The following is a 72089-nucleotide window of genomic DNA, read 5'->3' as shown; positions in this document are numbered from 1 at the left end:
TTGGGAGAGGAAGGTATGTAGGGAGAGCTCATGGCTGAATATATGGGGAAAAGAGGACCTAATGTGGTCAAAAGCTGAGCACTCAAGTAGTGTGTGGTACTCACTCTCTCGCACTTGACGAGGGCATAAGGTGCAAAGTCGATGACACTCCTCGCCAGTGCCCCAACGTCCTGTCTCGCAGCGTAGAGAATGGGAGCTAAGACGAATGGAGGCAATGGTGCGGATCGCACTCAACGGGATGGGCTCAAGGGTGTAGGAATGGGTTCGGTTACCTCGTTCCGAGAAGAAGAGAGATTTGTAGTTTGGGGCAACGTGTGTGGTGTAATGGCTGAAGCGAGAACCTCCGGATTTCTCCCAAGCCATGATACATTGGCGTTGTAAGAAGGCCTCATTAACTTGGGAGTCGATCGACGCATCCTTGACCAAGTGACATGCATCCCATCTTCCAAACCATTTCTTGATATCAAGTATCCACACCGAACTTAGTATTTTGCTCTTGCATGTCTTTTGAACCTTTTGACTTGCTTCATATGCGATTCTAGGAAGTCGATGCAAAGGGCTACGTTGTGTCTTACGCATGTACTCCACAACCCTTTCCATGCCCAAGACCTCAATGGGAAGCGATCCGGACTCAAGAAGTAAGAGCATGTAGGGTGTTTGTGTCTTGACTTGGAGAAAGTTGGTGAGAAAATGCTTTTGAACATTCTCAAACTCTTTCCAAGTAGACTTCCCGATGCTTCCACCCCACACCTCCACTCCATAAAGAAGCACCGGTGTCACCAATGTGTCAAAGAGGTACTTTTTGAGAGCCCAACACTTGATCTCTCCTGCATTGCACATGTTCTCAAATGCATAATAAGCCCTCTTTCCGGCTTCCAAGCAACGCATTGCACAATCCTTCCATTTATGATTGGATGGAACCTCAAGGCCAAGGTACTTGAAGTGATCTACCACTTCAAGTTTCTCATTGTTGTATACAATGCATGGGTTTTCATCATTGAGGGTCTTTACAAGCATAACCTTGGTTTTGGATCCATTCACGATCAGCCCGCTATGTAGGCAAAAGCGTTCCAAGACACTCATAAGCTTTTGTGCATCTTCTAAGGTATGTGCCAAGAGCACTACATCATCGGCATAAAGCAAAAGCATGATCACCGCATTTCCAATCTTAACCTCTTCTATGCCTTCTTGCTGCATAAAATCAAGAACCCATGTATTCCAATTCATCAATGAGTAGCCCAAAGAGGGTTGGGGAAAGTGGGCATCCTTGTTTGACACCAATAGTGCTTGCAAAAAATTCTGAAATTCCATCTCCCATACGTAATCGACATATCACTTTTTGGTAGATGCGAAAGACTGCATGCATAAATTCTCTCGGCACTTGAAGGCTTTGCATACGTCTCCAAAGATTTCCTCGCGGTACCATGTCAAAAGCTTTCTTGAAATCCACAAAGCAACAATACAACTTTTTTCCTTTCAATCGAGACGCTTCCATAAGAACTCGAAGAGTGACAAGGTGATCAATAGTGCTATGATGCTTTCGAAAACCTGCTTGGCCAAGCGCACGTTTGCCATTCTTTTCAGCCCATTCACTTATCTTCATCTCCATGATACATCCAAATAACTTTGCCATCAAAGAACCAACCATTATAGTGCGATAGTTGTTCACATTGTTCACATCTCCTCCTTTGTGCAAAGGTTTGATCCAATTTGCACTCCAATCATGAGGCATGCCATACTGAAGTGCAAGGTTAAACATATCGCATATCCAATATCGTGTTTTCTTGCTTGTCCATTTAATCATTTCAGCCTTGACACCTCGAAGGTCACCTGCCTTGCGAGTAGCAAGTTTCTCAAGCGCGCGGCATACATCTTCAATGGTAAAGAAGGGAGACATAAATGGAAGGGAGCTACAACCCTCCATCTTATCAACATTGGGTTGCTCATAGAGGTTCTTACAATGCATATACATATCCTCAAGAGTCAAGTCACCAAAGCTCTCAACGCGCTTGCCTTTTAGATTTTGCCAAAACTTGCCACATGCATGTGCTTTCTCTTGTGCTAAAAGAAATTGTTTTTCGACTTCCCACCTTCTCCTCTTCTTTTGAACAAGTGCTTTGTATGTGTGTGAACATTCCAAGTAAACTTCCTTGTCTTTGATTGCATCCAATCTTAGCAAGTGTTTTCGGGCTTGACTACATTCCATGTCAAACCATTTCTTCTTGGTGCTACCCTTCTTAGACCTTTTGCAAGACATGTGTTTCACCGAAAAGCATTCCTTCGCACAAGAGAAAATTACTTCTTTGAAAACTTTCCACTTGCATTCTAATGTTGGGCTCCCTTGATGCTCTATCATGCTTAACATTTGGTCCACCATATCAGCATATATAAGTGCTCGTTTGAAGTCTAGACGTAGGTACAAATGATTCACATCATGATTGGAGGCTACATGCTCGGGCCGTTTACCACACTTGAGGTCAGTACATAACATCCTATGATCCGATTCCGGATTCCATTCACCAAGTGTAAAGCTTTGTATGCATTCTAGAGTGTCTTCTGAGAACAACATATAGTCAATCACGCTAGCACCATTGTGCTTTCTACATGTAAAGTCATTGGTGCCTTGCCATAGAGATACACCATTTGCAATGAGCATTCCGGTACTATTGCACATATGTAGAAGTGACTTTCCATAGTGATCCACTTCGTTTGCATCATTAGAACTTCGATTATACATGTATGAGTCATCCACTCTTCTTGATACATGCGGCATGTCGACTTGTTGTGTGTCGTGTTGTAACATATTTGTGCGAGCGTTCATGTCTCCAGAAACAATGACTTCACCTTGATCCTTGTAATGAGCAATGTCTTCCTCTAGTTCAACAAAGGGCTGATCTCTATCCATATTCAAGCGAGCATAAAAGTTGGAGTCATAGTGAGGAATGTAGCAGCCGGCCACAAACATGACTTGACCATTTGGTGGGCTGATTTTCAGCCATAAGTAGCGTTTATACTTATCTTCTTTGACAATGGAAACATCTTTCAAACCCTTTTTGGTTATACATGCTACGCCTCCTTGGCCTCTTCGTTGCTTTGCATTTTTGGCCCACATCAAAGAATGTACATCGTATTTGTCAAATCCAAGAATTCGTTGCGCATCATGCTCCCATGTTTCTACAAGAAGTATCACATCGGAGTCATTGGTAAGCTCATCAATGCCAATTCCCGCATTCCATGGATACCCGTTACAATTCCAAAAGCTTATTCGCAAGCGTGAGTTGGTCTCATAGATCATGTGTCCCTATTTGTTGGGTGGACTTGCATCCTCCTCAAGTGCCTTTTCTTCTTGAGATGATACCTTAACCTTTTTGCTTCTTTCCTCGTATGCTTTGCGACGTACATTTTGTTGCATAAGAGTGCGATCCTCATATACATTACAACCCGTTGCTTTGAGGTAGATCCAACCATTGTCAAGGATGATCTTTCTCTTTACCTCATCAGCCATGGTACATACAATAGGTCTTTCTCCCGAGCGAGGGACTCCTTGTTTTCCAACTCGATGTGCACCATAAGCCATGATTCCTGACATGCCAAAGTGTGTAGTAAAAAACTCTTCAATAGCAACCGCAAGAGATTGGGGTGTTTCCATGCTTTCCTCCTTGATTCCACAAATGACGATGTTCTTTGAGCGTTTTTGTCGTTCTTGCAATTCTTGAGTGTCCACATTCTCTACATTCTTTGCTTGGACAACGGCTTGCGTGATAGGAGACGTAGAAACCACATTATCCTTACATATATCAGCCCATGATTTGGATGCATTTCTCATCTCACATACATCATGTCGTATTGTATCTATCGTTTCCTCTTTCAATACATGATCACTCTCAACTTTGCTCAAGCGCTCTTTCACTACATTCATGTCCACAAGAGAGCGTTTACATTCTTGAACTTCATTCTCAAGATGCATCAAGCGTGTTGTTTGCATTTCAAGAACCTTCTTGAGGTGCTCATTCTCCACAACGAGAACTCTTAAAGTACCATTCTCCATTGCAAGTGCGCGCAACTCTTCACCTTGCTTGTTGACGGTTTCTTGTAACGAGATCAAGTAAGCCATGATCATTGCTTCCGTTGTTGTAGACGATGTGGTTGGATTAGCATCCAAATTCTTTGGAGATTTTGCATCATTCTCCATGGCGAGTGTGGCTTTTCCACCCTTGCGAGTTTTGTCTGACATTGCCTTCAAGTCGGCAACAAAAACGCAAAGTTTTGACAGTTTTTTCAGTTCTGAGATGCTGTTACAGCAAAGCCTTCCATTACACAGAAAAATTATGTCTTTACATCAATGCGTAGAGGGCTTCGTGCTCTTCGATTGAGGCTATAGATCACCTAAATCCGAGTTCGGATGAGCAAGTTATGGTCAAAAGAGTGAACTGCTGTCTACTAGGTCAAAAAACGCCATTGAAGCAGCTCAACAAGGAGCTGCACCTGCTCAAGTTGGCTGCTCTTGAATGCCGCTTCTGATATGCTCGCATGTTGCAAAATCTTGACTGACTGTTCTCTCTCTCTCTCTCTCTCTCTCTCCACTTGCGCACATGCAGCCTCTCGACGGCTTCTCACGGCGAAAAAGTGTAGATGTCCCACCAGAGGCCCGCCACGCCCCTTCTCCTAGCCATCGGTACTTTCACCGGTAGTTGATCGACAGCATCGCAACGTCACTAGGCACGCCTTAACGGTCACCCCTGATGAGAGCCGTTCGCGCGCGTGGAGGGAAAATGGCTCACTGGCTGACGCGAGGACACCTCGACAGAATATGTTGACTTTCCACTCAATGGCTCAACTGTTCCGGTAATGGTGCAACATGTGCGCAAGTAGCCGATAGTGCTACAGCCGGAGGCGCAGAGTTTCTTGCAAAATACCCAAAACAACATACTACAAAGCATAGAACAGACTAATTGGCATACCTGGGAACAACATAGACGTATAAGCGACGATATACATGAACAAAGAGAGATAGAGAGCGGGAGAGAGTGAAGAGAATGAGTGTAGGCGCACCTCCTAGAGCGGAGTGCTACGTTGGCACGGCGAGAGAGAAGAGAGGAGAGGAGAGAAGAAGACACAAGCACTGGGTACAATCTCCCCCCGTGCAAGAGTGACCATTTCCCTTTTGCACGTATTTGTTATATAGATTTCTTGAATGGTCAAATTGGTTACAAACTGGCCGGCCGGTCATAAATGGCCAAAGCTCCTAAAACAGCACTTGAATAATAAAATGTACATGATATACATATCCATTCGCATAGGCCAAGCTGGGTCTAGTCTTTTCCATCTGTCAGCTGCAATAAATAATAAAATATCAATTCTATAACAGATAGGTGGTGAAGCTCCGGTCTCAGCCGGCCAGCCATTAGTGACCAGTGCATGTGCACACTCTATCTCTCTCTCTAATGCACTAACGGAGACAGTGGGATCGTGTGCAGCCGATAGGCGAGGCTGCAAGAGAAAAGAGCGAGTGAGCTCTCTCCCTCTTACCTCAGCTTCCTGCACACCCAGTCTGCTGCGCTGGCAACAGCATTGGCGCGTAGCTTCTATCACTCTGCCTCGTACATCTGGCAACAATTCTTAATGAGAAAGAGCATGGAATCCCTACCATTCATGCACTCAATATTCTCTCTCCTCTCTTGCCCATCTCTCTCCCTGAGCTGTCTCTTCCTCTTGTCTCTCTCTAGCAGCACCGTAGCTAGCTTGACTCTCATGAAAAGTAGTGGAATTGTGATCTAGGTCTGCATGTGAGGGGCTATAGCTTCGTCAAGATTTGGATAGAAGAGGTGAGCTCTCTCTCTCTCTCTCTCTCTCTCTCTCTCTCACACACACACACACACACACACACACACACACACACAAAATATATTGCACACGCATACACATAATATATTGAAGTCACGGTTGGTGGAAGATTCAAACCTAAAAGCGCGGGGAAGCTCGAGTGAGACACACATCTCCTTGAACCAGGCTTAGGACAAAACACTTGAAGGACGAGAGATAGTTGTGTGTGTGTGTGTGTGTGTGAGAGAGAGAGAGAGAGAGAGAGAGAGAGAGAGAGAGAGAAGATTAAGGGTTGGTGAATGGGGTGAGTGGGGAGAAGGAGGCACAGGGGTCGTGCCCAGTGGGAGTGGGATGAGAAGAGAAGTTTGTCGAGATAAATCCGTTAGCAGCATGGCTTTCGATTGGTGGAGTTTTTGCTACGAATGAGGAGAGATGGGCTCCCACAGAAATTTAGCTTAATACCTCAAAAAGGTGAGGTATTAACACAAAGCTAGGGGGTTTCTACTTTCACGTAGAAGTTTTCTCCTTTTGTGTTTTTGGAGAACTTCCTCTTTCCATTACCGCTGCTCGCACAGAGTGCGACTCAGCTCTAATAATGATTCACTACACACGTGCATTCTTTCTCACTTTATGTCCTCGAACCAAGCCAACAATGAAAACTGATTTCCCACTCTCCTTTTCATGATTGAACGGCCACGTGATTCTGAGTGAAGATCTCGGTCAAGATATTTGCTAGCCTTTGTAATGAATACTCCTTCGACCAATAAAAAATTATTTATTTTTGGCTTGCCTAAAGGGCAAAGGCTATATAGATGTCTTCTCTTTTTGCAAACTAAAATAGAAAAAAGATTGAGTTGCATTTTTAACCTATGCCAAAAATGTTGATTGGTTGAAATAAGATAGTGGGCACTCATTTAAATGAAAAGTGTGTAAATCTTGATGGACATGTCTTTGATTTTGAAATATGAAAGAATACTCATTCATCAAGGAAAGGATTTTGGGCTTCCTTTGAAAGCATGAGAAGTTGATAGCCTTGAGGTTCCACAAATCCCAAGAGTCACCTTTTCATTTTAAGAAGTTCTTTCACTCACCGTTTCATTTTGAAGAAGTTCTTTCCCCGGTTGAAACTTGAGTTAAAGTTTTTATTTTTGTTAGTTCATATTTTGAGGAAGGAATTTATCATTTAGAGCTTTAATCTTTAGAGATTTTTATTTTTATTTTTAGAGATTTTAAAGCTTATAAATCTATAACTTAAGATGTAGAACTTTTAAAGTAAGGTCTCCAATGATCCAATGAGGAGTATTTTTTTAATAAAGAAGGCAAAACTTTGAATTAAAGAAAGTGAAAAGGTTAGGGATCTAGAGTTTAAAATTTGTAAAAGGGGCTTTAGAGTTTAAAGATGAAGAATTTTTAAAGTGGGGCCTAGAGCATAGGGCTCTAACGCTTAAGGTGTAGAGCTTAAAGTTGCTTTTTTAATTCAATTCTCTGTGCTTATGTTTTTTTTATAAGAAAACCTTAGAGATTTAGAGATTTTAAAGTGGGATCAATTCAATTCTCTACGCTTATGTTTTTTTTTAATAAAAAAAAGCTTAGAGATTTAGAGATTTTAAAGTGAGTTCTAGACTAAGATCAAGGCCTAAATTGACACATTTTTTTTTTGTCAAGGACTATTTCTCCTATCAAAACAAGTGCTCTAAAAAAGCTCATGTCATTATACATGCTAGAATCTCAAAATTGCATGTCATTTTTTGTGTTTATACCCTTAAGTTAATGTTATGTATGGCAAATTATATAAGTTGATCGCATTACGCAAAGCATATGAAAGGGGGCTTGAAAAATTGCATGTCAAAAAGAAATTTCTATTATGCCTGGCAGGCCTTGTGATTTTATCACTTGTCAAAAAAGTAACCTTCCCTTTTTCATTAGCAACAAGTGATAAAATCAAGAGGCCTACCAACTTGGAATTTTACAAAAAATGATGGTTTAGTGGGAACCATTTGTCCATGGGAAGATGGCCAAAGCTCAAACCTCAGAGGCTCGCCCCACCTTGTATTCTTGTACTGGTGAGGAAATTCTATCATCCTCGCACCATCACAATGGAAGCATGTACCTTCTCTTGTGTTTTTCACTACCTTATTTGAGCTAGCCCGCCATCGATGACAAAATTTTGCGAAGATTATGTAGAAAAAATCCATTGAATAGAATGGTAAACTCAATTAGTCACTTGTAAACATATCGCACACCCATAACAAAGCTGTGTTGAACTAAGAAAAACTCCAGAAAAGATTTTTCAGTAAGCATTATGGTTCAGGCTGGGATGGATTTTCATGAAGCATGCTTGCCAAATATATATGGTACAGGCATACGTTGCATGGCTGCACTATGTAGGTACTGCATGCAATATTAATTAGGCACTACTTTCTTTAATTAGCAGCTTTAAAAGAACAAGAGAAGATTACAAATTTTAATGTTGCCAGAGCTTGCCGATCTGGCCATGGCGATGAGCATTGTGCGTTGCCTCATAACAGCGAGAGGGAGAAGCAAGAAGGGAGCTAGGCAGATCTTTAACGTAGGCGTTCATCCTGCATGTACTGCCTTGCTATGGCGAACTACATACCCGTGTTGCTGCTTTGACTATGCAACAACTGTGTCTGTTTTTCAAGTCCATCTAAATGCCTTGTGGCTGGCATTTGTGGGCTATGATGTGGCTCTGTGCATGCGTTTTGGGAGGACAAGGAGCTGGGGGAAGGTGAGACGGAGGATGAGAAGCGAGGTGACGTGGTTGACAATGATCTGCGTGGGGCGTGAGAGGGCTTGCATCAGCACGTATGCCGACTCTACTTTATAGGATATGCACGTATGCATTGTGACGTTCCAATCACAAACTGACCATTGTGCTATTGTGGATGCATGTCCAGAATGCGCTGCAACAGGTGCATCTATACTAATCTATTAAGCAGAAAGGAATTCCGGCAAATTCCTCGGCCATGTGTCAACATATCCTACGTCCGGTGAGTGTGTCCTGCAACAAAGCAAAACAGTGTGCCAAAGCGCACTGCTACAGAGACACACGTACGAGGGGAGAGAGAGAGAGAGAGAGAGAGAGAGAGAGAGAGAGAGAGAGAGAGAGAGAGATCTCGGTCAAGATATTTGCTAGCCTTTGTAATGAATACTCCTCCAACCAATAAAAATTACTTATTTTTGACATGCCCAAAGGGCAAAGGTTATAGAGATGCCTGCTCTTTTTGCTGACTAAAATAGAAAAAAGATTGAGTTGTATTTTTAAGCATTTTTTGATACACCAAAAATGCTGATTGGTTGAAATAAGATAGTGGGCACTTATTTAAATGAAGAGTGGATAAATACAATGATAGACATGTCTTGAATTTTGAAATATGAAATGAATACTCATTTAGCAAGGAATGGATTTTGGGCTACATTTGAAAGCATGAGAAGTGAATAGCCTTAGAGTTTAAATGATAAAGCTTTACAAATCCCAAGAGTCGCCTTTTCATTTTAAGAAGTTCTTTCACCCACCGTTTCATTTTGAGATGTTCTTTTACCTGTTGAAACTTGAGGTGGTAGACTAAAGTTTTCATTTTTGTGAATTCAAACTTTAAGGAAGGAATTTATGCTTTAGTGCTTTAATCTTTAGAGTTTTCAATTTTAACTTTTAGAGATTTTAAAGCTAATTCTAGAACTTAAGATGTGGAACTTTTAAAGTAAGGTTTCCAATGATCCAATGAAGGCGTATCGTTTTTTTATTATAAAGAAGGTAAAACTTTGAATTAAAGAAAGTGAAAAGGTTACCCCAAGACACTAGAGTTTTAGGACTTAGAACTTTATAGCTTTTAAAGTGGGATTTACAGCTTAGGGATCTAGAGTTTTAAATTTGTAAAAGGGGCTCTAAAGCTTAAACATGTAGAATTTTTAAAGTGGGTTTAGAGCATAGGGCTCTAAAGCTTAAGGTGTAGAGCTTAAGGCTGCTTGGTACTTTCGTTTACTGTGGGGACTTACATAAAAAAAAGGACTTTTGTTACGGTCCGATCTTTGAGCTGCGTATGGTTGGGGTTTTTTGCCTCTCTATGTTTGTTCTTCTGATGGTAAGTATATGGCAATTTTTTGTTTTGTTTTTGGGGGCCTTTCTCAAGCCATTGTAGGTTATCTCGATTACTGGTCTAACTGGTCTTTCGACGTTAAAACTGGTTTTTTTTGGTTAAAAAATTAAAAGCTAGTCTTAGCTTTGTATCATTCAAATCATGGGGTACCTTGTACGCATTCACAATGTGAAGAAGGATGACCTCTTGCTTGGCATAACCCTCGGTTTTTTAGGGGAATTGCCAATGGTTAACTATTCTGCTCTTTTTGAAGGTAAGTATATGGTTTTTTTTTGGGCTAGGCATGTGGAAAGGAACCGAAAAATGACTCTACACTATTTTGACCAGTGGTAATATTATATGGCGTGTTAGATACCGCTTCTTGAAAATACCTATCATATGGAGGTAATGCCAAAATGTTGCATCTTTTGGACTTATATACTGGGCTATGATGCTTTCATGAGCTGGAACATGGTCGCTGACTTACTTTAAACAACCGGATCACTGTAGCATTCAGATTAGTATGTATTTTTTTGAACATGCCATGCCTCTACCTGTTGGCTAGCCTTTTGTGTATAAGATTGAATGTATATTGAACTCCACTCAAGAACAATATTACAACATCAATTCTATAATTAAAAGAATTTCTTTTTTATTTAAAAAAAAGGAACCTCACTAGTATGGAATTTTTAAAGGGGTTCTTGTGGGATTGTACCACTCTGAGTAAAAGAGAAATTTTGTCACTTAGATTGGAAGTAATAATTAAGGTTAGAAACATAAAACTAATAACATAGCTTGTTGAAATTAAAAAAAGTTCTTTAAAGATGGACATGGATAACAACTGCTATGGTCCATTGATACCTGTAAAACACATCCAAGGCTAACTGAATTGTTGTCTTGTTTGGATGGATGCACATAAGGACCCTATCTTATCATGGAAAAGGTTTTTTTACTTTGGCAAGCTACTTTACTATGGATGGAACTGTTGGAATTAGGGTTGCAGAGAAACGCACACAGCTTGGAGAAGACGAAGGAAGCTCAAGGCACACAATAGAGAGTGTGTTACTTAGTGTGCAATGGAAAGATAGATAGCCCTAGAGTGATTGGCGTATATACAATGCTGGGGGGAAAAAACCTCCTAAAGAGGGAAAAAATGCCCCGGCAGTCTTAGTGTGTTCACACACATCACTACCACATGTATATGGTAACAAATCCTCCCTGGAGTGATGCGGTGAACGAGAGCTGGCACATGAGTAAAGGGAAGTGCCATGCCCTAAGGACATGATCAATCCACAAAGGGGAGTAAGCCCAAAGCTTTGCGGAAAGCTTCAAGCTTCTCACGAGACAATGCCTTTGTGAAAAGATCTGCAAGGTTGTCCTGTGTTGGTATGCCTCTCCCTGACATAGTGGTGATGCACATGAATGTGCTTTGTGCGAGCATGAAAAACTGGGTTCCTCGCAACTGCCAATGCGCTCTGACTGTCAGTGTAGATAGTGTTGGTAGTGTCCTATCCAACACCCAAATCAGCCATAAGGCGTCTGAGACATAAACACTCAACCGTAGCTGTGAAGACTGCCATGTACTCAACCTCACAACTTGAAGTGGCCACAGTAGGTTGCTTCTTGCTCAACCATGATATACATGAACTTCCAAGCATGAAACAAAAACCACTTGTGGACACTCGCGTGTCAAAACAACCAGCCCAATCTGAGTCCGAAAAAGCATGTAAGTCTGGCCGCAATGATCCCCCCTTGGGATAAAACAAGCCAAGATGTAAAGTGCCACTAAGGTAGCGGAACATCCTCTTGATAGCCTGCCAATGCTTAGACCCTGGGCTATGCATAAATATGCTGACCTGTGAGACTGCAAAATGAATATCTGGCCTCGTGTTGCATACATAAATGAGGCAGCCAACAGCAGCTTGGTAAAGAGTGACATCAGCAGGATCGCCAGCATCATGTAGACTCAACTTCAAACCCGTTTCCATGGGAGTGGCAATAGGTTTGCAATCCTCAAGTCCAAACTTACTTAGCAATGTCTCTATGTAACTTTTCTGACACAAGGCAATACCGCCATCACACTGCTTAAACTGTATACCCAACTAATGATGCAATAGCTCCAAATATTTCATCTTGAAAGTAGCATTCAAATCAGCCTTAAATTCAGCAATATGTCTCTCATTTGGTCCAATGATCAACAAATCATCGACATAAAGAACCACAATGAGAAGTACATCACCCTCATGCTTTACATACAATGTGCTTTCTGTTGGACTGTTACGAAAGCCTCGTTTAACCAAATGAGTGTCAGCTTTCTCATACCAAGCACGAGGAGATTGCTTCAACCCATACAAAGCCTTCTTACATTTGCAAACTGCACACTTTGTCCTCTTGTCCTTTTATGACAAAACCGCGAGGCTGTGTTACATAAACTTCCTCAAATATGTCACCATTCAAGAAAGCACTAACAATGTCTGATTGATGTACAGCCCAACTAAAATGAGCTGCCAATGCACATAGAAAACGCACAGTAGTCATATGACAAGTGGGAGAAAAATTCTCTTCATAATCTATGCCTTTTTGTTGTGCATAACCCTTTGCAACAAGTCGAGCCTTATGGCGATCGATCTCACCATTCGGCTTGCGTTTCAACTTGTAAACCCACTTCGTACCAATGGCCTTTTTGCCAGGAGGCAAATCACATAAAATCCATGTGTCATTTTCTGTAAGTGCATCATATTCTGATCGCATGGCAGCCATCCAATTTTCTGAATTTTGTGCTTCATCTTCAAAAGACAAAGGCTCCTCAACATCATGTAAGCTAAACACAGCCAAAGCATAACAATATGATGCATAAGATGCATGGAGAGAACCTGAACGAGTACGACTAGACAAAGGTGCATCCAATTTACTGTCACGCAAAGTGTGCACCAGCCATTTTGGCATACCTCTAGCCTGCTCATTTTCAGCCCTTTCCTCATCAAGTACATCATGTACATCTGCATCAATAATAGGCCGATCTGTAACATTTTAAGAAACCCCCATAGGCTGTACATTTGCCTCATTGGAACTTACATTCGTATTTCCACCACTGAAAAGAGGCAACAAAGTGTCATAAATGTCGTGTGAGCTTACATTACTGTCTCTAGTACATGACAGCAAGGGATGAACAGAATCTTCCACAAACACTACATCCCGTGAAACCAGAATACGCTTTGTTTGCGGATGATATAACCTGTAACCTTTGCTTTCAGCACTATAACGAACAAAAATACATTTGATAGTTTTATCATCCAATTTTTTGCGCTGTGTTTGTGGCACCAAAGCATATGCCAAACAGCCAAAAACACGCATGTGCTCAATAGAAGGCTTTCTATCATGCCATGCTTCATATGGAGTAATAGACTGCAAAGCTTTCGTAGGACACCTGTTAAGTACATAAGTGGCACACATGATGGCCTCAAGCCAAAAAAGAATGTGGCAAAGCTTGACTTTTGACCATACATCGTGCGATTTCCGTTAGTGACCTGTTTTTCCTCTCAGCAACACCATTTTGCTGAGGTGTATAAGGCACTGTACATTGGTGTTTTATCCCACGACAGAAATGCATTAAATTCATGAGACATATAGTCTCCCCCTCGATCGGAACGGAGGGTGCCCATAGTACATTTCGAGACATTTTCAGCCATAGCCAGAAATTGTTTGAAGCACATAAAAACTTCGGAATTCGCTTTAAGCGGAAATACCCATGCCTGCCTGGAGTAATCATCAATGAAAGTCACGAAGTACAGGTAATTGCCCAAGGACAGACTTTGCATGGGCCCACAAACATCACTATGCACAAGCTACAACCTGCATGTGGCCCGAACTGATTGGAAACTTAGAACGCTGCATCTTACCCAAAATACAGGCTTCACAAACATGTTTGACAGGTGCTTAAGGAGGCGGCAAAGAAGCAACCAAATCAGATTTTTGCAAACGCAGCAAACTGGCAAAATTCAGATGACCAAAACATACATGCCAAAGTTTTGCATCTGAAATAGCCCTTGAATCTGCAACAGCATTTGAAAAGTTTTGTCCACACTTGTCATACAAAGTGAGCTTATACAACCCACGGCACAAAAGGCTAGATGCAACAATTTCATCACCAAAACTCAGATCATGAACTGTACATCTGTCATCCACAAATTTGACTACAAGTCCAAGTCCAGCAAGTGCGGATACAGACAAGAGATTCTTCTTGATCACAGGTACATAAAGTGCATCAACAAGTGTGAAGGAACTGCCATTAGCAGCAGTGAGCACAATATTTCCAACTCCCTGAACTAGATAAGAGGCGTTGTTGGCACAAGTGACTAAATTCCCATGAGGGACAGACTCGAGAGAGGTAAACAATTCACGATGTGAGGTAATGTGCTTTGTAGCACCACTATCGAAATACCACACATGTGAATCTGCAGCAACTGACAAGCATGAATCATGGACAGCAGGATTGTAAGTGCACTCTGCGCTAAAAGCCCATTCTGCATCAACATCAGCATTACAGTCTCCTTTCATAGAAGACTCAACAATGGCTGCATTTGTAGTGGAACCAGCAATTACAATGGAACCACCGTCTTTCTTCTTAGCCTCTTTGGCCTTCAACTTAGGACATGACTTGATCAAGTGATCATTAGCTTTACAATAATGGCAATGTATCTTATTTTTGCCCTTATCACCAGAATTGCCAGATGAAGTGCTGCTAGCAGAAGCATTGGGAACAGAAGTTTTGCCACTCGTAGTAGAACCCTAAGAAGTGGTTGCATTGCTGTTACCACCCTTTCTTTGAGAAGCAATAAAATCCTGTTCAACTGCACGCTGTCTAGTCCTGTTTTTTTTGGAAAGTGACTCTTGCATAAACAATGTGCATAATGCATCAAACTTGACAACTTCTGGATTTCCTTGGGTCATAAGTCTCCAAGTACTAGCAAAAGTCTGGTAAGATAGTCTGCACAAGGGAAGTGTCTGCCGCAGAAATAAGTTTCTCATTGTTATCCTTGACACTAGCAAGAAAAGTGTCCATATCATCTTCCTCATGCATAATCTTCGACTCCAACTCTTTATGCAGCAAAGCAATTTTAGCCTCATTGCGACTTGCATAAAGACCAGCCAATATATCCCAAGCCTGTTTTGCAGATTTTGCTGAAGGGATGTGAGGAACAATGGTGTGCTTCACAGACAACGCAATCAATGCATGAGCCTGTGCATCCTTCACATCCCAACGAGCTTGTTCTGCCATAGGCAAAACAACTCTAATAGCAGAAATCCTAGCAGCAAGACCTGAAACATCCTCAACATCACGTGCATCCTCAGAACCAGGACGTACATCAATGCCCTGCACAATATTCTAGACGCCCTTTGACACAAGAACATGTTGCATCATGTAAGCCCACATAGGGTAATTGTCCCCATCCAACCTGTCCTCAGTAGCAAACATCGTGAACACATCTGTGTTGTTGTTGTCAGCCATGGTAAATGCTGCACATAATGTGAAAACTGCCCAAAAATAGGAGAAACAGAGCGGGAACAACACGTGCTATATAGCACAAACCGTAGAAGACTATGAGGCACATGTTATGGGAAGACGGCACTGAGAAAAATTTTGCACAATATGATGAAATAGCCTGTGCAACACTGCCTGTAATGGAAACGGAGGCCGAAATGAGCCCGAATCAGAAATCTGAGCAGACTTAGCTCTTAGAGCTCTACCAAAATTTTTGTCGACCTGCAAACGCTTGCCAAAGCTCATTGAAATTGGAAAAAGTGAGCAGGCGTGTGCTAGAGCAGCTGGTGACTAAGCTCGGGAGGAAGTAACCTGCTCTGATACCAATTGTTGGAATTAGGGTTGCAAAGAAACACACACAGCTTGGAGAAGACAAAGGAAGCTCAAGGCACACAATAGAGAGTGTGTTACTTAGTGTGCAATGGAAAGATAGATAGCCCTAGAGTGATGGGCGTATAAACAATGCTCAGGGGAAAAAACCTCCTAAAGAGGAAAAAAATGCCCTCGCGGTCCTAGTGTGTTCACACACATCACTACCACATGTATATGGTAACAAAAACACTCGAGGATGACTTGGGAAGTTCTTTTACTTTCTGCATACTGAAAGGGGATCTCTTTCCTACAAACAATGTACTTAAATGATTCTAATGTTGAGTTGTTTTTGTGCATATCTATTCCTTGATTCCATTGCCAACTGTCTTTTGAATGTAAAAATTCAATTATGTCTTATTATTTAAGATTTAACAGCTACACACACACACACACACACACACACACACACACACCCTTGGTCACTCAATTTGGCTATGAATGTTTCATTCAGCTACACACTTAAACCTGAGTTAATAAGATCGCTAGTGTTTGTCTTATGAGGGGTTGTCTTCTACCTGTATCCTGGAGGAATTTGCTGGAAGCATAATAAAGGTGATGAATATACAGTTTCACCTCCCTTGGGTCTTACCCCTTGGCATAATTGGATGGCTTCGATAAAAATGCCTATTAGGGGCTGAATGTTACATTGTTTGGAGTATACATATACACATATCTTCTGGCAATATACCTTATTGATCTCATAATCCTTAGGTAGGATAATGTGGTTTAATTGTGGCTTATCCTTTACTTGGTGTCCGCTTGCTATCACCTTCCACCTAATATCATTGACAAATATGGAGGCCACAATCTATGTCCAATAAACCAAGCTTCATTCCATCCAAATCATGTTTGTAAGTAAGGGAAGTAGAACTCAAGTTCAATGCAAAATATGATATCACAAAAGCAAGGGCTCTGTTAGGCTCTCCTCCACCTCGTGATCCCTTGCTCAAACTCCTAAGATAGTCATAACTTTGCCTTGTCCACTAGTGGACCTTACACCTAAAGCTTAAAACTTGGGGCTCTCCTGTGGGCTGGACACTTTTTGGCTTATAGCTATTTTGTTTGTATGCATCAGGTGGAGTATATCCCTAAGCACGCTTGTATTGAGTTGCTACTTTGCAGTTGTTGTGAATACTCCCCTAAAAAAGTTACTTTCAATGGGTATAATTACCTTGGCATAAATTTGTACAGACCCTTTAAGGAGACCCCCTCTCAAGCGTGATGGGTCATGCTTTAATGGCTTTCTCTCTCACCTCTTTACAGAGCTGTCCCTGTGTAGTTGTTGCACCTCTACTCAGCTATTGCATCTAGGCCAACCTTGATTCTCCTCTCAAGTGAGAAGAAAATGGGTCTCTAGAGTTCTTTATCCATGTATATTGCTCTGCAACACCACCTAGTCTCACTCTTTCTCTCTCCCCTGCACCTTGACCACAGATACATGCTGGCGTGGTGAATATGATACACCACCTGATCATCCCGATTTTGCACGGATTCTTGGAGTAGAGCCTGCAAGGATTTCCATCCTTATTCAACTGATGGAATTTTTGTATAAAGGTGAGGGATTCTCTCATTCCTGACATAGCCTTGAATTTTGTTTTGTCTTGCATAATGTGAAGTAAGGATTGTGGTTTGCTTACTGGCTCACTGTATGCAATGTGGAAATCATTGAGAACTGTGAAACCTCTCAGGTTGGTGCCTATACTAAATTTTAATGGTAATCTTTAAACTATGGCAACGCGGATTTGGTGCCCCAAATCACCTAAGTTCTGTTGAAATGTAACTATACATGCTGGTTGACACCGAACTGTTTTACCTTTATTTTGGGTTAAAAAATATATATTTGAAAACCATTTTTGCCTTGAGTGGTTGATGGTGGCTTAAAGCCAAAATTGTTTTCTCTTTTTGGGTAGAAAAAATATAAATCCATTCCATTTGGAGCTTCATGCCTTGATTGGTTTTGATATTGTTGTTAAGCTAGTGGCGGGGTCAAAATTTTTAGCTTACTTTGGGCCGATTTTTGTCCAAATGCTATAGGGTTCATTGAAATTGTTTTGCCTTTCTCTTGGATATCTGTGATAATTTGCAGAAATTAGTGTGTTAATCTTTAACTATGTAGTCATAATCCCTAGAGGAGCTTTACTTACTATGTGTTGCATTTATGGTATTGATGATAATCTCTGGCATTTTTGTGTGTATCTGATATCAACATGGGTGAATTACTTTGGGAATCTCAAAGTTGGTAAATGTTTGGGCCATGAGTGGGCTACATCTCAGTTTTCCACCTATCTACCTAGTGTTACTCACTCTGAACTTAAACATTGGGGATGGCTTGATGCTTTAGCTTATGCTAGGGGTTCTAATGGGAGTATTTTACCCATTTTTTGAACGAACCACTTAAAGAAACTTTTTGCTTAATACCATCCAATGTTTCTATGAACCTGGTTATTTATAAGTGGTGTTGGCTAGCTAGGTGATGGTTCTAAGTAATGATGGCCATTTGGGTGATGGATGCCATCTGCTGGCTCGGAATGCTTAGCCGTTATTCTTTTTTCTACTTATGTTCTGTTAATAGACTTAAAAAAATAGGCCACTTTTTATGGCTTTGGGATGACTACATGGTATGAGGTTAAGAAACTTTTCGATTTAGATTTTTTTGGGTGATATGGTTAACTTCCATTCACATATTGGTTATAATTGGTTTACCTGCTAACATACCTGGCTAACATACCTGGCTAACCTATGTTGCTTAATTTGGTGAGCAAAGAAAAAATGTAAATCCATTCCATTTGAAGCTTCATGCCTTGACTGGTTGATATTGTTGTTAAGCTAGTGGCGGGGTCAAAATTTTTAGCTTATTTTGGGTTGATTTTTGTCCAAATGCAATAGGGTTCATCGAAAGTGTTTTGCCTTTCTCTTGGATATCTGTGATAATTTACAAGAATTAGCGTGTTAATCTTTAACTATGTAGTCTTAATCCCTTGAGGAGCTTTACTTACTGTGTGTTGCATTTATGGTTTTGATGATAATCTCTGGCACTTTTGTGTGTATCTGATATCAACATGGTTGAAATACTTTGGGAATCTCAAAATTTGTAAATGTTTGGGCCATGAGTGGGCTACATCTCATTTTTTCACCTATCTACCTAGTGTTGCTCACTCTGAACTTAAACATTGGGGATGGCTTGATGCTTTAGCTTATACTGGGGTTCTAGTGGGAGTATTTGACCCATTTTTTGAGCAAACGACTTTAGGAAACTTTTTGTTTAATACCATTCAATGTTTCTATGAACCTTGTTATTTATAAGTGGTGTTGGCTAGCTAGGTGATGGTTCTAAGTAATGATGGCCATTTGGGTGATGGCGGCCATCTACTGGCTTGGAATGCTTAGCCGTTATTCTTCTTTCTACTTAAGTTCTATTAATAGACTTAAAAAAATAGGCCACTGTTCTTGGCTTGGGATGACTACCTGGTATGAGGTTAAGAAACTTTGCTATTTAGAAAATTTTTGGTGATATGGTTAACTTCTATTCACATACTAGTTGTAATTGGTTTTAGAATTTTTTTGGTGATATGGTTAACTTCTATTCACATACTGGTTGTAATTGGTTTTACCTAATAACATACCTTGCTAACCTATGTTGCTTACTTTAGTGAGCAAAGAGAGCTGATCTCTCTTGCTGAGAGCCTCTCCCTGACATAGTGGTAATGCACCTCAATGTGCTTTATGGGAGCATGAAAAACTGGGTTCCTCGCAATGCCAATGCACTCTGACTGTTAGTGTAGATAGTGTTGGCAGTGTCCTATCTAACACCCAAATTATCCATAAGGTGTCTGAGCCATACACACTCAATCATAGCCATGAAGATTTCCCTGTACTTAGCCTCACAATTGGAAGTGGCCACAATAAGTTTCTTGCTCAACCATGATAGGCATGAACTCCCGAGCATGAAACAAAAACCACTCGTGGACACTCGCGTGTCAAAACAACTAGCCCAATCTGAGTCTTAAAAAGCATGTAAATCTTGTGGCAATGATCCCCCCTTGGGATAAAACAAGAAAGATGTAAAGTGCCACTCAAGTAGTGAAAAATCCTCTTGACAACCCGCCAATGCTTAGACCCTAGGCTATGCATACATCTGGTCATCTGTGAGACTGCAAACTAAATATCTAGCCTCGTGTTGCATACATAAATAAGGTAGCCAACAAAAGTTTGGTAAAGAGTGACATCGGCAGGATCACCAGCATCATGAAGACTCAATTTCAAACTTGTTTCCATGGGAGTGGCAATAGGTCCCGGGGGATTCACTCTATACACAAAATGGGATGCCACTTGCAAGTGAACAACTTTGATAAAACCCCTATATACGAATCATGTTAGGGAAAATGACCCCCCTTTCTACGCTTATACGACGTGAGATTAAGATATCATTCTGTGTTTTCGTACCAAGGACAGTTATGAATAATTGATTCTAGAGTGGAAAAGGTCAAGTGTACCAATGATGGACTGTAGATTTAAGTCAAACAGATCCTAAGTAAAGATAGATTCCTCACTTGCATCCATATAAGAAAGTCAATAGATTCGTTAGCCTTGAATACGTATTAGAGGTGTAATGAACCTATCAATTGTTATCCATGTTCTACTTAAAACCTTTTTACCTTAACCCTACTATCCAAATATTGTTTGAAACGATGAAGTTTGTCATTGTATCTCTTGAAAGAGTGTTTCTCTTTTTCTTCCTTTTAATTCATAATTTTTCAATTTTTGATCCAAAGGTCATCACTCCTTCAGATCAAAAAATGAGATCATAGGTTATAAATAAAATTAATAATTACCCCATTTTTTATAGATTTGTTCATATTTATTTAAATAGGTTAAGTTTTGATGAGAAAGACACTACCCCTTTCTGATCCAAGTGTTTTACCCAAATTACTGTCTAGAGAAGTTTTGAGGTATGAGGTTGTTTTTTGTCATACCACCACCATTAATGAAATCTTTTAAAGGATATATCACACTCGTAGTCTTTTAATACATAAGTGCTAGCAAGGTGAGAAGTGCGCAATATATGCCAAAGTTCGTCTTTATTGTTGTGAGAGACAATATGAACATAAAACCAGATTCAGAATGGGGATTTAATTATAGTTAGCAAAATTTCAAAAGATCATCAACCAGCCTGCTCGAAAGGAGGGCATCATACCCGATCGTGGCAGGGTCAAGAACCCCTTAAAAAATGCTTAGGGGTTGTTCCCACCATATTGCTAGGAGACATAGCTTTAGAGGTGGTTTATAGTAGCTTGTGTTGCCAAAGCAAGGGTTTTATTAAAAGCTACCAGTAGAGTTTTACAGACACAAAATTTTTTTAGTGCTTTTAAAAATAATTGATTTTAACTCAAAAGAATAATCAAAGTTTCCGACCTCAGCTACCTTTAAGTTTAATGGTGCAAAGAGGGAGTTATCCTTTGATGGGGGTACGGTATTTCAGCTACCAATCCCTACATTTAAGTCATGCTTAGCATGGTGTAAAAGTTAGTAGTCCCAATAGGGGTGTAGTATTCCATGCTTTAATGGGAGCTATTTCAATGCATAGTTTTAGTTTAGCTAGATATTTTCAAAGTGTGAAAGAAGCCAATAATTTGTAATCAATAGATGTGTGTGTGTGGCTGTGTGTGTTCCACTAACAATAGAACATAAACACCAAAGAATCCTTTCAAATTACAAAAGACACTAGAAACTATGTCAATACAAAGGTGGTATAATTCCCATTCATAGTACATAATGGACTTTATACACAAGTAAAAGAGAGGTAAGAGCCTGAAGATATATAAATCCACCATCTTCAACCCAAGGAACTTCGAAAAGCATAGTTGAGAAGGTAACCCTCACCTACACCCATGGAAACAACACAACTTTTAGTTAGCATTGGCACGTATACAGGTGATGCATGGGTATCCCACATGTTATTGGATTCAAAACTTGGTATTCCTTTCTCCTTGTTTTCTCTGGTATGTTTCTTTTTCCAAACTCACAAATTGTGAGTGATAAATGTATTAAAACCAAAGAAATTACCTGGGAAGCCATGCTCCATTTGAGCCATGGCATCTGCCAACAACCACATCACACACCATTGGATACAATAGATACATCAGTTGATAAAGAGAGCCACCCTGAAATTATAATATCAAAAGGAACATAGGCTATATTAAAACTTTTGGTATGTTTTAACATACCAAAAATAAGATTTTATGGCATGGTCAAGAGACATCAAGTGAGACGAATTTAAAATGGCATGCTATAAGAAAAATCATGTTTAATAAATACTGAATTGTATATTTCTAAAAGTGTGTGAATCTCTCTCTCTCTCTCTCTCTTTGTGTGTGTGTGTGTGTGTGTGTGAGAGAGAGAGAGAGAGAGAGAGAGAGAGAGAGAGAGAGAGAGAGAATGTGTGTGTGTGTGTGTGTGTGAGGGAGAGAGAGATAGAGAGAGAGATGAGTGCAAAAGGTCTTGGTTTTTGGCCTAGAGAAGCCCATAGGGGGTAGTAAGGCAAAGGGTGCAATTTTGAGTCATTGATGTCAAGCTTGCCATGGTGGACAATCCTCTTTGGTTAAAAAGGAAAATTTTGTGAAGATTATATATTCCTTCTTATTGTGAAGAGTGGTTTGATCCACTCACCAAAATATGGAAGAAAATTAGGTCAAAAAACCGATGCCAGTAGAGTGTTATTTCCATTTGGGAGACCAAATAGCCTAACTAGATGAAGATGTTTACTTGGAAGGTGCTTTGGGGAGAGATCCCTACTAGGAATAAGATTTGTGTTAGAGGGATTGTCATCGATACCTGATCTGGATGCAGAACAACTTCAGAGGATCCCTTACATCTATCAGTAGTTGCCGTGCATCATGGGGTCTGGCGGCTAAAATTTGCAGATTTCTTTACCAATGACCTATTCTGGGAGCGCATAGATAGAAAAGCCAAGCCATCTTGATTTGTAAATAAATCACAAGGTTTTTTTAATCTAAATCGGATTTGGAAAATTAGAAAGCTTTGTGTCTTTGAGAAAAAGCTTGTTGTGGCTCAATTTGATGATATTGTGCATGAGAGCACTGAGCTCATTTATGTTGTGGGATCCAAGAGAGGGATGGCCACTAATGCCCTCAATTCTCTCTTTCACATACACACACAATATGCAAAGACAAGGTTAAGTGAGGGGCACAGAGCCAACCTCACCTCATTTATATAGTATTCCACCAGCGGATGAAGTGATGAGGAGGGCCAGCATGTAGGATTCCTTCACAATCTGCTTGTCCTTATGCTTGACTCCTAAGGCCCCTGGCTAGAAATGGCATCCACCATGGCAACCCACATAGGCGAAAGAGTGGGAGAGATGGGGGATCATCATACCATGTGCAAGTGCAGAGAGAGCACGATAACATAGTTGTGAAGTAGAGAGGGTAAGAAGACCAAGCGTGATGCACTTACTACACACATAACCCCACCATCAAGTCACCTAATATGGTGTCACATTTTTTTTTTTGAGAACCAATTACCCCATTTGGGGTGGTGTCCCATAGTTCATGCACCCTATGAAGGGTAAAGGCTTATAATAGCCTGAAAAAAACTTGAGATGCAAAGAGAGGTTAAGAAAACAATCCCTCAAGGTGATATAGGAAAGCCCGTGTCTCATGGGGGGATAATACCAGACATGGTACAATGTCTAAGTTTGTAATAGGATGATGGTACACAGTGAGAGGTATATCTATTCATATAGAGCTGTTGTTGCATCAATACTTAGAGGTGTGTGTGTGTGTGTGCCCGCCTTGTCCTAGGCACCATACACAATGGGTCAACAATAGGCCCATTGTGCATGGGCCGTTTGCCTAATTAAGGAGACGAGATTAGAGTGGCTAAACTTTTAGCCAAGAAAGTCATTTCGAGAAATAATCTTGATTATTGTATTAATTATGTCACTTCTCTTCAATCCATTATGGAAAAATTTGTGTATAAGAAGCCTGATGTCTTCCCAAGTCAAGAAGTAGTTAGAGGAAGAATAAAGGATCAAATAAAGGAGAATTATACATGTATCAATAGCTGCTTCATGAGTCCAATTACTTTTTTTCTTGATGAATTCAATGGAAGAGATATTCAATAGATCTTTTCCAGGTGAAACCGTAGCCATAGCCGCCATTACAGGGGTTATGTAATATAATTGTAAAGTTAAGGAATTGTACAGAGGTGGGAAAGAACCCTGAATTTGTAGGAAAACCCTTACCGTATGTTACCACTCAAAGCATCGGATATCCATCTAAACTTATGTTTGTGATGTTTATATGTGGGAAGTAGAACCGGAAGCTTGATTGTCTCAAGAGAGTATCCAAGACTATTAAGATGTTTAGCAATACCATTGGTAACCATACTAGGAGAAAAGTTAAGCGAAGTAAATTCCCTACCAGATAGACGAGAGTGTGCTGCTTTCCAAGCCAGGTTTCTGCCGGTCGGGAGTCTCCCGCTACTTGGCCTATCCCCCCAACCAAGAACAAATGATGGATAAATGGAAGTCCACAGGTTTTTTTGGGAAGAGTTGATCCAAGTGGTTAAGGATATACCAAATACCATGGTTGAACCACATGATGTTGGTCTCACAAGAGGCTTTGGGGTCAATGAAATTGCAAGCAGATAGGACCAAAAAACATTCCAAATAGATTCAATGTAGAAATCAGGATTACTCTTAGCAAATTCCATGCTACCTTTTGTACGAATGTATAACCATGCATTAGAAGAACACTTAGAATGGTCAACAAAGTTAAGGTTGAAAGGAGACTTGATGAGTTCTCCTTTGTCTAAGAAATGTCCTCCTTTCAAAATTCTAACTCTAAAATCTTCAACTATGGATGCTAGGAGATTAGATAAATAAACCCAAGTTTCTCTAAGGATTTGTGCCAAAAAAGCTTTGTTGGGGACGACCCAAAGCTGATGGTCCACATCAAAGGACTCAACTTCAATTTGTCTGACTGGTAAAAAAGGAAAAGCTTTAAATACTTTGGGAACCATTTCTAAAAGGTTAGAGTCCGATGAGAGAGCAGAGGTTGTTTTGAAATTCCTTGACGGCTTCCAGAGCACCACTATCCTTGCAAAAGATGCCCCCCTTTGTGGGATAGCACGAGTAGTGGGGGCACTAATGAAAGGTGGGTTGTTGCGGGAGCGAATCACAACACCCATAAAGTGCATGCAACACAACCTAGATCAACATAATGTCAATTGAGGATACAGATGACATGATAGACCCATGGAGGCAATCTCTTTAGCTTGTCAGGTTGAGACCATCCCACACATACAACACTCTAGAAGGCTAATTAAACCACAATCTAGAATCTCACTGCTCTCAACTACACCACTCAACCCACATACACACAAACAGAAGGAAACTCACTAAAGCATACCAGAATCATATGAAACTTAAGGAACACCATCCCCTCACTAGGATACACATGTCCCAAAGTCTCTACACTCAAAACCCTTACTCTATACCCATCTGCAAAAAACGCGTATGAAGACAGATCCGGATATTGGAAGTGGCCAAAACTGAAATTTATAAGTACCTATGCGTAGCTTAGGTCTCCGATTCTAATGACTACTTGCAAGCAGAAAAAAGACATCGTTTGATATACTTACGGCCGCAAATAACTCGTAGATACGCGAGCGCGTCGCTCCATTTAACAAGGAATTCTTGGGGTTTTCGCGTAGCTCTTACCGAGCCTAGCACGATGGTGTTGTCAGATCTCCAATATGATGAACGAGTGGGGAGTTGCGCTCGGGGGGTTTACCAATCAGTACCCCCCTATATAACGTGCGTTCGCGGCATATTAAAAAAACCCCTCTTTTAACATGTCTAAATGAATAAAATGACCCCTTAGTTTAGGATTTTTTTTTCAAAATTGAATATAAAGACCCCTTATTTTAATGTATCTCTATGAAATTGCCTAATTTTTTGTATTTTAAAACCTCTCCTTTTGAACTTATACAGTAACAAGATTACATAGTGCACCCCTGAGGAGTTGCGTTAGGAAGAATCTCACACTCTCTCTCTTTCTCTCTCACCCACAGTCGACAGCAGCTTAAAACTTGATTATGATAAAAGTTATTTTACAAAATGACGTAGGTACCTTATATACTAAGGCTATGATAGGTTAAACCTAAAATAGAGTTCAAGGGGTAAAATGGCTTTGTATGTACAATCAAGAAGTGCCATTGCACCCGGGCTTCTGCAACTAAACTAGCTACTTACTACAAATGATATTTATAACCATTAATCCATAGCATTTCATAGCTCTCAAAAAATAAGACTTTGCTGAGTTATGTTGTGTTGTTGACCCACGGGTCAACACTCCCCCCCTCCGATTTCATGTAGTCCCCGACGTGACTTGGTTGTCACTGTCGGTGTGGCCTTTGTTTTCGTTCTTGCTTCCTTGTGCTCCACTGCTTTTAGTTTTGTCAACCCACATATTCACGAACTATGATCCACAAAAATCATAAATATTGATGATAAACTTTATGTCCTTCTCATCCATGCCCCAAGGTGAAATATGCGTTTTTGTCATGATAGGGCTATTTCCAGATCGAAGTTTTGAAAGAACTGGATCTCGTTCAATTTGACTCTTATCACCATGGATAGATAAAGTTCCATCCATCACATGCTCCAACAAATTTGTCAATTTGAGTATTTTTCATTCTCAAAAACAACTTCTACAATTTGTATAACACTATGAGAGATTGTGGTGTTTACCACGGGCCATTGACGCAACAAGAGAGAGGAATTCAAAATGAGGAGAGAAAATCCTTTTGATGCTCAAGCGGCACTTTACCGCAAATATTACTGCGTGCATTTCCGCGAATATTGCCGCGCACATTACCGCTAAAGTTGGACACCCTCCCCCTTGATCCCTCTCCCGCGGGTTTCCATTTAAATCCAATACAACTCAAAATGTTTTTACACACTACAACTCCTACACTCTCTAGAATGCTTGCTCACTTCACTTAATCTCTCTTTCACTCTATAAATTCTATACATAAATCATTGAACTCACAACAAAACCATTACAAATACTATTCATAAGCACATAACGAAACATTTGCAAATTAATCATATACTACACCAAGTGAAAGAATGGAGAGTTTTATTAATTCTCATCTTGTATAAGATCTCTACAAGCACTAGGATCCATATTTAGACCCATAGTATTCAAATCAATAAACAAATTTAGAGATTCTTCCTCCTCTCCATCACCTCCTGTAGAATCATCATCGCTTTCTCCCTCTTGCTCCTCCTCAAGATGACTATTTGCAAGGCTTGGCTGACCTTCTTCAACTTCTACTACATCTTCCTTTGCATCTTGTGGTGATGGTATGATGGGATCAATTACTGGCTCAATGTCAGTCTCTGCAAAGATAGATCTACCCCGCGGCATGACTGGAATGACATACCAAAGTCTTCTTTGATATATACATGGCACATAAAAGACCTATACGTCACACACAAAGAATAAGCTGATATACATAACTTAAATTTTTAATTTAAGTTAATTGCACATAGCCTAAATTACCTTCTTGCAACTACTAGGATATACCAAGTTGTCAGTTTTTCCCCGATGGAATTGGGTGGAATCCACCATAATGAGCCCATTTTCATGTCTTTTGACCTCACCCGCAAACCATCGGCACTCAAAGAGGAATTTATGAAAAGATCTAAAATCCACTTTGATTATTATCTCTATAGTACCACAATATCTGACCTCATCTGTTGTTGTGTCAAATTTTCCCATCACGCCACAATCATTAGTGGACCGAAGCTCATCTATCTTGCGGGTGCAAAAATGTCGGCCTTCGAACCAAATGGAGTTGAAAATGAGACCCTACAATCACAATGCATAAGAGGTTACATCGCATTTCATTAATTGATTTGCATACAATGCATACATAACATATACACACTCACCTTGCGCAAGCATCCTCGCGCATACTCCCATTCTTTAGGGCTTATTTGTTCTCCTTGTGCTTTGGCATTGGTCATGGCATTATGGATCCACTCTACTTGAATCAAATCAGGATATTTTGCAAGATCTTTAGGAAAAGGAGGTGCACGTCTACCTCCATGGGACCTCTTCCATGCATCTCTATCCCTTTCTCTAGCTGCGGGGGCTTCCAAGTACATATTGACCCATTTGGTCATGATAGTGGCATTGAGTAAAGAGTAGTTGTTGACTATGGATGACCAAGAGTGAGCCTTTTCCACTGGGAATGGTTGAGTGCTTCCTAGGATCCTCTTCTTGACTCAGCAGATGAGGCAATGATGGATCCACTGTGATGAGATACTGTGAGACATACACGAATGCCTCTTGCACCACCCAACCTTCTGCCATGCTCGCCTGAAAACATTAAAACCACATATTTTTATTAGTAACTCCATAGCGTATAAATGCTATCTATATTTTATTGATTTTGCATACCTCCGGTTGTGACCTCAATCTAACAAAATACTTTAAAGTCTTCAAGAATCTCTCCAAGAAGAACATCCATCTAGAGTGAACCACCCCACAAATGGCAATCTCCTCAACAAGGTGAAGCAATAGATGTATTTGGCTAACAAGGATTGTACGTGGGAATGCATCCTCAATAGCACACACTGCCTCTACTGCTAGCTGATGGGCTACTGGTATGGCTTCTACTTCTATCTCCTTGGAGCTCACAAATCTACAGGGCAAACGTTATATAGCAGATGAAAAAAAATTCCAAAGTTCATGCATGCACAACATGATATAGTACTTGAAAAAAACCCATTACCTCACAATCTCACCCACTTTGAATATTGCAGCCTTCACCTTAGTGTCCCCATAACCACTAATAGTTATGGGAAGTACAAACTACAAACAATAAAACATCTCAGTGAATGTCAACCTATATATAAGGACACATAGACACCACAAACTGTTCTACTCTTACCCGAAGGATTTTATGCCAATCATGGGATTTCAATCCATACAATTGAGTGGAGCCACCCTTGACTCTTTTATAGGTTGTAGACACACATTGGATTCTTTCCACATTGGATTCTTTCAACATTGGATACTATAGAGAATCCAATGTTTGAAAAAAATCAATGTGTAAATTTCTAATCATATATTCAAATTTTATACCCTAGTTTAATCTTTGTCGTAATAAATGCAGACCATGTCTTCTTCTTCCACACCACGCTTTCGCAGCATTGAGGATTTCATGGTAGACGGGATGTCATATCCCGACGCTCTCTCTGCCTATCATTCACAGCCGTCGCCCCAGCAGTCATCATCAGGGTTCGGTTGGTTTCGGGACGCTCTTGGTGGGTCCGCTGCCGTACCTGTGACCGATCCAGATGTGGAGAGGGAATTACGTCTTCGGGCTGAGTGGTTAGGTTCACAGCAGACCCTTACGCAGCGCTATTCACCGGCGCAGCTAGCAGCTTTTGAATTATCAGAGGTCTCTACTCCGACTGGTGGTACTCCATACCTGCAGAGTTTTCCAGCTACAGCTCGAGGTTCAACTTTTCCTTCACAGGGTTCAACGCCCCAGGGTCCGACGCCATTGGGTGCGACGCCACAGGGTCCAACGCCACGGGCGTACACCTATCCATCACCTATCCCACCTTCTGTCCCAGATTCACGTCGGCGCTCTTCTGGCAGTCAGCGTCAGGGTAGCTCGCGCTAGCGCCGGTCGATCTTGACGAGGGAGCGGAGCTAGTTGTTGTTTTGGGGGGGGGGGAAGTACTACAGATTCTCCTCCACAGTCACCGCTCCCTACTCCAGCAGAAGATGAGGACCATGACATGCCTTCACCAGATGCTCGCGGGTTATACTACCAGGTTCATAGAGGAGGTATGGTCGATCTCGGGACAGCGCAGGGCAGGAGATTCCGCACACACGTAAACCAATTAATCCACTCCACATATATCAATTGTTTTCTCAAATTTGATCAGCAAGATCCCTACAACCTCACATATATAGAGACAATCATGCACATGCGTTTCCCCAACCCTGAGGGGCAACAATTCTCAAGGCAATGGTTGCAAGAGCATGTCAAAACATTTCTGAAGAACAAAAAATCTAGTGTGAGGAGAGCTGCAAAGAAGACAATGGAGTCTCCAGAGCATAGCTATCCTCCAGGAAATGTCCATGATGTGGAGTGGGAGACCGCTATGGGCGAGAAAGAGGACGAAAGGGCAACGGGTGCGAGGATGTATACGCATCAAGTTGAGGCAAGATCCCATCAGACTCCTACGCATTATGGTTCGGGAGGAAAAACGGCTTGGAAAGACAAATATGTAAGTAAAAATATTAGTTTTATTGTAAAAAATCTAATGTTTTTCATTTAATTAATTGGTTGCTATTTTTTGTCAGTATAACATTACCATGAGTCGCCCGACCAGAGATGTGCAGAGATATAGAGAGAACCATACCGAGTATCAAACTTGGTGTTGGTTGTTTGAAAATCAAATGATCTCTCGAGAGGAGTTCAAAAATGCATGCAGAAGTCTGTAACATGTAAGTTTAATCTTATTTAAATAATCAAATTGTTGATTTTATATCAAATATTAAATAAAAAAGTGTTAATTGTTTCTTTTTTATGGTTTTGCAGAGTCAAGGAGTTCCACGTGAAATGCCGCCAACTCCCCCATGAACATCCTCTATTTTGTATACGCGGGCCCCGTTTGCCCTGTCCCACATGACCATACTCTATTTTGTACACGCGGGCTTTTTTTGCCCTTTATGTAAATACAATACCTATCATTTTTTGGCTCAATACCTCCCCCAATTGTAATTCCACTTATGCAAATGAAATTATCAATCTTTTTTTGGTTCAATGTATTGTCCAATTGTGATATTTTGTTGTAATAAATAAAATAACTAAAATAAATAAAAAAATAGATGACCTTTTGGATGGTCCTGCAAAGGACAATCCAAACGGTCATCTGTTTTTTATAATAAATCTTGTCGCGGTAATGCCCGCGATAACGCACACACGATAATGTTTGCGGGTATGTTTGCAGCAAAAAATGCGGTAATAGGCGCGGAAATATAGCTGCAACCATTACCGCGGATGTTACCACTAGACCATTACCGCAAACGATTCCGCAGTATTTTCCGCGTACATGAATTTTTATATTTCTACTTTGTTTGTTTTTTTGCGGTAATGTGAGCGATAATACCGCTCATATGTTATAGTGTAATTGAATGATTGACTTTCAGATCTTGTGAGCCAATGATAACTTTGTAAGGATTTTGTAGAATTTGTCTGGCAAACCTTCAACTTCTTTAGGCCAAGTTGCACTCCAATACAAAGTCTGTCTATCAAGCCGAATCTGAGAGAGCATTTTTGATTTGAGGCTCACAACCCATGTCCAACATTAGATCCGCATCATCAAGGACAAGGTATGTAACCCTCTGAAGGTTGGTTTGTTTGTGGCTGCTCTTCTTTGTTGGTAACTCCTTTGTTCCTGCATCAAGGTGATCAAAGTCGCATGTGCCACTTTTAGCTTTTGTGTGCTTTGTAAATCATTAAAGTGCTTCTACTTGACACATGACTTAATTAAAGCCAGCAAATGTCCCCAGTTAATTCCCATTTTCCCCCCAAAACTCATACATATGATGTACAGGGTGTGTAGATAGCTATCGTGGCTTCAGATTTGGAAAAAAATCATCTTTGGCTAGCTAGGGGTAATTAGACCTTTTGATAAAATCACGAGGCCTGCCCTTGAGAGTAGCAATGGAAGGTAAAAAAGTGATGAAATCACAAGGCTTGCTTAAAAAGGCATCACTAAAGCCTCACCCCGTTGGGGCAAGCCAAAAATTAGAATGTAGATTCATAAATGTGCAGTTGGTGCAGGATAGAGAACTAAATAAAAGCATCTCCGAGCCTTTGAAAAGGGAGATATTAGAGATTTAATGGGACCCCTAAATCTAAATTTGACAAGAACATGCCTTTAATTCTAGATAATAGTTTACATAGAGTCTATTTTCGTGTATGCACTTTTAATAGAGCACCTGTGGGTGAGGGTTTTTCAACTAGCATCTTCTAAGATACCAACCCCAATTTTAAACCTAGGTATTTGAAGACATAGAAAATTTGACTCTCTCTATCTCTCTCGATGCCTCTAGCGGTTGCTGGAACTTTGTTGCTTATATAATGCAATTGTTGGCTATAGGCTGAGTCAAGAATCACCATTCTCTCTCTCTCTCTCTCTCTCTCTCTCTCTCTCTCTCTCTACCATCAAGGAAATTGGTTGGACATTGGGAAGCGACCAAAGGCAAGTGTCATAACATGCTAACCCTCACTGCTGACAGCGTGCTTATAACCTTAACCATCATCGACATCTCTCTCAAAATTTCTTTTGCCATCATTAACTTGCCATGTGGCTCTAATCCACAAATTTCATCTAATGGTCCACAATTTCTCCAAAAACTTCAATGTTGTACCAAAGCCATATGTGGGGCAAAAGAAGTAGGCACAATATGGAGATAAAAGACTAAATGTGCTCTTTAAAACTAGATTATTCTTGGACAATAGTAAGTGCTCTTGTCGAATTCCTACGAAGCTCCGTGGCAAATTCAAAAAATATCTAAAGCAGTTTTACAAGGGCATAAGTGTAAAGCCTAAATATTCCAATCATAGCCCTCCGTGTTTGATCCATCAATGGTTTCAGAGATATATCCTCGCTTATTCAAGCTCAAGCTGGCCATGCTACCTGTACACTACGGTTGAACACTGGAGTAATGAATTAACACCCGAGTCTTTAGTTTTTTGAGCTTACGCCCCAAGCAACTGGTGGCTTACAACCATATTTCCTTGCTCTCCAGATTCTTACCACCAATGACACGGGCTCTCTCATCTACATAAAACCCTTTCACATATGGATGTCGCCCACGACTCAGCAGTGTCACACACACCCATCTTAGAGAGAGAGAGAGAGAGAGAGAGAGAGAGAGAGAGAGAGAGAGAGAGAGAGAGAGAGAGAGAGAGAGAGAGAGAGAGAGAGAGAGAGAGAGAGAGAGAGAGAGAGAGAACACGAGATGGAGAATTGGAGTGTGGAGAAACAAGTGTGAGAGAGAGAGAACACGAGAGGGAGAATTGGAGTGTGGAGAAACAGTGTTCTCTCTCTCTCTCTCTCTCTTTGCGATTTTCTAGTAACTCTTTTGCTACAGAATCCAGATCATGGCAAGATTCTTCCATGCAGCTATAGCGAACGAGGTCATGTTAGTGCAAGGAAGGCTTTAGCTGCATGCTTGCCTGAGCACAAACACACACACACACACACACACACACACACACACACACACACACACACACACACACACACCACACACACACACACACACACACACACACACACACACACACACACACACACACACACACACACACACACACACACAGAGAGAGAGAGAGAGAGAGAGAGAGAGAGAGAGAGAGAGAGAGAGAGAGAGAGAGAGAGAGAGAGAGAGAGAGAGAGAGAGAGAGAGAGAGAGAGAGAGAGAGAGAGAAGAGAGAGAGAGAGAGAGAGAGAAGAGAGAGAGAGAGAGAGAGAGAGAGAGAGAGAGAGAGAGAGAGAGAGAGAGAGAGAGAGAGAGAGAGAGAGAGAGGAGAGAGAGAGAGAGAGAGAGAGAGAGAGAGAGAGAGAGAGAGAGAGAGAGAGAGAGAGAGAGAGAGAGAACAGTCAGTCGAGATTTTGCAACATGCGAGCAAATCAAAAGCGGCATTCAAGAGCAGCCAACTTGAGCAGGTGCAGCTCCCTGTTGAGCTGCTTCAATGGTGGGCAAGAAAGCTACAAGCCCAAATGCACGGCAAATTTGTTTGGACAAAAGAACGTCTCGCCCACATTGCAGCTTTGAGGATCACCACCGCGACCGTATGCGGGCAAGGTGAAGGAGGCCTTGGAGGCCTCCAAGAAGGGAAACTCTCACATCAATGAGCTCTTTGTAGGCGTCGAGCTCTTCCTGCACGTGGCCCCTCCCAATCCCCACAAACAGTCGTTCTCACCATCCATCGGCTTTCTTCACATGGCCACCACCACCTCCTCCATGGACTCCTCACTCTCTGACAGATGGTATATTGGATATTATTGTACCTCTACCATTCACCGTCTCCATGGGCTCTGCAACCACAAGTGCATCGCTGCCGTGATTGCTCGCCATTGTACCCACAATCAGAAACGCCCGTTTTTCCCTTTTCTTGCATGGCTAATATTTACAAACAATAGGTTGCGCCCGAGGACAGATCATTGGCAGGTGCCTGATAGAGAGAAAGAAGGCAACGTCCATAGGCAAAGGGAGAGATCAGCTAAAGGACTTCCCTTAGCAAGTGGATGAGAGAGAGAGAGAGAGAGAGAGAGAGAGAGAGAGAGAGAGAGAGAGAGAGAGAGAGAGAGAGAGAGAGAGAGAGAGAGCACGTGGAGTGTCCTACAATGACACAACTAGAGAGATCACAGAATCTCTATATTAGAGTCTCTCCATTTACTTCTGGTTGTGGATTCTTTTCTTTAAACACAAGTTTCCATAAACTTTTTGATGCTTTGCTACTGCCTGAGAAGTTGCAATAGGCAACCAAAAGCTTCTTGAGCAGCCACACACGAAGCACACACTCGGCAGGCCATTCCAACTTGGCATAGGAGTCTCTCTCTCTCTCTCTCTCTCTCTCTCTCTCTCTCTCTCTCTCTCTCTCTCTCTCTCTCTCTCTCTCTCTCTCTCTCTCTCTCTCTCTCTCTCTCTCTCTCTCTCTCTCTCTCTCTCTCTCTCCACCTGCGCACATGCAGCCTCTCGATGGCTTCTCACGGCGAAAAAGTGTAGATGTCCCACCAGAGGCCCGCCACGCCCCTGCTCCTAGCCGTTGGTACTTTCACCGGTAGTTGATCGACAGCATGGCAACGTCACTAGGCACGCCTTAACGGTCACCCCTGATGAGAGCCGTTCGCGCGTGTGGAGGGAAAATGGCTCACTGGCTGACGCGAGGACACCTCGACAGAATATGTTGACTTTCCACTCAATGGCTCAACTGTTCCTGTAATGGTGCAGCATGTGCGCAAGTAGCCGATAGTGCTACAGCCGGAGGCGCAGAGTTTCTTGCAAAATACCCAAAACAACATACTACAAAGCATAGAACAGACTAATCGACATACCTGGGAACAACATAGACGTATAAGCGACGATATACACGAACAAAGAGAGATAGAGAGCGGGAGAGAGTGAAGAGAATGAGTGTAGGCGCACCTCCTAGAGCGGAGTGCTACGTTGGCACGGCGAGAGAGAAGAGAGGAGAGGAGAGAAGAAGACACAAGCACTGGGTACAATCTCCCCCCGTGCAAGAGTGACCATTTCCCTCTTGCACGTATTTGTTATATAGATTTCTTGAATGGTCAAATTGGTTACAAATTGGCCGGCCGGTCATAAATGGCCAAAGCTCCTAAAACAGCACTTGAATAATAAAATGTACATGATATACATATCCATTCGCATAGGCCAAGCTGGGTCTAGTCTTTTCCATCTGTCAGCTGCAATAAATAATAAAATATCAATTCTATAACAGATAGGTGGTGAAGCTCCGGTCTCAGCCGGCCAGCCATTAGTGACCAGTGCATGTGCACACTCTATCTCTCTCTCTAATGCACTAACGGAGGCAGTGGGATCGTGTGCAGCCGATAGGCGAGGCTGCAAGAGAAAAGAGCGAGTGAGCTCTCTCCCTCTTACCTCAGCTTCCTGCACACCCAGTCTGCTGCGCTGGCAACATCATTGGCGCGTAGCTTCTATCACTCTACCTCGTACATCTGGCAACAATTCTTAATGAGAAAGAGCATGGAATCCCTACCATTCATGCACTCAATCTTCTCTCTCCTCTCTTGCCCGTCTCTCTCCCTGAGCTGTCTCTTCCTCTTGTCTCTCTCTAGCAGCACCGTAGCTAGCTTGACTCTCATGAAAAGTAGTGGAATTGTGATCTAGGTCTGCATGTGAGGGGCTATAGCTTCGTCAAGATTTGGATAGAAGAGGTGAGCTCTCTCTCTCTCTCTCTCTCTCACACACACACACACACACACACACACACACACACACACACACACACACACACACACACACACACACACACACACACACACACACACATACACAAAATATATTGCACACACATACACATAATATATTGAAGTCACGGTTGGTGGAAGAATCAAACCTAAAAGCGCGGGGAAGCTCGAGTGAGACACACATCTCCTTGAACCAGGTTTAGGACAAAACACTTGAAGGGCGAGAGATAGTTTTGTGTGTGTGTGTGTGTGTGTGAGAGAGAGAGAGAGAGAGAGAGAGAGAGAGAGAGAGAGAGAGAGAGAGAGAGAGAGAGAGAGAGAGAGAGAGAGATAAGATTAAGGGTTGGTGAATGGGGTGAGTGGGGAGAAGGAGGCACAGGGGTCGTGCCCAGTGGGAGTGGGATGAGAAGAGAAGTTTGTCGAGATAAATTCGTTAGCTGCATGGCTTTCGATTGGTGGATTTTTTGCTAGGAATGAGGAGAGATGGGCTCCCACAGAAATTTAGCTTAATACCTCAAAAAAGTGAGGTATTAACACAAAGCTAGGGGGTTTCTACTTTCACGCAAAAGTTTTCTCCTTTTGTGTTTTTGGAGAACTTCCTCTTTCCACTATCACTGCTCGCACAAAGTGCGACTCAGCTCTAATAATGATTCACTATACACGTGCATTCTTTCTCACTTTATGTCCTCGAACCAAGCCAACAATGAAAATTGATTCCCCACTCTTCTTTTCATGATTGAACGGCCACGTGATTCTGAGTGAAGATCTTGGTCAAGATATTTGCTAGCTTTTGTAATGAATACTCCTTCGACCAATAAAAAATTATTTATTTTTGGCTTGCCCAAAGGGCAAAGGCTATATAGATGTCTTCTCTTTTTGCAAACTAAAATAGAAAAAAGGTTGAGTTGCATTTTTAAGCTACGCCAAAAATGCTGATTGGTTGAAATAAGATAGTGGGCACTCATTTAAATGAAAAGTGTGTAAATCTTGATGGACATGTCTTTGATTTTGAAATATGAAAGAATACTCATTCATCAAGGAAAGGATTTTGGGCTTCCTTTGAAAGCATGAGAAGTTGATAGCCAGTTCCACAAATCCCAAGAGTCAACTTTTCATTTTAAGAAGTTCTTTCACTCACCATTTCATTTTGAGAAGTTCTTTAGCGGGTTGAAACTTGAGGTGATAGACTAAAGTTTTTATTTTTGTTAGTTCAGATTTTAAGGAAGAAATTTATCCTTTAGAGCTTTAATCTTTAGAGATTTTTATTTTTATTTTTAGAGATTTTAAAGATTATAAGTCTATAACTTAAGATGTAGAACTTTTAAAGTAAGGTCTCCAATGATCCAATGAGGATGTGTTTTTTTTTATAAAGAAGGTAAAACTTTGAATTAAAGAAAGTGAAAAGGTTACATGGACACACATGTAGGGAGAGGGTTCGCGGAGACACTAGAGTTTTAGGATTTAGAACTTTACAGCTTCTAAAGTGGGATTTACAGCTTAAGGATCTAGAGTTTAAAATTTGTAAAAGGGGCTCTAGAGCTTAAAGATGGAGAATTTTTAAAGTGGGGCCTAGAGCATAGGGCTCTAAAGCCTAAGGTGTAGAGCTTAAAGTTGCATTTTTAATTCAATTCTCTGTGCTTATGTTTTTTTTAATAAAAAAACCTTAGAGATTTAGAGATTTTAAAGTGGGATCAATTCAATTCTCTGCGCTTATGTTTTTTTAATAAAAAAAAGCTTAGAGATTTAGAGATTTTAAAGTGAGATCTAGACTTAGATCAAGGCCTAAATTGACACCTTTTTTTTTGTCAAGGACTATTTCTCCTATCAAAACAAGTGCTCTAAAAAAGCTCATGTCATTATACATGCTAGAATCTCAAAATTGCATGTCATTTTTTGTGTTTATACCCTTAAGTTAATGTTATGTATGGCAAATTATATAAGTTGATCGCATTACGCAAAGCATATGAAAGGGGGCTTGAAAAATTGCATGTCAAAAAGAAATTTCTATTATGCCTGGCAGGCCTTGTGATTTTATCACTTGTCAAAAAAGTAACCTTCCCTTTTTCATTAGCAACAAATGATAAAATCAAGAGGCCTACCAACTTGGAATTTTACAAAAAATGATGGTTTAGTGGGAACCATTTGTCCATGGGAAGATGGCCAAAGCTCAAACCTCAGAGGCTCGCCCCACCTTGTATTCTTGTACTGGTGAGGAAATTCTATCATCCTCGCACCATCACAATGGAAGCATGTACCTTCTCTTGTGTTTTTCACTACCTTATTTGAGCTAGCCCGCCATCGATGAAAAAATTTTGCGAAGATTATGTAGAAAAAATCCATTGAATAGAATGGTAAACTCAATTAGTCACTTGTAAACATATCGCACACCCATAACAAAGCTGTGTTGAACTAAGAAAAACTCCAGAAAAGATTTTTCAGTAAGCATTATGGTTCAGGCTGGGATGGATTTTCATGAAGCATGCTTGCCAAATATATATGGTACAGGCATACGTTGCATGGCTGCACTATGTAGGTACTGCATGCAATATTAATTAGGCACTACTTTCTTTAATTAGCAGCTTTAAAAGAACAAGAGAAGATTACAAATTTTAATGTTGCCAGAGCTTGCCGATCTGGCCATGGCGATGAGCATTGTGCGTTGCCTCATAACAGCGAGAGGGAGAAGCAAGAAGGGAGCTAGGCAGATCTTTAACGTAGGCGTTCATCCTGCATGTACTGCCTTGCTATGCCGAACTACATACCCGTGTTGCTGCTTTGACTGAGCAACAACTCTGTCTGTTTTTCAGGTCCATCTAAATGCCTTGTGGTTGGCATTTGTGGGCTATGATGTGGCTCTGTGCAAGCGTTTTGGGAGGACAAGGAGCTGGGGGAAGGTGAGGAGGAGGATGAGAAGCGAGGTGACGTGGTTGACAATGATCTGCGTGGGGCGTGAGAGGGCCTGCATCAACACGTATGCCGACTCTACTTTATAGGATATGCACGTATGCATTGTGACGTTCCAATCACAAACTGACCATTGTGCTATTGTGGATGCATGTCCAGAATGCGCTGCAACAGGTGCATCTATACTAATCTATTAAGCAGAAAGGAATTTCGGAAAATTCCTCGGCCATGTGTCAACATATCCTACGTCCGGTGAGTGTGTCCTGCAACAAAGCAAAACAGTGTGCCAAAGCGCACTGCTACAGAGACACACGTACGAGGGGGGAGAGAGAGAGAGAGAGAGAGAGAGAGAGAGAGAGAGAGAGAGAGAGAGAGAGAGAGAGAGAGAAGATCTAGGTCAAGATATTTGCTAGCCTTCGTAATGAATACTCGTCCAACCAATAAAAAATTACTTATTTTTGACATGCCCAAAGGGCAAAGGTTATAGAGATGCCTTCTCTTTTTGCTGACTAAAATAGAAAAAAGATTGAGTTGTATTTTTAAGCATTTTTTGATACACCAAAAATGCTGATTGGTTGAAATAAGATAGTCGGCACTCATTTAAATGAACCGTGGGTAAATACAATGATGGACATGTCTTGAATTTTGAAATATGAAATGAATACTCATTTATCAAGGAATGGATTTTGGGCTTCCTTTGAAAGCATGAGAAGTTAATAGCCTTAGAGTTTAAATGATAAAGCTCTACAAATCCCAAGAGTAGCCTTTTCATTTTAAGAAGTTCTTTCACCCAAAGTTTCATTTGGAGAAATTCTTTCACCTATTGAAACCTGAGGTGACTAAAGTTTTCATTTTTGTGAGTTCAAACTTTGAGGAAGGAATTTATGCTTTAGAGCTTTAATCTTTAGAGTTTTTAATTTTAACTTTTAGAGATTTTAAAGCTAATTCTAGAACTTAAGATGTAGAACTTTTAAAGTAAGGTTTCCAATGATCGAATGAGGACGTATCATTTTTTTATTTAAAAGAAGGTAAAACTTTGAATTAAAGAAAGTGAAAAGGTTACCCCGAGACACTAGAGTTTTAGGACTTAGAACTTTACAGCTTTTAAAGTGGGATTTACAGCTTAGGGATCTAGAGTTTTAAATTTGTAAAAGGGGCTCTAGAGCTTTAACATGTAGAATTTTTAAAGTGGGGTTTAGAGCATAGGGCTCTAAAGCTTAAGGTGTAGAGCTTAAGGGTGCTTTCTTTAATTCAATTCTTTGCACTTATGTTTTTTTTAATAAAAAAAAGCTTAGAGATTTAGAGATTTTAAAGTGAGATCTAGAGTCAGATCAAGGCCTAAATTGACACCTTTTTTTTTTGTCATTGGCTATTTCTCCTATCAAAACAAGTGCTCTAAAAAAGCTCATGTCATTAGATATGCTAGAATCTTAAAATTGCATGTCATTTTTTGTGTTTATACCCTTAAGTTAACGTTATATATGGAAAATTATATAAGTTGATCGCATTACACAAAGCATATGAAAGGGGGATTTGAAAAATTGCATGTCAAAAAGAAATTTCTATTATGCCTGGCAGCAGGCCTTATGAATTTATCACTTGTCAAAAAAGTAACCTTTCCTTTTTCATTAGCAATAAGTGATAAAATTAAGAGGCCTACCAACTTGGAATTTTACAAAAAATGATGGTTTAGTGGGAACCATTTGTCCATGGGAAGATGGCCAAAGCTCAAACCTCACAAGCTCGCCCCACCTTGTATTCTTGTACTGGTGAGGAAATTCTATCATCCTCGCACCATCACAATGGAAGAACGTACCTTCTTTTGTGTTTTTCACTACCTTATTTGAGCTAGCCCGCCATCGATGACAAAATTTTACGAAGATTATGTAGAAAAAATCCATTGAATAGAATGGTAAACTTAAGTAGTCACTTGTAAACAGATCGCGCACCCATAACAAAGTTGTGTTGAACTAAGAAAAACTCCAGAAAAGATTTTTCAGTAAGCATTATGGTTCAGGCTGGGATTATGAGGTCCCTGTCCCTTTTTGAGAGGAGCGGAGTACCTTTGATAGGTCTCCAATCCTGAAAAAGAAAAACCAACGGACATTGCCTTAGCTACTACGTAGCCACGGGCATGAACCGTTAGTGAAGGATTGGTCCTATCTCGCTATGGCGGAGCGTGACCACCATAACCCTATCTAAAAACTATCTATAATCAATTATACCTAAAAGTATAAATCTTAGAGTGACCAACCTGTGCGCTTTTTTTCCCATGTTTCAGAAGCACAGCCGCCAAGGTTTGTCTCTTTTAAGATTTATGACTAATAAAAAAAAATTCTAGCGTTGGAAAGTTACCCAACTCATCGGGTCCACCCGTCCATAGAATGATACCGTCGGGGTATCATTCTCCCACTTTCCACACCACACTCATCCTTCTTTTGTTATCTAATTACTACCACACTGTTTAAACATACATGTTCCTTTACTTTATTTATGATACTGGTTCGTTAAAACAGCCCTTCAAACAGTATTACAAACAATAATGAAACAAGAAGTCATCCAATTTTAAACCAACAACCCTTGGATTAGGTTCACTCAAGAATCTCTACTGGCGCTATTATGTCCGATCGGTATATACATTATTTATAAAAACCCTTGTCCTCATGAGCGTCCCATACCGCTCGACAAGTACTCGTTGTGCTAATCTGGACGTACTCCCATCACAGCAACAACGGTGCCAATCTGGGCGTCATTCTCATGCCACGGCAAAACAAAACTACAATACCCAGCTGGGCTAATCTGGGTGTATTCCCACCACAGCATCAGCGATGCCATCCTGGGCGTCATCTCATGCCTCGGCAACTACCACATAATACCAGCGCTAATAAGTAGAGAGACTTGAGAGAAACCATACCGAAGGTTTTGGACAAACATTCTTTCCTATAGCAATCAGTTTAACCAGACAATCTTTCCTACTTGTCAAACATATGACGAGTTTCTTGGGGCTAAGCCCTGTGGTTTCGGTCCGTGTTTTCTTTTCATAAGGCAAATAATATATTCCTATGGTCTCGCATATGCAATGATGCATAACTTGAAACTGCAATACTAACCTGTACCATAGCTCCGATTGGTCCGATTGGTGGAGACATAGCATGTTCCACAGGAGTTCCACCGTTACTTGTACCAGCTTCATGATCATTAGCGCCTTGGGTTCGAGCACGCTTTGGAGCCATTTTTTTGTACTACACTTATGTTATGCACTTAGAACTTTAAATTGGTCAATTTCCCTAGTAGTCTCCTTGTTTTCAAAGAGAGTCTGTAATTTGAACCTTCGCCAACTCGGATTCACACTTATTGTTGTTGTTTTACATCTAATTTCTATACATCAAATATTTGCTAATCGTAATTAATCAAAAATTAAATGTGTAAACTATGAGTGAAAGTTTAGGACTGCATTAATTTTATGCATGACATTTATAATCCAATTCTAACTTCCATTTCTATACTTCAACTAAATCAATTTTTAGTATTATTCAAAATTTCTACTTAATTTAATTGACAATAAAATTGTTGAATGAGAATTTCATCATGTATAATAAGAATAAGATGATTTTTCTTATGTATTAACTTTCAATTAACTATGCATAAGTTAATAGTGAAGATGTACTAACTAGAGAGAATAGGTATACTTAATAGTGAAGATGTACTAACTAGAGAGAATAGGTATTAACTTTCAATTAACTATGCATAAGTTAATAGTGAAGATGTACTAACTAGAGAGAATAGGTATACTTAGAGAGATTAAAGTAAGAGAAAACATACACACACATATTTTCTAACTAGAGAGAATAGGTATACTTAGAGAGATTAAAGTAAGAGAAAACATACACACACATATTTTCTAAAGTTAATTGAATCTTACTAATCCATTAGAAAGATTAGAGTAAAAGAGAACACACACACATCCTTTTCTAAAGCTAATTGAATCTCACCAATCTATTAGAGAGATTAGAGTAAGAGACAACACACACACACACACACACATATCCTTCTTAAAACTAATTGAATCATACTAATCTATTAGAGAAATTAGAGTAAGAGATAGCACACACACACATATCCTTCTTAAAACTAATTGAATCTTACTAATCTATTAGAGAGATTAGAGTAAAAGATAGCACACACACATATATATCCTTCTTAAAACTAATTGAATCTTACTAATCTATTAGAGAGATTAGAGTAAGAGATAGCACACACACACACACATAGCTAATTGAATCTTACTAATCTATTAGAGAGATTAGAGTAAGAGATAGCACACACACACACACACATAGCTAATTGAATCTTACTAATCTATTAGAGAGATTAGAGTAAGAGATAGCACACATACATCATTCCTAAAGTTAATTGAATGCTTGATTAATATGCACCTTATTAGTCCACTAGAGTTTTTGCTCTCTTAGTGGTTTGTGGACGCCTTCTCTCTAAGAGAAGTGGCAGCACTTCGTGAGCACTATAGAGGCAATCTCTATATCTAAAGTATGAGCATGAATGCTCTATTTATAGCAGAAAAGAAAATGTTCAATTTTTTTCTCAAATTTTTTTTTTAATTTTTTTAATTTAATTTTATTTATTTTTTCCCAAAAAATCATACCCGCGTTTTTGATACCCTTGTGATACCCATCAGCTTGACCACTTTGTCATTATCATCAAAAGATAAGGCCACACAGCCCCCCCCCCCTCATTAAGATTGGTCAAGACTAGCCTCTCCTTTTCATGTGACAGTGTGTCCCACTTTGTCCCCTCCTATGTGAGTCGAGGTGAGTCCATGTGCCTTCATTTGTCATCCTTATGTATTCTTTTGTCTTCATAATTATTTTATTTATTTCCTTAATGATAATTTACTTTACATTTTTAAGTTAAACTTTACAGTCTTATATTAACTTTACAACAGTAAAAGAAAATTCTACAATTAGTAAATAAGTCTTGCAATTAGTTAATTAGTGATTCATATAGCTAAACATGTCAGAATTTTGTAGCGTAAATTTTAAATTCTAGGTTTTCTCAAGCTACGATTCATAATTTGAACTCGAATATCTTAAATAATGAGTGATGGTTTAAAAAAATTCAAGTGCGTAATAGAACTTGTGTGAAATTCGAAAGTAGAGACCTTACAGGGATGGATTTTCATGAAGCACGCTTGCCAAATATATATGGTACAGGCATACGTTGCATGCCTGCACTATGTAGGTACTGCATGCAATATTGATTAGGCACTACTTTCTTTAATTAGCAGCTTTAAAAGAACAGGAGAAGATCACAAATTTTAATGTTGCCAGAGCTTGCCGATCTGGCCATGGCGATGAGCATTGTCTGTTGCCTCATAACAGCGAGAGGGAGAAGCAAGAAGGGAGCTAGGCAGATCTTTAACGTAGGCGTTCATCCTGCATGTACTGCCTTGCTATGTCGAACTACATACCCGTGTTGCTGCTTTGACTGTGCAACAACTCTGTCTTTTTTTTAGGTCCATCTAAATGCCTTGTGGCTGGCATTTGTGGGCTATGATGTGGCTCTGTGCAGGCATTTTGGGAGGACAAGGAGATGGGGGAAGGTGAGGAGGAGGATGAGAAGTGAGGTGACGTGGTTGACAATGATCTGCGTGGGGCGTGAGAGGGCCTACATCAGCACGTATGCCAACTCTACTTTATAGGATATGCAGGTATGCATTGTGACGTTCCAACAATGCGCTGCCAGCAGGTGCATCACCTTAAAATAGAGTGTGATGAATCACCTCAAACAACATTTTGTGACCATCTTCAATTCTTTTTGCAAAACAATGTCCAATGAAAAATGGCGGTGTAGCGACGATTCAGGTCATTAGTACGGCACCAAGGCTCACAACTCTATCCATGGTCTATCCAACGCTATAGGAGAGTCATCATTCCAACTCTTCAAGTGTCATAAACCTCCAAGTTCATGATTTTTTGGATATCCAAGTCCATAATAAATCTCCACTACCTCTATCCACCAACACAACAACACTAAATCTTTATAATGAGTGTCTGCTTTGGCAACCAACCAATTAAAAAAAAAGTACATTTTTAAAAAACAACCTCTCCTTTTTCATTAGGAAAAAGGGAACACATCACTATGGACTTAGCCCTTTGGGCAGGCCAAAAAGGGAAGGCATCACTCAAGATTTACCCCTTTGGAGCAGGCAAAAACGCAACCTTATAGGGTAACATAGTCATTTCTTGAAAATGTAAGAGGTTTTCCACGCACACAGAGTGTGTAGGGTAAATGAGCCATTTGTGAGATAGGTGACTTCAAAAAGTCATAAATTGCAAAGGCGAGTAGTACGTGCTTGGAATGCCAAAGCGAGCTCAAGAATAGAACCACATAAACCTTCGAGGACTGAGTTGCAACTTAACAAACTTTAAGGCATATAATAAGCATGCTTAAGCTGAACACAAGAGCCGACCTTACAGTGTGAAGTTAATCTTTTGGTGCCTCTCCTAGGGTTAGTTCCCATTGGGGTGTGGCCCTGTTTGCCATCCCCTCCCCCCTTTTTTTCCCGCTAAAATTTTCTATACGACGGAAGGTTGCAAAGATGCCGTGATGTTGCCCATCAAGGAGGACATCCGAAAATTTTCAAAGATACTTGCGACAGGAAAACTGCCGGTGCAGGAAGGCATCATACCAATGGACGAAGGGATTGAGCCAACGCCAAGTGTTGCAAACACTATAAGTTTGAGAGGTGAAGCTTTGAAAAAGGCAACAACCCAAGTAGATAATGAAGAAATTTCGGCTGAGAAGACTCTCCTAAAAAAAGGTAAAGTGGTCGCCCTCAACACTAAAGGATATAATTTCAAGGTAAAGACACTCACGGAGTCCCAAGGAACCATTTGCACAAACACTAAAAAGTTGGCTTTCAGCTCTGGTTCTCTCAGATCAGGCATCTCATTTTCAAGCATTCTTAAGGATCCTAATCCTATGGATGCCCACAAAGCCACAAGTGTTGAGGGATCAAGCAATGAAGGCCATGAGAAATAAAGAATATAAAGTCCCAGCTTAAACACAAATTGAAAGAAGTCAACAAGAAAATCGAGATTGGCCCTAGTAGTAGAAAAAGATCTAGCTCACAAAATGAACGCCGGGGGTAACTTGAAGATGGGCACGCGGATCGAGCATATAGCACTTTAAAGAAGTTGCTTCTGTAGCAAGTGGAGGTTGCTGAAGCCATCATGGTGGAAATCCCTCTAACGCTTATTAAAAAACAGCTAGTCTTACAAGCAAAGGTTATGCTGGTGTTTGGCTTCAGTGAGAGAGTCCCTAATAGATACGAGCTAATTCCATGGATTCAGGGACCACAGATTCTTGGGCATGGAGGGGAAATCTAAAGTACTGCTTATCTTGCTAAGGGCTTCTGTTTAGTCAGATTCAAGGATGACGCCGATGTGTCAAAGATATTGGATAAAGGTCCCCTGTTGTTTACTATAGAACAACGGTTGTGTAGTTCTATTTTGGATTCAACTGAGTCCCTCCTCCAGGGGATTCATCGAGTGTGGGTCAAGTTTGCGGGGTTACCAAGTTGGTTGTGGGATAATATCAGGCTGCTAGCCAGTCAACTTGGCACCCCCTTGTTTGTCCCTAGCAATAGAGGTCTTGGTAGGGCTTCTAATCGGGTGTGCATAGGCTGGAACATCTCTAAGACACCTCCTAAGAGCATGGTCATCAATGTTGGAGCAGGGCATTAGAATGAAAGGAAAGCAAGAAAAACTGTGGCAATGCATGAAGAGAAGAAATGATATCAACTTCTGGTGTATACAAGAGCACCACCTTGATGCTTCAATGCTAAGAAAACAAACTCTTGGGGAACTTCTTTTCTTCTACGGCACCGCTTATAATGGCTATAGTGGAGTGATGACAGGAATCCACGTAGATTTGGAGCCTAAAGTTTTTTTTCAGCACCCTTTCGGTAGGGCTCTCGCAATCTCTATCAAGCTGCATAATAACCTCCTCACTATTTTCAACATCTATGCGCCTCACGACTCCAAGGGTAGGAAGATGTTATGGTATGACCTCTCAAAATTACAAATAGAAGGGGAGTTTTGTGTGATGGGAGATTTTAATATGGTCTATTCCAGACAAGATAGACATGGGCCCTCCAGCATTCTTGCTAGAGGTGAGCGTAAGAACTGGTCCTCCCTGGAAGAAAAATGGGCTATGGTGGATGCCTGACAGGATGGCCCTTGGAAGGATGACACAAGGTTCACTTAGCCATTGTCTCCAAGCCGCCCATTTTGCCTCCAAGCTTGATAGAATCTATTTTTCCCACGGTGGTGATTGGGTGCCCTCTTATTTACTTATGCAAGTCCTTGTGAGTGAAGAACTCTCTAAAATATATAAATATCTCTTCCCATTTTAGTGATGATACCAGTAATTTTCTCTTTTGAAGTATCTCCCCTATGCAAACCCCCTAGCAGCTAAACCCCTTCGATTCAAAAAATTCAAGCTTGGAGCTAGAAATTTTTCATGCACTTAGTTTGATCCTTCCATGGGCCTCATTTCTAAAAGCACTCTACTTTGTCAATCATATCCCAAGCCATGACTGCCTCATCTTGCCTTTGATTTGTTAGGGAAACTACTAGCTTTGCGCACATGGCTTTTGCATATAGTGCTGGGTTCAAGAACCCAATGCCACCTAGGTCCCTTGATCTTATCACCCATGTGTCTCTTGTAATATTCTTCCATATGAACCTTTTGATGGGTTTCAAAAATTTGTTTCAATTACATATAGCCATCTTCAAAACAATTGAGACAAAGGATATGTAAGGAATCATAAAGGAGTTAATTATAGCCACTTTGTTGTGGAAGGGAAGGAGTGTATTCTCCCATCTTCTCATGTTATTGTTAGTTTTGTTAGTCTCCCCTTCTGTACCATTTTCCTCAAGCAAAGACACAAGTGGACGTGAGCCAATTGTAAAATGTAGCAAGGCAAGCGGACCATTTTGCAACACTCCTACTACATTGCGACCAACCGTACATTACATTACGTCAACTTGCTGGAAATTAATGTTATCAAACAAGCTAATCTTTATTCTTGTACATGTGAAATCATTTGATCCTCTTAGTAATGAAAGGGCTATAAACCTACCTTTCTATAGGTCTCGAAGGAATTTTTCTTTATTATCTTGTATGAAAAATTTCTCCTATTTGTGTTTATCATGTGCAAGTAATCTTGCTTGGTTCACTCTCTGTGTCTCTCTCGCTCTCTCTCTGTCTCTCTCTCTCTCTCTCTCTCTCTCACTCACACACACACACACACACACACACACACACACACACACACACACACACACACACACACACACACACACACACACACACACACACACACACACACACACACACATTGGACCCTAGCACAACTGATGTTTGTGTTTGTGTTTGTGTTTCTGTGTCACAAAGTGTGTTTGTGTCTCTCTCTCACACACATTGGACATCAATAAAACGAATGTGTGGTGTTTGTGTTTGTGTCTATGTGTCCCAAAGTGAGTTTGGTGGAGGAAGGGCAATAGTTTTAGGAGCAATGACTTTCACATTTATTTTTTTCAATTGCATTATTATTTGCAAGATTCTCGTTATTCCCAACTCTGATCGTCAAGTTGTCTCTCTTACATCCAATATTTTGTGCCATTTTGACTTTCTTGTTGTAGCTAAGGTAATCATTAAAAGAATGGACTAGGAAAAAGGACCGACTATGTGTTTGAATTTTGCACGAAAATAGTACAAATTGCTAGCAATATAGTTTATTTTTCTAAAATTGGAGTTCATTTACTTGATTAAAAAAATCCACATTGGCGGATGAGCACGCAGTCCGTCCGCGTGCGCGCGGACAGACTGCGTGCTCATCCACCAACGTGGCTTTCTTTTTGGTCCCTCTCAAGTGGCCTTCTTAAATTTCCAAACGGCTCAAATATCTCACCACGTGTGAATCAAGGCCAATTTGTGACACTATACTTTATAAAATGTTTTAAAAAAATTGAGCTCACTGATCGTCTACGTGCTCACGGACGAGTAGCGTGCTCTTGAACGAGAGGAAGACTCCTCTATTCGTCACATCCAAAACCTCCATCACCATTCCACTCCTACTGATGGCTACAGAGGATATGTGTCTTGCAATGGATGGGAACCTCAAGGTTCTTTCAATGCATCCCTGGGTGGTTTCCTTGCCTGGAAGGACTAGCGACTGTGTTGGTAGCCGGGAGTAAAGCGGAGTAAGTTCAGTGGTTGTCCGCATTGTGTCCATATCAATTGCAGGGCACCATGGTGTGCATAGCAAGGTTGGGTGTTGCAGAAGCATTCCATGCATAAGAGGCAACGCGGAGAGGGTCAGATGGTGCTTCGTCCTCGTTTGCAAGGGAGGCGTCAATCTTGGCCGCAGCAGGTTCGTCTCCACAAGGTCCGTCTACAAGTTCCATTGCATCAGGGTCACTGTCGACAACAAGATTTCCGGTTGCAACTGCTTCTTCAGTTGTATATAGCTCTTGCTTTGTCATTGCCCCTCACAATGCCATTGAATAGGTTGTTTCCATTGCAATAATCTCGTCCTCTTGGTTTGTTGCCATGCCATTGCCGTGCGATGTCAAATTCCACCCTCCCTTAACTTGCAAAGGCTGCAAGGCATGGGACAGATAAGAGTGGAGGGACGGCAAAGAGGTCTCTCTCTCTCTCTCTCTCTCTCTCTCTCTCTCTCTCTCTCTCTCTAATAAGAGCCATGGAGCCTTTTGCCATCGCTTGAAAAGGGCTGGAAAGGAGCCTTCTGCAGTATAAGTTGCACGTCGGTCTCTCTCTCTCAAGTTGCACGCCAATGAACTGTTTCAAAATGCAGCAAGAGAAACTGTTCAACGACTACAACCATGGTGGGAGTCTATCCAAACGCTAGGCATGACCAATAGGAATACCACATGGAATGTAGGGTGGTCTCTGAGGTTGGAATCGAGGAGAGGAACTTCTCCCCATCTCCATCATCATGAACTGAGAGAGAGAGAGAGAGAGAGAGAGAGAGAGAGAGAGAGAGAGAGAGAGAGAGAGAGAGAGAGAGAGAGAGAGAGAGAGAGAGAGAGAGAGAGAGAGAGAGACTATATAGCTCAACTTGACGCGTTGGCCCCCCCATAAACTGTGTGACTGGCTGTGCGGGTCATCTCCATCTACACGGGTGCAAGCGCCAAATTGCAGCAGTCATGGGGCCTTCAGACTTGGGATGGAGTACCTCGCCATAGTGAAGGATCGACAGACGGCATGCAGGCTCACCGTAGGGCATCCGTGAGGACAAAAATAAGGCTCTTTTCCCATATCAGAGAATGCGTAGGAGGCTTGTTGTGTGTGGGGTGTTTTGGGGGGGGGGGGGGGGGGCGGGCACATGTGTGGAAAGATCAAGAGGTTGCTGCAATGATACCATGTGAGGGAAAGGAGCTCATAGAGAGAGAGAGAGAGAGAGAGAGAGAGAGAGAGAGAGAGAGAGAGAGAGAGAGAGAGAGAGAGAGAGAGAGAGAGAGAGAGAGAGAGAGAGAGAGAGAGAGAGAGAGAGAGAGAGAGAGAGGAATCTGGTGTAGCACCCATAGCTCCGTTGGCTATAGTTCTAAGTTGAGAGAGGGAGAGGGAGATAATTGCTCTCAGCCTGTAAAGCAGGCCCTCACTAGCATCTTTGACTGCAAGTAGCCAACACCCAGTTGTTGATGGCGAATTCTTGTGGGTTGCTTTTGCACGTGAACAACAAGTTTTTTTTCTCTAGATGAAGTGTATGGGACTAGATTATAAAAGGATATGCTGGCAAGGGTCGGCAAAGAAAGATCTATGATCATTTTTTGTGAGGTCCAAATAAAGCAAAGGATCCCCAAATATAGTCACTTTTGTTATGGTGCTCAAAGCATGTAGTCACTCAAGCCTAATGGACGGATGTTAAATGTATTTTGACGACATTATTATTGCATGGTTTATCTTTTTGGGTTTCAATAAAGCTTGGTTTGTCCTTGTGAGTTCTTATTGAAGTTGAACATTTTGAGGTAGTAAAGTTTGTCTTTGAGTGTGCATTGTGTAGTAGTACTAACTCACCATATCATGTTTGTAAATGATATTATTATCTATTATGGTATCTAAGAAGCGGCTAGAATATTTATATACATCTAAAGCAAGCTAGGATGTAGCATTCACATATAGTAAACAAAGATATTTTGAATAACAAGATCTTGAACTTAATCTTTCCTATCCCAACAAGATATTCCCAAAATTGCATTGAGATGCACCAAACCTTTGTTTTGATTCCAATGGGGGTTTGGTTTGTCGCCTACTTGAATTTGTTGTTATTTGTGTCTGGAAATGGTCATGTATTTATGTCATGATTTTGTCAAGGCATTTATCATTTTGTGGGATGCTTGTATGTATTTTTCCTAGATGTTCAATGTCTATTTCATTTTTATGATTCATCCCAAGATTATTTGTGATATCCAAACATTACAATATGAAGTAAAAACATTACAACCATGCCAGAGTGCATGGTATTGGCTATAGTTCTCCTAACATGGTTCATTGTTGGCACTCCATGAGTTGCCTCTCCTTCCCTTCAATAGTAGCTACTCCAACCTGACCTATAAGAGAAAGGGGCTTGGATCGTAATGAGGAAAGTAGAACCATAAAAATGATAATAGGTAAATTGGATACTCCAACCTTATCTAGGAGAGAAAGCCTGTCTTGGATGGTAATGAGGAAGGTAGAATCACTTGGATGATAATATGTCAGTTTGATATGCAAGATATGGATAAGTTGTGATGTTTGAGAAAGATTTTGCATTATGTAGTGCATTATATATTCTACTACTGATTCACTTTTGAAAACCCTTTCAGACTACAAAGTGCCTCAATCTACATTAGTAGAGCAACTAGGTCTCAATCTTCTTTGTGAGGAGAAAGGATACATTGTGTCTTCAGTAACCTTAAGGTTAGCCATTACTAAACAAGATAAAAGACACATATCTATCGAAAAAGTATGTAAAAGTCTATTTTTGTGGGATAGAATGGGCATAAATAATACACTTTTAAGATATGTATCATGTTTTAGCTTAAAGAATCCAAAAAATATTCTTGTTGAATATAACTTTGCACACAAAATAGAATTTTAATTTGGACTCTTAAATATATAGATCTAAAATTATGTCAGAGAGTTGTACATTTGGGAACACTCTCACGTACAATAAGCCTATTTGATCACACAATTAAAGAAGCTCTAAATTTGTACCAAAAGCTCTAAATTAAAAGCTTGCATAATTATTATCCCCCTTGGAATAGTAGTGTTTTCTTCAGAAGAAGCTCTTCAACCGGAGGGTGCAAAGAAACTTCTTATCACTTACCCTAATTTGTTTAAAAATGCTCACTTCAAGACTCTGGTGTCCCGTGCTATAGAAGAGCTATATCAGGACACTATCAAGGAAAGGACCGACCCGTGGAAGAGATCTAGTAAAAACAATACAATCAACAATCGAGAGAGTGGGACCTATGCTAAAAAAGAGTACTAACTAGACAATGTCTATTTGTAGATCAAGGTTTGAAGAGCTTTTCCAAAAGAAAATGCAAGGAAAGGCCTCAAATCAGGAGCACACTGAATGGCTAAAGCTCAAACAGACCCTGCACAAAAAGGAATTGGAGGTGATGAATCTCCTCAGAATTCAAGCTAAGGAAATCCACATCAAATTTGAGGATGTCAACAAAAACACCTTACTCAGAGCAATGAAGGTTAGAAAACGTCAAACCACCATCTCCTCCTTGATCAACCAAGAAGGTGATTCGATCAACAACCCAGATCAGATGGGCAAAGTCATGGGAGATCACCTCAGCCAAATCATCGGAATGGAAGACTCCTCCTCTCCCATAATCAGAGAAGCCAGAGCAAAGATTTTCTCAACCACCCCAATTGTAGTAGACACTCTTCGAGCTAAATTTATGGAAAGGCCTTTTTCTCTTGATGAATGCTTTAGGACCCTTAAAACCCTGGGTAAAGAGAACTTGCCAGGATGGGATGGTACCATGATTGCGTTTTGATAAGAATTAAGGAATGTTATGGGCCCGTATTTCTTGCTTTTGTTGAACAGAGCCTTTACAAAAGGTTCACTTGAATCAAGGGTGAAGAAAGGATTGATTAAACTCATCCCCATTGCCCAAGAAACTTGCTTGCTCCCAACCCAAACACTGGAGACCTATTAGAATGATGACTCTGGTCTACAAGGTGTTGGCTAAGCTCATTGATGAAAGAATGTCCCCGGTTTTGGCTGATGCTATCTCTCCTCATCAGCATGGGTTTATTAAAGGAAGATCAATTTAGACAAAATCTTGGCGGCCATGACTGGTATGGAATATGTTAGGTTAAAGAAATAGGAATGTATCCTAATCCAATTGGACTTGGAAAAGGCTTATGATATAATAACCTGGTCTTTCGTGCAAGAAATGCTAAGGACTTTGGGGTTTGGTCCATGGATTTGTCAATATGTTAGTACTCTTGGAGAAGGGAGCTCATCAAAATTACTTTTCAAACCTAGAATTGTTGCCTCAACCCTCTGTTTTTAGACAACAAGAGACGACAATGCTCCTACCTCCCTTAGGGGTGAATCATTGCTTATCCCCAGTGGAAATGGGGCTTGGCCTTGGTGCCCCTCTTGGACAACATTGTGTAGGACATCGATGAGATTTTCTCCCTTTCTCTGCGAGGTGTCGTGACATGGATTTGACGAGTCTGAGTTTTGTGCATGTTTGTAGGCTAGGTCATGCTATGTGTGGTTTTGATTTCATTTGTTGATGATGGTAGCACACTTGATGTGATGTGTGGCTCCCCCTCGCAGGTCCGTCTTGTTCTTCTGTTTGACATTATGCTTTTTGTGCTTGTTTTATGCTCATCATGTACTGGGTGGCTCCCTGTAAAGCCAGCCTCTAATGAGCTTGGGATTCCATGGCTCTGTGAGAGCATGATACAATGTGTGATTCTTTTTGGCTATTTTTAATCTATCTAACTCACATTTTGTGAGTATTTATCTTTTAAAGAAAGGATGTACAGAGGTTTTAAAAGGCCTCATCTCTTTACTTGAGTTTGTATGATTTCAAACTTTAGTTCTTTCTACTACTCTTTTAATCCTTGGACTACATCATTTGTTCCACCAAAGTAAGCCTTGTCCCTCTTGTGGGATTTTAGGATACTCTTTTTGAAGCCTCTTGGGACTCTCTCTCTCTCTCTCTCTCTCTCCCTCTCTCTCTCTCTTTGTGTGTATGTGTGTGTGTGTGTGTGTGGACCTTGGCAACATGTTTTTTTTTTGCAAAACTCACAATAGAGAGTGGATTATATTAACACAACCAAAAAAATTACAATTTTATGCCATGCTCGAGAGGAGCCATGACATCTATAACGAGACATGGCTACATCGGCTGACAAGGGAGCCACACCAAGGAAAGGAAGGAGCCCGCCTCTTCACCCAAGCATGTTAGTCAAGGTCTTGTTTCATTCATCAGAACTTGTTTGATTACCAATGGCGATGATCGCCCCTCTGCTTTCTTGGATTATCTCTTCAAATTTAGATGTTATAATGGTGTTCTCAAAGATACGACAATTTATTGCCTTCCATACATGTTTAAAGTAGCAAAATGTCACTACTTGTTTTATGATAAGAAGCGCTTGAATTTTATATAATTTCCCTCCCAAGAAGAGATCATTCTTGTAGAAACCAATTTTCCAGGTTTTTGAAGCCCTTTGTAGGTTTTTCCGGCAAGCCACTAATTTGTTGGGTATTCCTTGAAAAGATGAGCGAGGTCGTTCCTAGCGGATCTACATTGCGGGCCATCCGGACCAATTCCCCTTGTGAGAACCTTCACCCTAGTTGGCAAGGCTCCCCATAGCACCTTCCAAACAAATACCTTCATCCTATGCGGCCAATGTAGGTGCCATATGTTCTTCAAAACTTTTTCCCATCTTGATTCTGACCATTGCTTGCCCCATAATTTTTTGATGGAGAGAACCAGTCCTTCAAATACATAAGTGAGAAGTACACTCCCTCGGTTTGTGGCTTCAAAAAGTGTCTGTTCTTTGGCCTTTGCTAGGCTTTCCACTCAAATATGGAATCACAATCTGGCATATACCATTTGTTTAGCTGCTCCAGGGCTTTGCTGATTAGCAAGCTTTTAGTCCCGTTTAGGCTAAACTGACTAGCTAGTTGGTCTGTACTTTTCCAACAATATCTTAGAAAATGCTAAGGCCTTGTGCAGACTTTTCATGCGATTGTGGAAGGTTAAGACTTAAATTTATTTAGTGATTGCTATGTGGCTTGAGTAGGGGCTACCAGCTGGGGGAAATTAGAAAAAGGAAAGGAATCTCCCTTGATCAAAGGCGTCATGCAAGGTGAAGGTTAGATGAGGAAGGGTGCCAAGTGTTAGGTCAGGGTGAGCAACATGCGTAGGGGAGGTCAGTGTTATTGCACGAGACTAATGGCAAGAGGTGAGCGAGGAACAAGTGTGCTGTGCATCTGCTTGCTTACCGCAAATTTTTTTCTAGGGTTTCCTTCCATGGCAAGGTCACGTGGATGGTGGGCTGGCTATGGGAATTGTCCCAAGGTGTTAGTTTTCCACCCCATGCGAGTTCAACACTTCTATTACCTTTTAGAGGGTGGGAAAACTGAGTTCCAAGGTTGGGACTTGGAAGTTGAACGCAAGGAAGAGATTCATGAGAATCTCATGAACGAATGAATCAACGAATTGACCTACTAGTAACCTTGTGAGCATTTTTGAAACAATTTCTTTAGAGTGAATCATGCAAGTTACCTTAAGTCCATAGATTATAAAGTGAAAACAAAGGCGCAAGTGATGCCAAGTGTTGGCTTAGGTGATTACGAGTAGTTACACTAGTGAGAGGGTGCATGAGCGAAGGGGGGCAACCAAGTGTAGGACAAGTGGCTGGGAGTGGGGGGGGGGGGTAAATTTTTTTTTTAATGTGTAGAGACTCGCCTGCTGCACACACATGCAATGATAGTGGGGTGGCTTACCTGAGATGACCTGATGGGAGCACAAGGTCATGAATACGACTCTATTGAAGGGACTGAAAATGAGAATTTTAATCTGATGAAAAGTCAAAGCATATGAGAAATATGAAGAGATTCCATCTAATAGAATCAAAGTAGAGCCACTATGTTAATGCTTCGCTTGTTCATATCTTTTGATTGGCATGCCTCCTGATTTTTTTTAATAGCAGAACTCACACTATGTGCACTCTTGCATGGGCAAGTAGCACCATTGGGGCATACCATGGTGGTGACAATCGCCCATGTGGCATGACACAGGGGCACCCACATGTCCATGTGTTGTGCCACATGGGACAAAGCCACCCGCATGGCATGCCATGGAGGCATGACAATTGATGTAGACTATGGGTGATTTGGAGCCTACGTGGATTTCCCTCATGGACCGCGATCCATGGAGGAAGTCCAAGTGGACCGTGGGCGACCCGTAGTCAACAAGAGTAGCATGCACTACCCTCGATAGGTCAAACGGTCCAATGGGACCATTTGTTTGGGGTAGCTGTCCTATAAAAGGGGAAAAAAGCCCTCTCCTCCCCACTTTTGCACACTCTCTCCCTCTCACTCGAGCTCTCAATCTCTCTCTCATGCGCTCTTCCTCCTCCTCTCTCTCTCTCTCTCTCTCTCTCTCTCTCTCTCCCTCTCTCTCTCTCTCTCTCTCTCTGCAAAACTCTCCCGCCCTTACCTCCCTCTCTCTCTCTCTCTCTCGTGTGCTCTTCCTCCCCCACCGCCCCCTCTCTCACTTGGTCTCCCTCTCCCTCTACCTCTCTGTTTTGTGTGCTCTCTCCTTCACCTACCCTCTTCCCCTGCACCTCTCTGTCTCCGTCACCCATACTATCTCACTTTCCCTCCCTCTACCTCTCTCTCTCTCTCTCACCCATCCTCTCTCAAACACCCATCCTCTCTCAGTCACCCATCCTTTACCTCTCACTCGCCCTCGCTCTACCTCTCTCTTGTGTGCTCTCTCTCCCTCACCCACCTCTGTCGCCCTCCCTCTAGCTCTCTCTTGTGTGCTCTCTCTCACTCTAACTCTCTCTTGTGTGCTCTCTCTCCCTCACCCCCCCCCCCCCCGCCCCCTCTCTCTCTCTCTCTCTCTCTCTCACCCTCCCTCTACCTCTCTCTTCTTCCCCTACCCTACCCCTCCTCTCTCTCTCTCTCTCTCTCTCTCTCTCTCTCTCTCTCTCTCTCTTTGTCCCTACCTCTCTCACTTGCCCTCCCTGTACCTCTTTGTCGTGTAATCTCTCCTTCTCACCCATCCTCTCCCTTCCTCTACCTTGCACTCTCATCCACACTACCCTTATTTACACTCTCCTCTCCTTCTCTTACTTGCTCTCTCTCTCTCTCTCTCTCTCTCTAAATCAATCCAAAGGAGTCAATTGTTAGGAAGAACTTCCAATCACCATGACTCAAGAGAGTGGTTTGTTGCAAGCAATGACATTGACGGTTGCTGCATCTATCGTGATAGTTGCACAGGTAGCTCCAACAACGTGTGCAATGACTTTGATGACCATAGTCCAATGAACTATTGAGAGACCTCTTTGGTTCTGATGTTAGCTCCTTTTATGCTAGGTCTGTTTATGCACATTGCCCTTGTACATGCTGTAGAGCTAGATATTGTTTATCCCACTTTGACATTGTTTTGGTGATAGTGGTTGAGTTGTTCTCCCACTGTGCCATTTACTTATGTATGAGTTCCCCAAACCCCAAGAAGATTGGGGCAACTTGATAGATGGCCTTCCTTTATTCTCAAGTTCCATTGACGACACCCTACTCCGTTTTCACGAAGTAGAGATACGAGCAATCGATAAGAGGAAGTCCTCTATCCATCGTGATCGTTGACATAAGGGTCATACACCACATGCCAGGTCGATAATCAAGGGATTTTAATGGAAGCTAATTCCTATATCACAAAGATAAAATCTCAGTGACATACTTAAGATCTATAAACAACGCATTTTCCCCTATGTTTAAGAGGCACGACCTCCATTCATAAATCATAGGTATGATATGAAAACTTATACTTAACTAACTAATAATCTTGTGAAAATAACCCGACTAATCGGGTCCGCCCGTTTGTAAACATAGATCCGTTTGGATACTAGTCTTCCACTTTCCACACCACACTCACCCGCTCCTCTTGTTTTTCAATTACTACCATGCTGTTTTACATATACACACATGGTTCCTTGATTAGTTTCGGACACATCTTCTTTCATATAGTCCTTCAAACAACACCAAAACAATTCAAGAAAGGCCTAATGAAGATAGTCTTATATTTGAACAAAAAGAAAATTTCCAATTTCTTATGAGTTTCCTACTACTCACGGACTTTCTCTGTCTAACCAATAGAGCCTTTGCAAAAGACTTATTTATTACCTAATTGGGAATTGCGCAACCTTCTCATCTCGCTAACCGCAAGGCATCTCACTAACCACGAGGCATCTTGGTATCCACCAGACATCGCGCTAACCGCGAGGGATAAAAAGAGAGCCAATAATCTCAGCTTAATCTCCACTAACTGCTTGATCATCTCGCTAACCACAAGGCATCTCGCTACCTACAAGGAATAAAAGATACTTTTTCAACTATTTTTCTTCTTAAATGATTCTTAAAGCATGATCAACCAACTCTTCATATCAACCAGTAACAACTTATCAAACAATAAAAATTTATCAAGCAATAACAATTTAACAAACAGTGACAATTCATCAAACAATAACAATAACAATAACAATTTAACAAACAGTGATAATTTATCAAATAAGTTTTTTACTATTTTATGAAAACATATGCTTGTTTGTTGTGATAGAATCACGTTTCATGGATGGTTTAAGAGAATCCCTATGCTTGGATGGCTTAAGGGAATCCCCTTTGCTTGAGTTATGATTGGAGTAGATGATACCTTATTTTGCACCTTCCTTGGAGGTGGAACGGCAGGAGCATCCTTGGAGCTTCGAGTCACTCGCTTTGGGGTCATTGTATCACAAAAGAGAAAATGAAAGCTTTTTCTTGAAAAGAAAAGTTATGGTTTCCTTGCTTTTCGAGAAGATTATAAGAGAGAGAGAGAGAGAGAGAGAGAGAGAGAGAGAGAGAGAGAGAGAGAGAACTCAACAAACCATGGGACAATATGATGGTGGTAAAGATGGAGATGGGTCGAGGGTGAGAGGTTGAGGGAGATATGTTGTGGGAGAGAAGGTAACTCTGGCATTATGGCAAGAGAGCTTCCGCTTCTGAGAACTTTTGTGTGTGTGTGTGTGTGTGTGTGTGTGTGTGTGTTGAAAGTGAGGGAAGAGGGACCTTTATATAGGCTCTCAAGAGCCAAAAGCACAAGCTAAGAATAGAAAAAATCAAACAGATAGGTTCGCGTGCGTTCGCATTTTTTTGCAGGCACGTATTCTGATGCACGATTTTGAGTCTTTGATTTTAGGAGAGGCTTGGCTTCCAAGAGAAGAAGCTCTAATCTTGACTCACTTCCCTTTGTTCTCTAAAAATACTCCTTTCCTAAAATTACTTCTTCTACTCCTCCTCTCCTTAAAACACTCTTCCTTTTCTAAAAGTACTCTTTCTACTTCTTCTCTTCTAAAAATACTCTTCCTTTCCTAAAATTACTCTCTTTCCTAAAATTAGTCCTTCTTTTTGGAGGGTCAACTCTTATCTTTAGATATAGTTTTGAGGCTTAAGTTTCCCACATCAACTTATTATTTCCAAGTGAATAAAGACCATAATTAATAGTTCTAGAGTTCGATTTTGGATCCATGAATCATTCTGTTGGAACGCTTTATGAATTAACAAAATTTGAATCTTAAAAACTTTTGCAAAATAAAAGAAATACTTTTATTGAAAAATGTCGGGTACATACATTATGGCACTTGATACATGTGACAGTTCTGAGTCCATGACAATGACTCATGTGAGACTATAGTTTTGTTCGTGTCAACACTTGAGATGTTGGCATTGTAGTTACACATGGCACATTAGATAATGTTGCATTAGACACATGAGGTAGTAGAGAAGATGCACGTGAGATGTAGATACGATTTTGATGCTTGTTTGAGAGGCAATTGTAGTGGTGGTATATGCTAGTGATGGTAATGTCACACTTGCCTCAAGTATACCCGTTCTAGATATGTCTATGGATAACACACTTTCTCCACATTGGTTACTAGATCATATGTTACTTTCCACATCACACCATGTCATGAGTGGTTAAGTAGATTTTCTAGTGGGAAACTTGGTTGTGTGAAACTCACTGATGGTTCAACGTGTGACATAGAGGGTGCATGAGACGTATGTGTATCATTACCCAACAATGCATCATACACGGAGAACAAATAGGTATCTGGTAGATCATTGTCTACCCCTTTAGGTGATTTTCTTGAAATAATCCTTGAAAAATGATCCACTGTTTGATGTGTAGTGCCCTTTTTTACAACCACAGTGAAATCAAATTTCAGAAGAATGATGAACCATCTCACTATTCTTTCTGTGCTGCATGGCTTGTTGACCAAATACAACAAAGCTTGGTGGTCCACAAAGAACAAAAATTTGTTCGCTAATAGGTAATGTCTATAATTTTTTATGGCATAGATCATTCCTAATCCTTCCCTTTCTATGGTAGTGTAATTATTTTCTGCCATGTTCAGCTGTCGGCTAGCATAAGAAATAGGAAAATCAAATTTCCCGTCTCTTGGTTGAGCTAGTATATAACCAATGCAAAATTGTAAGCATCTACATGTATGTGGAATATCTTATTCCAATCTGGTGCTTTCAATATTGGAGCTGAGATGAGAGCTTGTTTAAGCTTCATGAAGGATTCTTCACATGCCTCAGTCCATTCAAAGTGTGTAATCAAGCTATACATGGGTTTTGTAATTATAGCGTATATGTAAATGAACCTCTGTAATATCCACAATGCCCCATGAAGGCTTGAACCCCCTTGACTGTTGTTGGTCTAGGCAAATCAACAATGACATGAATTTTTTCAATATCGGTAGATAGCTATGCCATTTTTAGACACTAAATGTCCAAGAATTTTTTCTTGTTTACCCTTGAATGTGCACTTTTCAGGATTTAAGCAAATCCTATAAAGTCTACATTTTTTGAATACCTTTTTGAGATGTTCAAAATGATCAGCCTGAATTGATGAATGTATGCATAGATCATCCATTTATACTTCAAAGAATTTCCTAAGATATTCTTTAAACGCATGGCTCATCAATCTTTGAAAGGTGGAAGGAGCATTAGTTAACCCAAAAGGCATAACCCGATACGCAAAAATACCCCATTTCGTTGCAAAAGCAATCTTATGCTAAACTTTTGGGTCAACCAAAAGTTGATTGTATCCTGAAAAGCCATCTAAGAAGCTGTAAGCTTCTTATCCTGCAACTCGTTCCAAAATATGCTCAGTGACTGGAAGAGAAAGTTGTCTCTAATGGTAGCTGCATTCACTTTTTTAAGATTGACACACACTTGTAATTTTCCATTTTTCTTGGGTACTACCACAATTGGAGACACCCAATCTGTGTGTTCAATTTCGTAAATGAATTCGGATTCCTTTAGTTTTTCAATCTCTTCTTTGATCTTCCTGGAAAATGTTTCATTATATGTGTATGGCCTTTGTCTACTTGGTTTCGCATCATCTCTCACGGGTATGGTATATTGACAAAATTTTGGATCAACACCCTTGAGATCTTTGTAAGACCAAGCAAAGATATCTCGGTATTCTTTTAGCAATCTTAGTAAAAGCTCTTCTTCATCTTCTGTTAGGTCATTTGCAATGTAGGCAGGCCTAGGTTCTTCCCCTGGTTCAGCCAAGTCTATCTTTTTCGCGTTCTCATGCCCTTCGTAGAACTCTCCTTGTTTTCGTAGTTCTCTAACAGGTTGTTCGACTATGAGTTTTTCATCTTGGAGAGTTTATTTTTTGTAATGGGATGGAACACTCATTACATCTTTACCATCCTCTTCTGTGGTTTTCATATCGGTTGTATATATCTCCTTTAGAGCTTTTTTCAACTCTTGGTATTTTTTTTCGCTGAACTCGTGTCATGGTTGACTCCTTTTTCTATTTTTTTGGCTTTGTTTGAGTATCTTTCCTTGTTTTTCTCAATGTTTTAGACATTTTTGGGTTTTTTGTTTGAAGGATATCTGCCAGTGATTTTGTCCTTGACACAATCATGCGCATCTATCTGCATTAACAATTGTGTTCTACTGGAGACTGATGACATAGGTCTTGTTTTCACGTTTCTGGTGTCTCTTTTTCGTTTATACCATTTTTTTCTTCTCGATTTTTGGTTAGGAAAGTCAAAAAACGTTTCCTCCCCTCCTTTCAAGAGTAGCTTAGCTCTCACATGTTCTTTTTCTGACCCCGAATCTTCTGAGGTAGCCGAGTGTTCATCTAACTCATCTATTGTATCATAGTAGGGGTTTGAAAAGACTTGTTGAGCTTTCAGCAAGTCCTTGGGTTCCTCAATTTCATCTTCAATGTGAAGGATTGAAATCATTTGGACGGGAATTATGTCGTAGCCATCCTCATTGCAAAATTGAGTAGGCATAGACATATTAACACATACATCCATTATCGCTAAAATTTGAGTCCACTCAAATGGCTCAAACAAATGCTCTGGAAAGGGTTTAGGTACATAGGCTTCATCTGTGCAATCCCTTTCTAGGATAAATTCTTCTCTTTTTAAACTTCCATTTTTTTGAAGCTCCATACATCCAAATAGGAGTGTCTTTGTTTAACCAAGAAGGAAGCTTCATTTCAGCTGAAAAGACTGAATCAAACTCTTGTATGGGCGTTTTCATGACATCTCTATAAGTGTGATCTTTTAAATTAACCCTCGTTACAGATTCCACTTGCTTCAAGTACAGAGAGTTGTTTCCCTAATCTTGGATAAGCTGTACCTGTCACATGAAAGTCTTCCCAATATGATTTCGTAATTGAGTTTCTTTCCAAAGTTTACTATGGCAAAAGTGTGTTGATATTCAATACCACAAGAATTACCTATCACATTTTCTAGTAGTCCTAAGGGTCTTTCAATATGTCCATCAACCAATTGTAATTTCATTCGAGTTTGTCTAATGGCTGGTTGTCCCCAGGATTCCCATATTGCTTTTGTGGCTATGGCTATGCCTGCCCCACTATCCAGTATTGCCATGATTTCAGTGTCATTATATTTCACTGGAAGGGTGGTGTTTCCTTCTTCCCCTTCGTAATATTCTCCGACTTTGTTTATTGAAAGATATCAAGCTCTTTGTTATCCATTTCGTGTTTCAAATTTTCCAATTTTTTTTGCGATTAGCCCCATTATCCCCACTTTCTCTAGGGTTTTCTGTAGATCATTCCATAAATATGGTCTGAGTTTTAACAATTCTCCCAATGTAAGAGTGCATTGGATGGGGGTAGACATGATTGAATGAATGTTGTCTACTTTTAGGGTCTGTTCTGCTCTTTTTACTTGAGTGGTCTTACACACTATGGATTCATCTTCATTCTCTCCCAAGTAAGAGGTTAATGTTTTCAAGGTCAGTGGTTTCGAAATTCCTGAAGCTTCAGATCGGCAATTCCCGTACAAGGATTGTACATCCATGTCTATACGAGGGGGTAGGTTGTCCAACCAAACTTCCTCTATAGGAGCTGAATTTAGAGTTAGGGTCCCATCATCGATCTCTCTAACTTTTTTCCATAAGTGTCCTGGCCAGTCTTCCTCTACGACTGGAATTCCGTCTAAGGGATCTTTGTTGTCCGGCACTACAAGTTTTGGATCTTTTGGTTCAATGTGGGGTTCTACCACCACTTTGGATTTTTCTTTAGTGTCTCTTAACACAAGCTCTTCAGGTTTTGCGATACCTTCAAGCTTGGGTTTGTTACCATATACATGTGGTAGTGATGTGTGTGAACACACTAGGACCACCGGGGAATTTTTTCGCTCTTTAAGAGGTTTTTTCCCCCGAGCATTGTATATACGCCCATCACTCTAGGGCTATCTATCTTTCCATTGCACACTAAGTAACACACTCTCTATTGTGGGCCTTGAGCTTCCTTCGTCTTCTCCAACCTGTGTGTGTTTCTCTGCAACCCTAATTCCAACAATTGGTATCAGAGAAGGTTACGTCCTCCCGGGTTTAGTCGTTAGCTGCTCCAGCACACGCCTGCTCACTTTCTCCGATTACAAGGAGGTTTGGCGAGCGTTCGTAGGTCAACAAATTTTGGGCTCCGTTTCCACTACAGGCAGGTCTGCAAAGTAAATTTTGTCATTCTGTGCAAATTTTTTGTCAGTGCCATTCTTTGCATAACAGGTGCCTTACAGTCTTCTATGGTTTGTGCTATATAGCACGTGTTGTTCCCGCTTGATTTCTCCACTTTTCGGGCAATTTTCACATCAGGTGCAGCATTTACCATGGCTGAAACAACACAGATGTGTTCAAGATGTTTGCTGCTGAGGACAAGTTGGATGAGGACAATTACCCTATGTGGGCTTACATGATGCAACATGTTATTGTGTCAAAGGGCGTATAGAATATTGTGCAGGGCATTGATGTACGTCCTGGTTCTGAGGATGCAGGCGATGTTGAGGATGTTGCAGGTCTTCCTGCAAGGATTGCTGCTATTAGAGTTGTTTTGCCTACGGCAGAACAAGCTCATTGGGATGTAAAGGATGCGCAGGCTCATGCATTGATTGCGTTGTCTGTGAAGCGCACCATTGTTCCTCACATCCACTCAACAAAATATGCAAAACAGTCTTGGGATATTTTGGCTGGTCTTTATGCAAGTCGTAATGAGGCTAAAATTGCTTTGCTGCATAAAGAGCTGGAGTCGAAGATTATGCATGAGGAAGATGATATGGAATCTTTCCTTGCTAGTGTCAAGGATATCAATGAGAAGCTTATTTCTACAGGTGAAGTCATTTCAGATAGTTCCCTTATGCAGACTGTTCTTGATGCCTTACCAGATTCTTACCAGAATTTTGCTAGTACTTGGAGACTTATGACCCAAGGAAATCCTGAAGTTGTCAAGTTTGATGCATTATGCACATTGCTGTTGCAAGAGTCACTTTCTAGAAAAATAGGACTAGACAGTGTGTAGTTGAACATGCTTTTATTGCTTCTCAAAGAAAGGGTGGTAACAACAATGCAGCCACTTCTTATGGTTCTGCTGCGAGTGGCAAAACTTCTATTCCTAATGCTTCTGCTGGCAGCACTTCGTCTGGCAATTCTGGTGATAAAGGAAAAAAGAAAATGCGTTGCCATTATTGTAAAGCTAATGATCACTTGATCAAGTCGTGTCCTAAGTTGAAGGACAAAGAGGCTAAGAAGAAAGAGGGTGGTTCCACTGCAAATGCTCATTCCACTACAAATGTAGCCATTGTTGAGTCTTCTGTGAAAGGAGATTGTGTTGCTGATGTTGATGCAGAATGGGATTTTAGCACAGAGTGCACTTACAATCTTGCTGTCCATGATGCATGTGCATGCTTGTCAGTTGCTGCAGATTCACATGTGTGGTATTTCGACAGTGGTGCTACAAAGCACATTACCTCACATCGTGAATTGTTCACCTCTCGCGAGTCTGTCCCTCATGGGAATTCAGTCACTTGTGCCAACAATGCGTCTTATCCGGTTCAGGGATTTGAAAAGATTGTGCTTACTGCTGCAAATGGAAGTTCCTTCACACTTGTTGATGCACTTTATGTACCTGGGATCAAGAAGAATATCTTGTCTGTATCCGCACTTGCTAGACTTGGACTTGTAGTCAAATTTGTGGATGACAGATTTACAGTTCATGACTCAGTTTTGTTGATGAAATTGTTGCATTTGGCCTTTTGTGCCGTGGGCTGTATAAGCTCACTTTGTATGAAAAGTGTGGACAAAATTTTGCAAATGCAGTTGCAGATTCAAGGGCTATTTCAGATGCAAAACTTTAGCATGCACATTTTGGTCATCTGAATTTTGTCAATTTGCTATGTTTGCAGAAATCTGATATGGTTGCTTCTTTGCCGCCTCTTGAAGCACCTGTCAAACATGTTTGTGAAGGCTGTATTCTGGGTAAAATGTAGCATTCTAAGTTTCCAAAGGATGGTTCACTTAGGTCCACATGCAGGTTGTAGCTTGTGCATAGTGACGTTTGTGGGCCCATGCAAACTCCGTCCTATGGGAACCCTCCGTTCCGATCGAGGGGGGGAGTATATGTCTCATGAATTCAATGAATTTCTGGCTAGTCGTGGGATAAAACACCAATATACAATTCCTTATACACCTCACCAAAATGGTGTTGATGAGAGGAAAAACAGGTCACTTACGGAAATGGCACGATGTATGGTCAAAAGTCAAGCTTTGCCGCATTCCTTTTGGCTTGAGGCCATCATGTGTGCCACTTATGTACTAAATAGGTGTCCTAAAAAATCTTTGCAGTCTATTACTCCGTATGAAGCATGGCATGATAGAAAGCCTTCTATTGAGCACATACGTGTTTTTGACTGTTTGGCATATGCTTTGGTGCCACAAACACAACGCAAAAAAGTGGATGATAAGGCTGTCAAATGTATTTTTGTTGGTTATAGTGCTGAAAGCAAAGGATACAAGTTGTATCATTTGTAAACAAAACGTATTCTGGTTTCACGGGATGTAGTGTTTGTGGAAGATTCTGTTCAGCCCTTGCTGTCATGTACTAGAGATAGTAATGTAAGCTCACAGGACATTTATGACACTTTGTTTCCTCTTTTCAGTGGTGGAAATACGAATGTAAGTTTCAATGAGGCAAACGCACAACCTATGGGGGTTTTTGAAAATATTATAGATCAGCCTATTACTGATGTAGATGTACATGATGTACTTGATGAGGAAAGGGATGAAAATGAGCAGGCTAGAGGTATGCCAGAATGGCTGGTGCACATTTTGCGTGACAGTAAATTGGATGCACCTTTGTCTAGTCGTAATCGTTCAGGCTCTCGTCATGCATCTTATGCATCAGATTGTTATGCTTTGGCTCTGTCTAGCTTACATGATGTTGAGGAGCCTTTGTCTTTTGATGAAGCACATAATTCAAAAAATTGGATGACTGCCATGCAATCAGAATATGATGCTCTTATAGAAAATGACACATGGACTTTATGTGATTTGCCTCCTGGAAAAAAGGCCATTGATACGAAGTGGGTTTACAATTTGAAACGCAAGCCGGATGGTGAGATCAATCGCCATAAGGCCCGACTTGTTGCAAAGGGTTATGCACAACAGAAAGGCATAGATTATGAAGAGACATTTGCTCCCACTTGTTTTATGACTACTGTGCATTTTCTATGTGCATTGGTAGCTCGTTTTGGTTGGGATGTACATCAATCAGACATTGTTACTACTTTCTTGAATGGTGACATATTTGATGAAGTTTATGTAATGCAGCCTCGCGGTTTTGTCATAAAAGGACAAGAGGACAAAGTGTCCAGATGTAAGAAGGCTTTGTATGGGTTGAAGCAATCTCCTCGTGCTTGGTATGAGAAAGCTGACACTCATTTGGTCAAACGAGGCTTTCGTAACAGTCCAACACAAAGCACATTGTATGTAAAGCGTGAGGGTGATGTACTTCTCATTGTGGTTCTTTATGTCGATGATTTGTTGATCACTGGACCAAATGAGAGACATATTGCTGAATTTAAGGCTGATTTGAATGCTACTTTCAAGATGAAATATTTGGGGCTGTTGCACAGTTTAAGCAGTGTGATGGTGGTATTGCCTTGTGTCAGAAAAGTTACATAGGGACATTGCTATGTAAGTTTGGACTTGAGGATTGCAAACCTATTGCCACTCCCATGAAAACAAGTTTGAAGTTGAGTCTACATGATGATGGCAATCCTGCTGATGTCACTCTTTATTAAACTGCTATTGGCTGCCTCATTTATGTATGCAACACGAGACCGGATATTTAGTTTACAGTCTCACAGGTCAGAAGATTTATGCATAGCCCAGTGTCTAAGCATTGGCAGGCTGTCAAGAGGATTTTCCGCTACCTTAGTGGCACTTTACATCTTGGCTTGTTTTATCCCAAGGGGGGATCATTGCCACTAGACTTACATCCTTTTTCGGACTCAGCTTGGGCTAGTTGTTTTGACACGCGAGTGTCCACAAGTGGTTTTTGTTTCATGCTTGGCAGTTCATGTATATCATGGTTGAGCAAGAAGCAACCTATTGTGGCCACTTCGAGTTGTGAGGCTGAGTACAGGGCAGTCTTCACAGCTATGATTGAATGTGTATGGCTCAAATGCGCTGATTTGGGTGTTGGACAGGACACTGCCAACACTATCTACACGGACAGTCACAGCGCATTGGCAGTTGTGAGGAACCAAGTTTTTCATGCTCGCACAAAGCACATTGAGGTGCATTACCACTATGTCAGGGAGAGGCTCTCAGCAGGAGAGATTAGCTTGGCTTATGTGCCAACACAGGACAACCTTGCAGATATTTTCACAAAGGCATTGTCTCTTGAGAAGCTTGAAGCTTTCCGCAAAGCTTTGGGCTTACTCCCCTTTGTGGACTGATCATGTCCTCAGGGCATGACACTTCCCTTTACTCATGTGCCAGCTCTCGTTCACCGCATCACTCTAGGGGGAATTTGTTACCATATACATGTGGTAGTGATGTGTGTGAACACACTAGGACCACCAAGGCATTTTTTCCCTCTTTAGGAGTTTTTCCCCCCGGACCATTGTATATATGCCCATCACTCTAGGGCTATCCATCTTTCCATTGCACACTAAGTAACACACTCTCTATTGTGGGTCTTGAGCTTCCTTCGTCTTCTCCAAGCTGTGTGTGTTTCATTGCAACCCTAATTCCAATAGGGTTTTTGTTTTTTCAGCATTTCTTGCGTGATTCTTACCTAATTTTGATAAGCGTCAAGCTTAGCTGCTTCCATGTCTGGAGAGGTATAATTTTTCCATTTGTTTTCCATGTTTTGGCTTTCTTTAAGTTCTGCTTGGTAGGCTTCGAAGGCTGCATTAATAGGCTAAAAAATTTTATCAACCAAAATTGATCCTCCAGATTTTATGGTTGTTTCTTTGGTTTCACTTCCAGTTTCTTTCACCTTTTCTTGGAATAGATTTTTTGCTTTCTCCTCGATTTCAACTTGTTGTTTCTATTTTCTCAATTCATACCTTTTGCTTCTGCTTCTTTTGATCTTTTGAGAGACAACTTTTTTGTTCTTCGAATCATCATATGAATTATGTTTCTTTTTCTTAGCCTGAGCTCTAGTGATTACATTGATTGGAACAATCGGTTCACTCTCAGATGAGCTACTAGGTATCACTTGGACTACATTTACTACTGTTTTACGTTTATTTAAAGGATTTTTAGGACAATCTTTTGGGAAGTGTCCTCCCTTTTTGCAACATTGTATGCGATAAGCTTCAATTGGCTTGAGGTTCATGTCAGGCGCTGGGCATTCATTTTTCCAATGATCATCTGCACCACAGTTATGACAGTTTCCCATTCTTGGCTTAATCATGGGTCTCACATAGGAGGGTTAACACCTTGATTAGCTACATAATACATTGGTGCGACCTTTGGTGGAGCATAAGTCACAGGTTCTTTGATTGGTGGTGGATGTGAATTATACCAATCTCCTTCTACCATTATTGTAGATGGACTAGGCTGATCATAAGGTGTAATGGGCACTAATGCTTGTTTATCTATGACTCCTTCTGAATGCACGTACTTTACAGGCACTGCATTATGTCCTAGATACGGAGGTTGTTGACCCAACACAGGTTGAGGTCTTTCCATAGCCATCGGTGGTCTTTGAGCTTGGGCCATATTAGGCTCATATCTGTACATGGGTTGTCCTTGTGGCCTCATGGGCACGTACTGAACATTCTCATCGTACTTTGGTCGGAAGTAGCACTCGTTGGTCTCATAGTTGGTCCATTTACCCTTGATTGCACACCATTTTTGCGGTCTAATTGGTTGTCCCTATTGAGGTATCCCTTGTCCTGGTCCCCTCATAGGCCCTTTTTGCATACTGTTCATCATGTCATTCATCCTTTTAAGCATGTATTCTATGGCTGAAAGTGGTGCTGTAGCAACTGTTCCCACTTGTGCTCGTTTAGTGGATGCTGTTTTCTCACTTTGCTTATCCTTAGGGACATCTTCCTCGTTGAAAATAATACAATTGCCTCCTAAGTCAATAGCATCTGACACACACGCTTCTAGGGTTGTATGCTTCTTGCTATACCGTATAGCATGAAGTTCTTTGTTTAGCAGTCCCTCTGGAAATAATGATACTAGTCGTTCTTCTGCAGGTATCTCTAGCTTTGGGCATCTGGCAATGTATTGTTTCATTTGAGTTCACAATCCCTAACAGACTCACCTTGTTTCTATTTAAACCTATAGATTTGAGCTACCATTGATGGGGGCTTTTCACAAGCCAAGCTCCCATACTCCTCTTCTCTCGTCCCCACCCCATGAAAACCCCCTCTTAGGGAGGGAGTGATAAAAGGCATTGGAAAAAAGTAAGAAAAAAAATAAAGTATGATTATGTAAATATATAAGAAAGGTAAAATAGGCCACCTCATGCTTGCGGGGTAGCCCATCCCCACCTTGCCACCTTTTTCTTCATTGTTGCCCCGCCGGGTGTCCCTTTTCCTCTCCTCCACTCAAAAGGTCAACCCCCTCTCTCTTCCCCTTGTCCTTTCTCCTTTCTCTCTCCCCTCAAGCTACCCCACCTCTCACCAATAATGCATTATAACTCACCAATAATGCACCCTAACTCACATGCAACTTACCCTATCTTCCAAAATAGTATATCCCACCCCCTCTTTCTCTCTCCTATCATATCCCATGACCCAAATACCCCCCTCTCTCCCTAAAGGGCGCCATGTATCTTGTCTTGTAGCTAAATAACCTCCCCCACACTCACACACACACACACTCAATTTCACTGAAAAAGGTGCCCACAGACCCATCCCCACCTGGTGGTTACCTAATTTTTCTTGTGTTCACACACATCTGCACACAGATTCACCTCTGAACACACTCCCCTCTCTCCCCTCTTGTAATTACTTTATTCTCCATGTCACCTCTCACTTTTTTTTCATCAACCCATCTCTCTCTCTTAGTCTCTCTCTCATGAGACTGCTATTCTGGCACATATACACACAGCCAGACAAGTGGGGCCCACAGTCACATGGCCGATGTAGATAATGATTTCTTCATTTCTAAATTCTAGAGTTTCTCCCCCCTCCTCCCCTATATAAAGAGGGGTCACCATCACACTAAAGACACACCCCCCTCCTCCCCTATATAAAGAGGGGTCACCATCACACTAAAGACACACCATCACCAAAGAGTACACTATGCACTGTGTGTGCCTAGTGCACACACACACACCCACACCATCACCATCACTGCAATCACCATGCTCGTCTTAAGCATGACCTCTACACCCTTGGCTATGGAAGATGAAGGGCAACTAAATGAAGGATGATGGCCATAACCCTCGTGCGAGTCTTCGCCATCAACTCCCACCTATCCGCCATGTGCTCTACCACTCTCTCCCTTCTCATTCCCCTACCCTATGCTCCCCATTTCATCGCCTTATTCTCTAAATAAAGCTTGAGGTTTTGTGAGTATGTTTTCCTGCGATATTTTTCCCATGTGAGGTGTGCGGAATCGCCACCTAGTCTTGTATTTGGAGTGAGCTCGTGTATGTGTGAAGGGTGTGCAGATTCGCCATCCTTCTGTGGTGCCTAAGTACTAAGCCGCCATACCCCCTCCCTCACTCTCTCTCTCTCTCTCTCTCTCTATTGATCTCATTTCCCTTCCTCTTCATCATTACTCCCAAGCATCCATCTCTCTTGGATGAAAACTTTGTTATGGTGGTGTGTTGTTTGCGTCCTAGCCGCTGAAGCTAGGTGGTGCCCCCTGTTTGCTTTACCATGACAAGCTCGAGGCGCGCCATTCGGTCCCCGGTGTTTTAGAGGCCGTCGGGGTTCGAGGTTCGCTTTGCTCCCGTCATTTGCTGCCCCCACTGAGGATCTTTTCATGAAACCCTTCAGTTTACAAGACTGAAACCCCTAAACTATTGTGAATGGATGAATGGCTAGCAGGATTTGCTAATTGGACGATAGAAGAAGAAGAGCTCCAAGCACAACTAGACGAACTCCGCATCTCCAT

At 41.1% G+C, this 72089-nt stretch overlaps 1 protein-coding gene and 1 pseudogene across 1 annotated transcript; one reads left to right on the top strand and one right to left on the bottom strand.

Annotated features, from left to right (window-relative positions):
• Positions 1-27002: 27002 nt before the first annotated feature.
• LOC147436904 (uncharacterized) lies at positions 27003-29612 on the bottom strand. The gene is made up of 5 exons (XM_086486489.1): positions 28663-29612; positions 28329-28572; positions 27818-28247; positions 27426-27734; positions 27003-27344 (listed from the first exon to the last, which is right to left on the bottom strand). Exons 3-5 carry the CDS (start codon positions 28049-28051, stop codon positions 27003-27005), a joined length of 885 nt encoding a protein of 294 aa, XP_086342615.1. The 5' UTR covers positions 28052-28247; positions 28329-28572; positions 28663-29612.
• Positions 29613-32921: 3309 nt separating this feature from the next.
• On the top strand, positions 32922-33977 carry LOC147436903 (uncharacterized; annotated as a pseudogene).
• The last annotated feature ends 38112 nt before the right edge of the window (positions 33978-72089 follow it).

The sequence above is a fragment of the Adiantum capillus-veneris genome, chromosome 17 (genome assembly GCF_014529385.1).
Source record: "Adiantum capillus-veneris isolate H3 chromosome 17, ASM1452938v2, whole genome shotgun sequence".
Lineage (NCBI taxonomy): Eukaryota > Viridiplantae > Streptophyta > Polypodiopsida > Polypodiales > Pteridaceae > Adiantum > Adiantum capillus-veneris.
This window is presented reverse-complemented; position numbering and strand designations above follow the sequence as displayed.

Bases quoted from the DNA above. Each gene is read 5' to 3' on its own strand.
- LOC147436904 (XM_086486489.1), bottom strand. From the start codon at position 28,051: ATGACCAAATGGGTCAATATGTACTTGGAAGCCCCCGCAGCTAGAGAA. The intron at 27,735-27,817 runs GTGAGTGTGTAT...TTGTGATTGTAG, and splicing joins CGCGAGGATGCTTGCGCAAG to GGTCTCATTTTCAACTCCAT. The intron at 27,345-27,425 runs GTAATTTAGGCT...TGTGACGTATAG, and splicing joins ATCCTAGTAGTTGCAAGAAG to GTCTTTTATGTGCCATGTAT.